This window comes from Hibiscus syriacus, unplaced genomic scaffold (assembly GCF_006381635.1).
Source record: "Hibiscus syriacus cultivar Baekdansim isolate YM2019G1 unplaced genomic scaffold, ASM638163v2 tig00005929_pilon, whole genome shotgun sequence".
NCBI lineage: Eukaryota > Viridiplantae > Streptophyta > Magnoliopsida > Malvales > Malvaceae > Hibiscus > Hibiscus syriacus.
The window spans coordinates 922,125-980,870 of NW_024062071.1; the positions used below are offsets into that span (position 1 = coordinate 922,125).

The 58,746-nt window shown below is 33.0% G+C and overlaps 8 protein-coding genes and 1 pseudogene across 11 annotated transcripts; 5 read left to right on the forward strand and 4 right to left on the reverse strand.

Annotated features, from left to right (window-relative positions):
• The first annotated feature begins 209 nt into the window (after positions 1-209).
• LOC120200218 lies at positions 210-2,696 on the forward strand (annotated as a pseudogene).
• A 4,136-nt stretch (positions 2,697-6,832) lies between these two features.
• Positions 6,833-9,036, forward strand: LOC120200216. Its single transcript, XM_039201115.1, has 3 exons — positions 6,833-7,174; positions 7,453-7,535; positions 8,730-9,036. Exons 1-3 carry the CDS (start codon positions 6,877-6,879, stop codon positions 9,024-9,026), a joined length of 678 nt encoding a protein of 225 aa, XP_039057046.1. The 5' UTR covers positions 6,833-6,876; the 3' UTR covers positions 9,027-9,036.
• A 1,398-nt stretch (positions 9,037-10,434) lies between these two features.
• On the forward strand, positions 10,435-13,868 carry LOC120200214 (hexosyltransferase GAUT11-like). Its single transcript, XM_039201113.1, has 2 exons — positions 10,435-10,934; positions 12,371-13,868. The coding sequence occupies exons 1-2, from the start codon at positions 10,782-10,784 to the stop codon at positions 13,814-13,816; spliced, it is 1,599 nt and encodes a 532-aa protein (XP_039057044.1). The 5' UTR covers positions 10,435-10,781; the 3' UTR covers positions 13,817-13,868.
• Positions 13,869-15,020: 1,152 nt separating this feature from the next.
• LOC120200079 (isoaspartyl peptidase/L-asparaginase-like) lies at positions 15,021-15,753 on the reverse strand. Its single transcript, XM_039201004.1, has 2 exons — positions 15,727-15,753; positions 15,021-15,512 (listed from the first exon to the last, which is right to left on the reverse strand). Exons 1-2 carry the CDS (start codon positions 15,751-15,753, stop codon positions 15,021-15,023), a joined length of 519 nt encoding a protein of 172 aa, XP_039056935.1.
• LOC120200213 (uncharacterized ATP-dependent helicase YprA) lies at positions 15,426-26,723 on the reverse strand. Of its 2 annotated transcripts, XM_039201111.1 has the most exons (28): positions 26,549-26,723; positions 25,776-26,465; positions 25,038-25,149; positions 24,834-24,931; positions 24,243-24,401; positions 23,773-23,841; positions 23,420-23,542; positions 23,193-23,342; positions 22,978-23,109; positions 22,784-22,863; positions 22,522-22,616; positions 22,377-22,444; positions 21,880-21,981; positions 21,726-21,784; positions 21,513-21,620; positions 21,333-21,408; positions 20,757-20,893; positions 20,512-20,671; positions 20,236-20,415; positions 20,035-20,151; positions 19,270-19,425; positions 18,735-18,902; positions 18,412-18,521; positions 18,085-18,208; positions 17,513-17,608; positions 17,140-17,202; positions 16,979-17,060; positions 15,426-15,512 (listed from the first exon to the last, which is right to left on the reverse strand). In XM_039201111.1, the coding sequence occupies exons 1-27, from the start codon at positions 26,699-26,701 to the stop codon at positions 16,998-17,000; spliced, it is 3,648 nt and encodes a 1,215-aa protein (XP_039057042.1). In that variant the 5' UTR covers positions 26,702-26,723; the 3' UTR covers positions 15,426-15,512; positions 16,979-16,997. The 2 variants fall into 2 exon arrangements, with proteins under 2 accessions (XP_039057042.1, XP_039057043.1); XM_039201112.1 differs by lacking the exons at positions 15,426-15,512; positions 16,979-17,060; positions 17,140-17,202; positions 17,513-17,608 and adding an exon at positions 17,792-17,907.
• Positions 26,724-29,892: 3,169 nt separating this feature from the next.
• LOC120200080 (D-aminoacyl-tRNA deacylase-like) lies at positions 29,893-30,454 on the forward strand. Its single transcript, XM_039201005.1, has 2 exons — positions 29,893-30,113; positions 30,295-30,454. The coding sequence occupies exons 1-2, from the start codon at positions 29,950-29,952 to the stop codon at positions 30,452-30,454; spliced, it is 324 nt and encodes a 107-aa protein (XP_039056936.1). The 5' UTR covers positions 29,893-29,949.
• A 5,553-nt stretch (positions 30,455-36,007) lies between these two features.
• Positions 36,008-37,177, reverse strand: LOC120200215 (dof zinc finger protein DOF5.4-like). Its single transcript, XM_039201114.1, has one exon. It carries the CDS (start codon positions 36,984-36,986, stop codon positions 36,021-36,023), a length of 966 nt encoding a protein of 321 aa, XP_039057045.1. The 5' UTR covers positions 36,987-37,177; the 3' UTR covers positions 36,008-36,020.
• Positions 37,178-48,211: 11,034 nt separating this feature from the next.
• On the forward strand, positions 48,212-51,635 carry LOC120200219 (rhamnogalacturonan I rhamnosyltransferase 1-like). 2 transcript variants are annotated; one of them, XM_039201117.1, is made up of 9 exons: positions 48,212-48,244; positions 48,400-48,866; positions 49,385-49,452; positions 49,602-49,690; positions 49,812-49,977; positions 50,137-50,426; positions 50,517-50,721; positions 50,803-50,960; positions 51,362-51,635. In XM_039201117.1, the coding sequence occupies exons 2-9, from the start codon at positions 48,581-48,583 to the stop codon at positions 51,606-51,608; spliced, it is 1,509 nt and encodes a 502-aa protein (XP_039057048.1). In that variant the 5' UTR covers positions 48,212-48,244; positions 48,400-48,580; the 3' UTR covers positions 51,609-51,635. The 2 variants fall into 2 exon arrangements, with proteins under 2 accessions (XP_039057048.1, XP_039057047.1); XM_039201116.1 differs by lacking the exon at positions 48,212-48,244 and having other exon boundaries at positions 48,257-48,866.
• Positions 51,636-53,575: 1,940 nt separating this feature from the next.
• LOC120200220 (transcription factor BIM1-like) lies at positions 53,576-58,432 on the reverse strand. Of its 2 annotated transcripts, XM_039201120.1 has the most exons (12): positions 58,026-58,431; positions 57,782-57,859; positions 56,428-56,787; positions 55,926-56,031; positions 55,700-55,836; positions 55,289-55,400; positions 55,129-55,198; positions 54,943-55,038; positions 54,697-54,751; positions 54,279-54,612; positions 53,868-53,997; positions 53,576-53,732 (listed from the first exon to the last, which is right to left on the reverse strand). In XM_039201120.1, exons 1-12 carry the CDS (start codon positions 58,060-58,062, stop codon positions 53,634-53,636), a joined length of 1,614 nt encoding a protein of 537 aa, XP_039057051.1. In that variant the 5' UTR covers positions 58,063-58,431; the 3' UTR covers positions 53,576-53,633. The 2 variants fall into 2 exon arrangements, with proteins under 2 accessions (XP_039057051.1, XP_039057049.1); XM_039201118.1 differs by having other exon boundaries at positions 54,279-54,751; positions 58,026-58,432.
• Positions 58,433-58,746: the final 314 nt, after the last annotated feature.

Here is a 58,746-nt window from a genome sequence, read left to right on the forward strand (position 1 = left end):
ACAATAATCATAGTTTGAGGATGTAGGGTGCAATTAACGCAAATAATTAATATATATTTCTTTTTCTTTTTTGAAAAATTTCGAATAAGTATTGTTTTCGAGATTTCTGGCTAGGTTGACAGTTGGTCCAAAGACATGCCTACCATGAATAATACTACTACTACTAATAAATTAACAAAAGCAATAATAAAAAATAAAAGAATCCAAAATGGAAATTGGACCCGCCTATAGCTTAAAGCTTGAAGTCCTTCTTTCTCTCTCTTTTCCAGATCTGATCCGAAGAAGAGCGCCGGACAAGGTGAGAAAGCTCACTCAATTAAATAAATCGCTTTTCATTTATTTTCTGTTTGTTAACTGAGAAAATCTTTTTCCCCTCCTTATCATGCTGTTTTTCCCGTTTCAGCTCTAACGTTGAGTAAAAATTTTAAGTTCGTTCGAAATTCTGTTTACTTTTTCTGCGTATAAATGCTCTGCATGTGAAGTTTCTTTCCGTGTTTTTGAGTTTCACTGATCTATTTTCAGCTTTGTTGCTTAGATCCTTTCTGTTCATGATTTGCCTGTTACCATCAAATTGAGCACTGCGTGAGAGAATATTACGCATCTCGCTCTTAGGATTTGCTTGATTGTTTGAAGAAAAATGTGATCGTTATTAACTTGTATTTCCCCCCTTTTTCAGGTTTCATAGCTTGAAACAGTGAAATTTTAGTGCATTGCTGAACATCAAATGTAAAATCTATCCATAATAGTAGAAAATGTATAATTTAACTATAAGATCACTGGTAATTCAACATATAATAAAATGTTAGTGTTTTGTGGAAGTTATAATAAAAGTCTAAAACTAAAATTTCATGTAAACAATGCACAAAATCATTATTCATATGATAAAATAAAAATTTCATGGAATAAAATTTAAATTCAACTTAAATGTAAATAAAATCCATGCTGGTTTTTTTCAATTTTTGGTGTCAATTTCTGAGAATTTTGCTTCAATTGTGTTGGTGGATATATGCTACTCCAATTTTTCATTTTTCTCAAAGTATTTGTCTGATGTATGTATTTAGTACATAGCAATGATCATGCCAGAACATACCTTTGAGTGATTCTTCTAAATTCGAGTAATATAGACTTATGATAACTTTAGGAGTTATATCTATAGCACTCTCACTGTTTACTGAACATGTGATTTCCTTCATTAGCTACTTGTGTAGAAGTTGAAGCTAGAGACCATGGGTCGTGGAGTTAGCAGTGGTGGTGGACAGAGCTCTTTAGGCTACCTGTTCGGGAGTGGAGAAGCTCCGAAACGGACTGCAATCACAAATGGCACTAGGCCTGCCGCCGGCAGTGAAGTTCCAAGGACGCAGAATGAGGTTGCTAAGGAAACCCACAAAAGTCCACCACTACTCCACCTTCACCACCTCCTGGTGTTGCTAAGGAGATCCCTGCCGGCATTCCAGGGAACACTACAATTACAAACAACTATTTCCGTGCTGATGGCCAGAATTGTGGCAACTTCCTAACGGTAAGACCCTAGCAACAATTTTCTTTGAATGCTACCATTTGCTCAAATGTATGCTATTGATCTTGCATAATACTCTTGTAATAGTATTCCGTGTTTTCATATGTAATGGGTGTTCTATTCAATAAACTATGAGGTACTCTTTTCTTCCTTCCAATGTTCGTTAACATACTTCTTAGTATGTGGACGAATACGAAGGGAGTTTTTAATGAGACCTCCAACTTTTATCAAAAAAGCTGTCTGATGATCTAGTGAAACCTTTGCATGTCATATTACTTGGATTCTTCATTTTAAATATCTGAATATTCATGCCTAACATAACATTTGGCTCCTTCTAAAATTTTGGGCCTGAATTACATACATATTAGGTCATTGTTACTTTTGAAATTATACAAATTAAACTTCGACCCTAAATATTTTTGGGGTTCAGATACTTCTTTGGTCCTTATTAGTTCTGAAACTGGGTAGATTAAGCCTTGACCTCATTTTTCGGTTTAAAAACATTTTAATTCCCTGTTGAGTTTAAAAATTGGCGAAATAATCTTTGCCCTCATTTTTTTTTAGTTTAAATACTTCTAAGGTCTTTGCAAATTTCAAAATTAGACTCTGAAGTTTAAATTTTAAATTGATGTCATAATAATTAAAACTTGACACCACATTTTGTTTCTCTTTATATTCGGGACCCCTAAAATTTCATCCTGGTTCTGTCCCAACTCGAGTCTAAGTAACATAATTCCTTTATGGACCCCGATTGAATCTTTTGTGACCTCCATTATTTTGTTCAAAGGGCTGTCCTAAGTTCTCTTATTGAACAGATGTTTTTGCCAATTCATGCACTTCATAAATCCTTAATGTTGACTTGTTTGAATGCTTCTTGCTTTTTTCGTTTGATAAATTTCTGCGAACAGGATCGGCCTACGACGAAGGTTCATGCTGCTCCAGGCGGCGGATCCTCCCTGGATTACCTGTTCGGTGGTAATGGTAAGTGAGGCTTCGGATCCTTTAAACGTTTGAACCACTGCTTAATTGCTGTCTTAAAAGCCCTCAGAAACTTGAGGGAAACAATTGTACTATGAATCTGTGTTATATTTGAAAATATTTTCAGTTGTGGTATTGTACAACGTAATACTGCTGGGCGGGTTTATTCGTGTTTAGTAGACTTGACCATATTAGATATGATTGTACGAAACATCAGATGAAACATTAGATGAAAAATAAAGGGTAAAACAGTGCATAAACTATTAGTTTTGGCCCGTTTTAGTATTTAAACTTTTAATTTTTTTTAAAACCATACCTAAAATTTAGTTTTTGTTTTATTTTAGTACCTCGCCGTTAAAAACTTTGATTTTTATTTCATTTTAGTACCTGTTCAAAGTTTACGTTAAGTTTTGAAAAAAATGAAAGTTTAGGTATTAAAACGAATCAAAACTAATAGTTTAGGTACTAAAATGAATCAAAATTGATAGTTTAGGTATTAAACACGTTAATTTTTTTAACAATTGATACTAAAATGAAATGAAAATTACACGTTAGGTATCGTTTTTAAAAAATTGAATGTTTAAGTATTAAAACTGAACAAAACTTATTGTTTAGGTACTAAGTGTGTAGTTTACCTAAAATTAAAACGCGATACAAGTTTATCGGAATATAAACACGACTACATGAATATGTTAGAACTTGTGATACAAATCTAAAATCCATTCGAACCATAATGTTTTTGTTTGATTTTCTAAAATGTGATGCAAATGTAGTATAATAGTTAAATGTCAATAATCACTAGTAAAAATTTTGAGAAAATCTTAAAATCCATTTGAATCGTAATATTTTTGTTCGGTTTATTAAATTTTGATTTAGATAATATATTTTTTAATAATCTTTTGTAATATATATTCATAATTTTCTTAATATATTATAAACACAATTACTCGATTCTAATTCTTCTTTAATTCTTCAGAGGAGAATAACATTTTATTTTACTACTAACAACTTTAAATAAATAAAAAATTATTATTTTTAAGTTAAGGTGATTACAAAAAAGTATATGTTCTAAATACTTTCAATCATTTGAAAATAAACGTTCAATGACGCGACACTAACACTGTTGCGTATTATCTGAATGCGACAATGACATTGTTGTGCATTATCTAAAAGCGACACTGACACTGTTATGTATTATCTAAATGCAACACTGACATTGATATGCATTATTTGAATGTAACACTACTAATATTTGGCCTCACATAGCCATCATATACTAGTTAACTGAGGGAATCTAGTAATCCCATATCATCGATAAAATTTCCACTAAGCTATTGAATGATCTTATGGTCTTACATAGCAATCAGGTAGATCATTAAGGGGGAAACTGGTGTCACATACCATCAGTACAGTTCCAGCTTAACTGAAGCATTGGTTCAGTCTCACACAATCGTCAAACCAAGCTTTAAGGATATTTCTTGTAATGGATTGATGCAACTACACATGCATATCTGAGGGTCCAAAAGTCACACAACAATGACAATGTTGCTCTAGGGCAACTAAGGTAGTCTAACTACACACTAGTGTCGCTCGACACACTAAGGTGAGGTCATCCTCTCACTAATTGCTATCTCGCTTGTTCTTTTATCTAGAATGTTATGCAAAGTTTTATTTGTTGCCATTGTTGTTAGTTTTTAAGCTTCTCTATTCTAGTCATTCATTACTTACGGGAGTTTTAGTCTCTTTTATCTCTAAAGAGGTCTCTATGCGTTTAATGATTTTACGACGATTATTGTGTTTGTTGTTCACTGCATGTAATATTAACTATTCTGATTGGGTTCATTTCTGGGTAGAGACACTCTAGTCGCTCTTATCGTACTTCTCTTCCATACCATTTGAATTGGATGGACAACTTATATGTTTTCGGTTCACTAACGTTATCGGAATATAGGATTTCGCTATTAAGTAATCTAACTTACTTATCGTACCACTTGTCGGTACATACTCTGCGATGCTCCTCGTTCTTAATTATTCAATATGTGCCAGACTGAAGACACTTAGACGTATTATGCTTAGTATGGTTATTTTGGTTGTAAACCACTTGTGTGAGTGTTTTTAGGCCCTTGATCTTTTATGTTCCTCACGAACTAAGTTTCACAATTACAGATCATCCTTAACTCTTACGGCCTTAATGAGGTTAAATCTAACCATCCAAAGTGGATAGTATAAATACTCTATTGCAGTATCGATACCTTAGGGTCAAGTAGCGATATCCCCATGAGTATCGGTATTAAAAATGGTTTATGTTTGCTAAAAAATTGGTTCAGTATCAATACCAGGTATTCCTAGTATCGATACTATAGGGGCAGTATCGATACTCTCCCCCTCAGTATAAATACTCCCTACTAGAATTGTCCAGATTTCATCAAAGTTCATCTAGTATCGATACTCGAATCTAGAAATCCTTTTTTAAGCTTGGGAAACACCCAAAAATCATCTCGAAGGTATTAGTTTGGTTCCTAATCATGTGCTAAAATTTTAGAAAGTTATTTAAGATCATAAAGTGTCATAAAAACACATGCTTTACACTAAAAACATCATCTAATCATGAAATTAAGCATAAACCCTAAAATACTCAAATACTCAAATCCTCAAATCTTTACAAATCATCATGTTTATAAAAGTCTTAACATCACAAAGGATTATAAAATACATTACTTTGAAGCTAGAAACCTGAAATAAACTCCTTTAGCAAACCAACACTCTTCTTTAGGACTTGGATGATAAAACTCTCACTTTCTCTCGTAAAATAAGAAACTCAAAGCTTGAATCTTAAAAGCAATGTTTTTGGAGGAATTAAGAACAAGATTAAAGTTTAAAAGAAGTAAGAAATGGCTCAAAAGACTCACCTTTAGCTATGGTACTTGGAGAAGAAATGGGATAAAGAAATGAAGAGAAGAAGGAGATGAAAGAGATAAAAGCTCTCATCTTTTAAAAATAGTATAATCGCACTATTGGTACCTCCTCATCTATTTGCTATCATCTTTTAAAAATAGGATAATCGCACTATCAATCCCTCCTCATCTATCTACTATGCAAAAATCCCTCTTTTTAAGATCTTTTGGACTCAATCCAACTGAATTAAGCCCAACTAGGTCCAACGACTTTAATTACGAATTCTATGAGTCCACATACCTCTCGGGTAAACCCGAAACTACTAACCCACAATTTGGGGTGTTACAGATAGACGAGGGAAAAGTTGTGGTGATCGTTTTCTTGAAAATTTCAAATTTTGGTATATCTTAGATATTTTATTTATATTTTTTATTGATAATTTATTTTCGTTCTTACTTATATATTCAAATATTTTTTATAACTATTTACTCAAAAAAATTAACCAATTGAGATCATACAATGATCATATAAGAAAGTTGTTAAAAATTTAACCAAAAGATTTGAATAAAATATAGATACAAATAGATCTGACTATATCGAAAAACAAATCACAAAAGAGGATCAAACTACAAAGGAGACCATCAATAACTATAAACCAAAATCGAATGTCGTGAAACAACTATCCTCAAATACAAATTGCGTATTCAAATCTAAATTGATAGTTCAAAGCAGAGAAGACTAGAAGAACAACAAATAGGTGTCATCTTAATCAATTAAGCCGACGTCAAATTCAACCTTAAGAGAAAAATAAGTAAAAAAATGATCAAGCGGCTAATAAAAAAGACCGAAAACATATTATAATGCAAAAATGTGTTATAAAAACAAAGTTGTAAAAAATAAAAAATAAAGATGTGATATAAAAAGGGAAGAAGAAATACATCAATTAGAAAAATGAAAAGATAATAAAAAGTTAACCCTAATCATGAGAGATTTAAATGTATTTAAATTTAAATCATATAATTATTTTAAACAAATTTAAATTTTATGATTAAAAAAATGAGAGAATACATATAAATAATTTGATCAAACAACCAAATTTATTTACTCTTAAATTATATAAATTGAAAACAATACTAATACTTTCTATTAAAAAGAAAGAATGAAAACAATAGTAATAATTTCTATTAAAAAGAAAGAATGAAAACAATAGTAATACTAATTAAATCAATACAAATGATGGTGATTATAATGCGTGGTGTGCATGGCTGGCACGTCGGTCTGGAGAAATGCCCCACCGCGAGGAAAAACGAAAGAAACAAACAAGAAAACGAGTAGTGCAGATTTGGTTGCAAAGTCAACATTGATGCGGAGGACTAATGCCTTTATTACCATCTTCCATACTTGTCGGCTGCCATTCCTTATTCTCCTCACTAATCCTACTTACATATCAACTTTTCCCACCTAAATTTCAACTCAGAAGGGGTACCATGGCCCCGTCACATTATGGGTCACCAAAACTGAGCCTTAGCCGAGTTCGTGTCCGCTCACCGTCTCTCCGGCGGAAATCAGCCACGAATTGCTTCGAAAACGACCAGCAAACGGTGGAGTTCTTAGGCGGCGGGGAGACGGATAAGATCGTAAACAACGAAGGTGGCAATAAGGTAATGGTGGTGGTTGGTTCGAGTCTGAAAGCTAGAGGAGCGCTTGACTGGGCATTGTCTTACGCCATTCGAGATGATCGAGATTCCATTCTTCTTCTTCATGTAGCCGACCCCAGAAAAACAGGTTAGCCTAATATATATTGAAAAATAATAATTTTAACCTTTGATTTTCCCTTATTTAACTATCTTAAAAAAATATAAAATTAAAAGTTTTACATTAATTATAAATAAGTCCTAACCTCTCTCTCTCTATATTATCGTAATTGTTTGAATAAATTATTTTTTATTTACTTTTGAGTATATTATGTTTAATGATTATGAAAAGTAAACTGAGTTTAAATATTAATGATATTATTAAATTATTTGTTTTTAAGTTTATTCATGTTTATTGATATTATGCAGAGTCGTCTAACAGGAAGCGTAATGCAAGGATATATGAATTGCTTCACGCCATGAAAAATATTTGTCAAACGAAGAAGCCAGGGGTACGTACTTCGGTTTCACTTCTATTGTAAAAGACACAACCATACATAAATCGTTAGAAAGTTTTGTTGATCAACTCGACTCGTTACTCGTTGAACTTGTTAAAATTTTGTTTGACTCGTGCTCGTTAAAAAAACTATTGCTCGTTTCTCGTTAAGTTCATTGCTCGTCAAGCTTGTTCTTCGTTTTTAGTCTCGTTGCTCATTAAGTTTATTGAAATTTTTACTTTATTTTATAATTATAGGTAAAATCTACTAATACTACATAGAACTTACTATAAACATAAATTAATAAATTTAATGAAAAATTTATTGAAATAGGTTATCAATCAATTTTAAAGTCTAAACTCTAAAAGAACAATTCAAATATACATTAAAATAATAATTAGGATTTAATTTTTGGGTATAGTAAAATAATAATTAATAATTAATATTTTAATATTTTTTGTTATTTACTAAAAAATAATAAAATAGTAATTTCTCATCTTCTTTATTATCCATAAGTAAATTAGTTTTTTTTAATGAAATGTTTTTAAGATAAATACTAAAAGTTATATATAAAAAAATAATGAGTTGCTCACGAACTTATCGAGTCGAGTTGGACTTTGTTAGACTCAACTCGTTAAAGTCTCTAGTCGAGTTTGAATTTGAGTCGAGTCAACCCGAATCGAGCTTTAATTGAATTTTAATCGAGTCACATTTGAGTTACTCACGATTTGCTTCTCATTAAGCACCCATCCTTTTGATGGATTTATCCTTAATTATCAAACGTATGAGTCGATAAATATAATCTTTGAATAAACGTAACATATTAAAAGCATTCAAAACTATATATAACAAACTGGGTAAATTATACGTTTATAGCTAAACTATTAATTTTAATCCGTTTTTCTAAACTTTCAATTTCTTCAAAATCATACTTAAACTTTAGTTTTTATTTTATTTTAGTACTCGTATTCAAATTTAACATTAATTTTTTTATTTTTTAAAAGTTTAGGTACTAAAATGGATCAAAACTGATAGTTCAGGTACTAACCACGTTCAATTTTTAACATATAGGTACTAAAATGGAACAAAAACTAAATATTATGTATGATTTTTGTAAAAACTGAAAGTTTAGGTAGTAAAATAAACCAAAACTGATAGTTTAGGTACTAAATTCGTAGGTTGCTCTGATAAAATCGTGTCTGTGTATAGGTTAAAGTTGAGGTAGCTAAAGTGGAGGGAAAGGAGAAGGGTCCGGCAATTGTGGAGGCAGCAAAGCAACGGAAAGTATCAGTTTTGGTGTTAGGGCAAAGGAAGAGATCGGTGATATGGAGTTTAATAAGGAGGAGATGGGGAGCAAAGAGGGGCAGCAGCGGCGGAGTTATGGATTATTGCATCGAAAACGCTTCTTCGTGGTGCATGACGGTGGCCGTGAGGAAGAAGAGCGACCAACTTGGTGGCTACTTGATCACCACGAAACTTCACAAGAACTTCTGGCTTTTGGCTTGAATTAAATCAGAAGTTAAAATAGGCCGCAAGGCATTTGATTTTGAGAATTTATATACTTCAAAGGTTAACGATCAAGTATTTTACATTTTTTATTTATAAATCACATTGAGAATTTTTAATTTAATATATTTATTTTTCGTCAATTATGTGTCGTATAATATAAAGATTATGAGTTGATTTAAGAACATCGTGTTTTATTCTTTAAACCATGTTAGGAGTAGAGATGAATATTAATTAGGTTAGCTTTTTAATTGATTTAAACTCGATTCAAGTATTATACTCCTCCATCTGTTGTTTAACCTGACTTGTATTTAGGGAGACTCCAAACGACCCAAAAACTCGACCTGATTCTTAAGATAATTTTTTTTATACAATAAAGATATATTATTATAATTATTTTTAGATATATAATAGATAATTATACTATGATTTTGCACCTGAAACTCGACACAGACTCAATCTTTTTCATCCATAAAAAATGATTTGACGGCTCAAACTCATTTTTTTTTATAAAAAACCTAACCCTATATGATCAAGTTGATTAGAACCCAACGAACTCGAGTCTCGTATTCAATCTTAATTAGAAGCTTGATTCTTGACTTGTGAATAAAGTAAAATGATTAAAACAATCACATATAATGAATCTTAACGATATTCTATATATATTAATCAATAAATAAATTAAATTATAAAAAAAATACGAGGATAGCCTAATAAAACTGTCAAGTTAGAAAATTTGGACAGAAAATACTAACGACACCAATAATTGGATTAAAATTCTAAAATTGAAAAGCAGGAGGATATTTTTAAAATTTTAGTGTAAATATATACTGATAGTATAATTTAACCAAATTCGAAACGTCTCATTTATCTTCGAACAATAAAAGCGTGATAATTGTTACGTATTTGTGTTCTCCAAAGAAAGCAAATGATAATTAATTATATTGAATTCAAAAATTAATTACAACAAAACTCAGGAGAATGTAAAGTAAATTGAAAAGAATAAAGAGAAATTAAGCCATCTACCATTTATTTAATTAATTTTTAAATTGATATGATTTATATAAAAGTATAAATATTATTTAAATATTATTTTTTTTAATTTACAACATAACGTATATAATAAATATTTTATAATTTTAAATTTATTTTTTAACAGTAATTCTAAACAATTAAATTTTAAAATTATTTTTACAGTAATTTTAAAAATCACTTTTGTAAAATTATACCAAACTAACTCTTAATTTCATAGCTAAAATTTTGATTAAACCTATTATATAAATAAATGAGATAAAAATGAAAATAAAACATAAGAGTATCACATGGTCTCACGTGCTGGTCCCCTCTCTCTTCTCCTTCCCTTGTCGTTTCCCTCTCTTTATATATCTATAAACCAAAATATTAAATCAATAAAAACCCGAAAAATAATAATTAAAAAAACACTTCCTCTCTGGTTAAAGTCTTCACCTTTAACTGTTCATGCAAACACAGAGAAAGCCCAGATCCCATTACCGTCATTTGTTATTCATACAGGCCTTTGATTCGCATCTAAAAGCAATCCCAACAGTTATTTTGTTGTCTTTTATTGCTTGTTTTGAGCTTTCGTTGACTGTAAAAAAAAAGAGAATAGTGTTGGAGTGATTGTATTTTAAAAAAAAGTCTTTGAAATTCTCGTTTATGATCGAATCTGAAGAAAAGGGTATTCGAGAAATCTCGATTTGGTAGTCGAATTGTGGAGGGTATTTGGTTTGTAAGATGCGGCGGCGGGCCAACGATTACCGGCGCCCGGCTCGACGGAGGTTTTCGCATTGGATCTATGCGTCGCTTGGGCTGTTCGTTGTCGCTGTTTTGTTTTTATTTGTAGTTCATCACAATCATAATGAAGATCGGGTCGAGCATCCTGTTCATGTAAGAACATAAACAACCCATTTCTCTATTTTTGATCCCTTTTTTTTTAAATCTTTGTTTTGGATTTTTAATTATCTGTTTTTATGTATGTGGGTTTAGATTCTTATTGTATAATTCAATACTTGTTCATAGGATTTAAAAGCTTGAGGGTGAAATTGAATATAAAGTTCTTCATTTTAGTATTCTTTTTTGCTGTAATCTCAGTGTTATGTGCTTATAAGAATGAAATGATCCCAATTACCATTGATAGAAAAATCCAAGCTATCTGTTAAAACCCAGAAATCAATTCACATCTCGGGACGAAGCTATGACCGAATCCCCGAGTGTCACTAAGAAACCAGCCTTCAACCCTGCAGCATTGCTTGTAGTAACCATGGCAGGTCGATCGACCTCCTATGGAAAAGGCCCTCGGTATGGAACCATATTTAATTTAGGCAGGGGTTGTCTACTTAGAATGAACAATCACTTGGTTTAGGTTGAGATTATGAATGCTGCTTAACTAACCTTGTTTAGGTTGAGGTTTAGGACCGGATTTAACAAGAGTTGACGGTAGTTGCGTTGAATACTTCCAATGTTGAATAAATTATAAATTTGATGTTCTTAAGAACTTATTATGGAGGTGAATATACAATAAATGCTTAAACTGTTTAAAAAGTAATCATCTTATAATGATAAGTCATTTTCATTGAATCTAGTATTGTTATAAGATTTATAGATGATATAGACACATTGATTTCGCAATCTCGGTATATGGAAGTCTTATGATAACTCAAAATAGGATTCTAACTTTTGCAATTCGAGGGTGCAAGTGCAAGGTGTTAACTTGGATGGGGAAACATCTTTTTAGATTTCATAACCGTATAGACATGCAGCTACTAATTCGCTACATATGGAAACCATTATCAAGCGTTACACTATGACTTCTGTTACCATGCTGGCAATAAGATAGCGACTGTTTATTACTTCAAATTTTCGTGTTTTCCACCATCTTTAATAATCTGTCATTACTTTGATGTCATGACTACAGCGATTCTCCAACCCAAAATGACAACTTAGGTTTCTTTTTCACTTCTAGTTTCCTGATGAAGAACACCATGGTAGTATGTTCTTTTGATTGATCTACGGGAATGCTATTTGAGGAGCACGGCTGAAAGTGAAAACCAATAAGTACTAGGTATAATGCTGAATAAATTTCTGCCTGAAATTGCCTTGATCACTCTTTAAGATAGAAGAAAGAGATGGAATATCTGTGTCTTCTATGCAACTTTGTGCTATATGCTTTTATGTAGTTTTCCGTTCATCTTATTTTATCTTCCATCTACTGCCCTTCAGTATTTTAAGTATTTGAAGGTTAACTAAATCAGTGTACTTCAGATCCATTTTCTTTTAATATTGTTATTGCATGACTTATTTATCAATGACATTCGCCTTGGCAGGAGGAAGATTCAAGAATGGAGCGGGATGTTCATGAGAAGTTAAACTTTACCGAAGAAATATTGAGTGCTACGTCATTGTCTCGGCAGTTGGCAGAACAAATGACACTTGCCAAAGCTTATGTCATAATTGCCAAAGAACACAATAACTTCTACCTTGCCTGGGAGCTAACCTCGATGATTCGGAGTTGCCAGCTTTTGCTTTCTAAAGCTGCAATGAGAGGGAGGCCCATTACACTGGAGGAAGCTGAGCCGATAATTACCCGTCTATCATCTCTAATATATAAGGCTCAAGATGCTCATTATGACATTGCAACTATGATAGTGACAATGAAATCTCATATTCAAGCCCTTGAAGAACGAGCCAATTCCGCGACTGCTCAGAGTACGGTTTTTGGACAATTGGTTGCTGAGGCATTTCCTAAGAGTCTTCACTGCCTAATTCTCAAGCTTTCCGCTGATTGGTTTAAAAGGCTGACCCTTCAAGACCTCGCAAATGAGCGAAGAAACTCTCCTCGACTCGTGGACAACAATCTCTATCATTTCTGTGTATTTTCGGACAATGTCCTTGCTACCTCTGTTGTCGTCAATTCTACGATTTCCAATGCCGATCATTCTAAACAGATGGTTTTCCACATTGTCACTAATGGGGTTGCCTATGGAGCTATGCAAGCTTGGTTCCTCAGTAATGACTTCAAGGGGGCCATGATAGAGGTGCAGAACATCGAGGAGTTTTCTTGGTTGAATGTTTCTTATGCTCCCATCGTGAAGAAGCTACTCGATGTTGATTCACGGACCTATTATTTTGGGGAAAATCCAGATGTTGAGCCGAGATTGCGGAACCCTAATTATATTGCCTTGTTGAATCACCTTCGGTTTTACATACCAGAGATCTATCCACAACTTGAGAAGATAGTATTCCTTGATGATGATGTTGTGCAGAAGGATCTAACACCACTTTTCTCGCTGGATTTGCACGGGAATGTAAACGGGGCTGTGGAGACTTGTCTCGAAGCCTATCATCGTTATTACAGGTATCTGAATTTCTCGAATCCGATCATCAGCTCGAAATTTGATCCGCAAGCATGTGGATGGGCATTTGGCATGAATGTTTTTGATCTAGTTGCCTGGAGGAAAGCGAATGTCACTGCAAGATACCATTACTGGCAGGAGCAAAACGCCAATAAGACACTCTGGAAACTCGGAACACTTCCGGTCGGTCTTTTAGCTTTTTATGGCCTGACAGAACCACTTGATCGGAGATGGCATGTGTTAGGATTAGGTTACGATCTTAACATCGACAGCCGCCTGATCGAGAGCGCAGCAGTCATTCACTTCAACGGGAACATGAAGCCATGGCTAAAACTGGCCATCGGAAGGTATAAGCCTCTATGGGAAAGCTACATAAATCTTAGCCACCCATATATCCAAGGTTGTGCCACAAGTTAGAAAAAAACCGTGCTCGTTTTGGTTCCGACCGCTTGTAGTTTATGTGACCTCTGACGATATGAACCCATTGAAAGGCCAGTCGCGGGAGTTTTTTGACATTGTTAGGAGATTTGACATATCCATTTTGTTGTTCATCATAGTATGCTGAGCGGATAAAAGGAAAGGTTTTCTTATGCATCGGAAAGAAGTCTGAAAGGTGAAAGATTTGTGGGAACATTCATTTTTGGTTGATGGGGTTTTGTTAATCCCCTCAAGCAAGAAAAAATTCAGGATTTTATAAAAAAAAAATTTACAAATTATTGTAATAATCTATTTGTTCTTCTTTGGACATCATCTATATATTTATTGTAAGCTGAATCTCCCTGTAAACATGAAGAAGTTTTATATTCTTTTATATTGCTGAAGTTTAGAAGTTAAATTACAGCACTCGGTTTTATTCTGTGAATATTTTTAGATTTTTTATGTTTAATTTCAATTATCTATTTTCATTCATCCGAACTTAGTCCGAGCATTACATCTTTTCATCGACATCTCATTTGATACGAGTTTAGGGATGTTTCAATTGATTCAAAATCTGATTTGATTTTGACACTAAAAATGTATATTTGATCTGACTCGATATATATATAATTTTTATTTTTATTAGGTAAATAGAGATCTAATTAAAAAATACAGAGAAATGAGTATTATTATTATTATTATTATTTTCTTTAAATATATAAGAGATAATTACATTGTTTTGTCAAAAAAAATTACCCTAAATTTGAATCAAATCTGACCCAAATATATATATATATATATATTTAAAAACCGATCCTATAAAATTAAGTCACGTCAAAATCCATGAGTCTGAACTAAATGTCCATTTTATATACACAGAAGAGATTTATTTATATACACAAATGAGTTTTATATATTTTATAAATTAATATATGATTAATATTTTACTGATTCACATTTTAATAACTCAATCATTAAATTTTAATATACACTTATAAAATTACATAATTGTAACAAATTAAATATATAAATAAAAAATTCAAGGAAAAAAACAAATTTAAGTTTTAATGAAACAATACGATTAAATAAATTATTCGAACAAAATATTAAGAAACTCAAATTAAACTTAAAAAACTGAACAAAACTACCTGAACTAATGGGAGAATCCCATATGGCAATAAACCCAAACAGCTAAAAAGGCATATTAATTGCTTACTTTAATGGGAGAATCCCATGTGGCAGTCTCTAATTCTCCATCTTCACTGGCTAAAGCACGAAACATTCCGGCAGTATTGTACACCGCCGCGATTTCCCCGGTTGACGATACCGAAACCAAACCGGCCATGCTCGGCGGAACTTGCTCTATAACATAAGCCGCTGCTTCTTTGAGCGGAAGACCTTTGAACTCCATCACGGCGGCTGCATCCCTCGCGACAGTGCCACGGATCATGTCATTGCCTTTGCCGGTGGCGGAAACCGCGCAGATATGGTTGGCGTAAGTCCCTGTTCCGATTATCGGGGAGTCGCCGATCCGACCCTCCATTTTGTTCACTAGTCCACCCGTGGATGTTGCGGAAGCCAGGTTTCCTTCACTGTCGACTGCCACACATCCAACCGTGCCAATTTGGCTATCACCATTAGGAATTCTAGCAGAAGCATCGTTCGACTCTTTTTGAATTGGCTGAGTGTAATCAATCTGCGGATTTCAACAAAGATCTTCATACTCCTATCCAAATATATAGCGAATAACAAAATTCTACTCTACTTCAAAATCCGACTCTACTCAATTAAGAAAGGGTAAATTATATGTTTAGTAACTAAATTATCAGTTTTGATTTTTTAGTATCTAAACTTTTAATTTTTTTCAAAATCATACCTAAAATTTAGTTTTGTTTCATTTTAATACCCACCTTCAAAAACTTTACTTTTTGTTTCATTTTAGTATTCCGTTCTAAATTTAAAAAACCTGAAAGTTTAGATACTAAAACGGACCAAAATAGTTTATGCATTAAACGCATTAAGCTTTTAAAGACGGGCTATTAAAATGAAATGAAAAACTAAACTTTAGGCATTATTTTAAAAAAAATAAAAGTTTAGGTACTAAAATGGCTAGAATTGATAGTTTATATGCTGAATATGTAGTTTATCCTAAAAAAATTAACTTTAAATGTATTTTATCAAATTTAAATAGTATGGTCTTCGAACATTATAGAATATTTACAAAAAGGATAAATTACAAATTTGATAACTAAACTTTCATAAGATTTCTATTCTACTCGTCGTACTTTCAAATTTTTCAATTTGCTCATCAACTTTTAAATTGCTCTTATTTTGGTCACTCAATCATTAAATAGCTAATAGTGTTATGACATGACAATCTCTAAAAAAAAACGTCATTTTATATCCTACAAAAAAATAAGAATAAATTATAAGTTTGATAATTGAACTCTCATATAATTCCTATTTTACTTACAATACTTTCAAAATTTTCAATTTATTCACTCAACTTTATAGATTAAGTTTTTTTGTCACTATGTCGAGGTTAGACGAACGTATGGTGTAATAATATCAATATTAATAACAAATCATGTTAAGATAATATTAGCAACAAACCACGCTTACTACCTACCCAATTCTGCAGAAATTTTCGGCATTAAGATAATAATTTGACATTTTTAAACAAATTATTATATATTATATAAAACATCGCTACACTCCAACAACATTAATTTCCCATCTTTAATCTAAGAGCTCAAATTCCAACGTACTTGGGTCTTTTAAACTGTATTTAGACATACTAAAGTATTTGGGTAAAAATTATAAACATATTAATATTTACAAAAAAGAAATTCCCAAACACATTTGATTGACCGAGTCTATATCATGTTTTATTGTCTAAAAGTTATATTGATTTTTATTAGAATTTAATTACTTCAGAAAATTAAACTTAATCTATGTTTTAAGCAATAACAAACTATTTCCACATTCTTTTTATAACTTTAATTCGTCAATTTTGAAATTAAGAGACATACACGTTGATAAATTTATGTGTATAATATTTATAATAATTACTTTGTGAGATGATAATAACATTAGTTGCTAGTCATTAATTGAAAGAAAATATCATATAAAAAAGTTTATCAACTTGTCAATGATGCTTACATCGATTTTTTTCCTGTTCTCAGCAACTGGGTGTCAGTTCCGGTTGTCCTTCAAAATATGATTTCTCCGCATCCAAAACACCCTGAACGAACAAGAATTTTGTTTTCAATCTATATAAAAGTAGTTAATTAAATTAAATCCACTGGTTTTGAGAGTAGAACCTGTATAATTATGATGGCTGCATCCTTGTTTATGAGCTCATTATACTCGTGGCAAGCCAGATTCTGATATAGATAAATACCAATAAATATTATAGCATCCTCGTAAGTTTTTTTCATATGTTTGAAAGATCATGCCGAGGGGAAAGCCGATACTTGACTCGAATAGCTCGTGAGCATGATCAAGCTTAAACTCAATCGAGCTTAATCGGTAAACAAGTTCGAACAACTCGATTTTTATCTAAAATCAAGATTGAACTTTGAAAGTGAAACTCAATCAAACTTGAACCGAACTTCAAACCTCATATTTCAAGTGGAGCAAATAAAAGTGGTTAGACCAAAAACGGGGGGGCAACTACCGAGGATTAAGCCAAACCTGTACACAATTTGGGCAACCAGTTTCGGAGGAACAGTGGCAGCATGTGAGAAGTTCCAAAGCGGAATGCAAAAGCTCTGTGAAATATGGTTGGATCTGTTGCATATTCGAATGTTTACACGTTACAAATACTCAAAACTCGAATTTTGCTCGAAAATAATTGAACTAATCAAGCAGGCATAAACTTCCATAAAACTTGCAATTCCATCAAAATCATACAATTTGCTTTATCCCAATCATTTGCAGGTCTATGATGATGAAGTTTGAAATTGCATCAAATAGAAAGGAGCGTATGCCTTAACGTGATATTTTATAATGGCTGGCCGATACAAAATCTATTAGCAAAAGCTGAAGAGGCCCTTGCTTAAATGAGCAATAACATGGTTATAGAATTTCTAGGACCAAATACCAATTCTAATTATTCAACTCTTTTAATATATTTTTGAAAATAAAATTATTTCGAATTCCAATTCCAGGTAACACTCATTCACAAGCTTCAAAGTCTTCAAGCAAAAATTTAGATCCAAAGCTTTTAGGTAGGACTGTCAAGTAAGACTTAAGCATTTGATTACCTGTTTCGAGACACCAGTACCTCCAGGATGCTGATCATACAATAGAATTCTCTCGGGAAAGAAGCGATTATCGTAAGGATTAGGACATTCTGGAGCCAAGTCAGATAAATTGCATCTCATATATCTAGACGTCAGGAAATTATTAAAAAAAAAAAAGTCAGGCACGGTACCACCCATTACCATGAGATAAAAGATAAAAAAAAAACACCAATATATATTGTCTGTTTGTAGAAAAGTCCCAAAAAGTTGAAATGGAACTTTCCAGAGCCCAACATTTTTTACATGAAGACTTTGATATTGAAAATATCTTACATGTAAAGTACTTACAATGGCACAACATGTAAAACAGCGTGACAAGCAGCATGCAGACCTGCACGAAATGAGTACTTCTTCTCGACTACTACTTTTAAGGAATGTGGAACACTAATCCAAACGGCCTGCAGAACGTGAATTGAGATAGATCAGGCACACTAGTTATCCTTTTTTTTTTGATAAGAATTGCAGGCCTCATTAAAAAACCCCTTCTTGATTAATGGAGCTCATAGGAAGGCACACTAGTTATCACACACAGTCCAACATATATAAACCTAGAAAAGATTGTCAAAGAACAAACTGAAATAAAAAATTGTTAATACTGATCCGAACAGCACCTGTGATTCATATGAATATTTAGGCAGAGAAAGATCAACAGTGTCTAACACTTGGTTGCTCCCTCTACGTATTCGGCGGAAGCCAAACCATGTAGTTGTCACACTGCAAGGATTTGCTTGAGCTGTTGTTCTTGGGAGCTGATCCTTTGGGACCTGGGCTGGATAGGCCTAAGCAAAACAAGGATAAAAAGCAGGTGAACCTTTTGCATATCAAGTTCCAGAAAGTAAAAAAGAGGGCATATGATAGCAAAATGTATAGTTCCAATTCATTTGAATTATATATCAGACATGAAAAGTATCTTCAATTATTAAAGATTGTTTTTCATTGCAATTTAGTTTCTAATCTATTTATAACTAATCTATAGACATTTTCTAAATTTATGAAACCAAGAGGCTAAGAAAAGAGGAGACAAAACCATCTTCGAACATCTTACTGGAAACACAAAGTTCAACAGTGAGCACCTTAATAATTTGATAGAAAAATACGACATCTCTAGGTCAGCTAATTTTCAACATATTTAGTAGTCTAACTTACAATTTTACCACCAACAATATGTATGTCTGTATAATCCCGAGTCTTTGTGTAATAGTCCACAACAGCTTTTTCGCAATAAGCAATTTTTTTTGATAAATCCAAATCCTTTACCAGATAGGTTCTCCCTTGGTGCATGTAAATAGCACCATCGTATACCTGTATCATATAGTAACAATTATAAAAGAAACCCAAAAAGGTAGAGAATAACAAATTCACGCTATATACATGTAGAAGGAATTAGGAAAAGCAATGACTTCTGGCAAAAGAGAACCACACAAGACACTAATGAATAGGCTTTTTTTAATAAATAGAGTACGTAATAAATACAAGATTCAAGGTACACCAGAATTGACATATAAAAGGGGAGAAAATAGACAGAAAAACAGAAAAAGAAGTGTGGACAGGCAAATGAAAGGACTACGCAAAAAATAGAGGAATCTCGGGATAAGAAAGAAATGAGAAATAAGAGAGGCCAATTTCTTTAACAACAATTCTCAATAGCTGAACTCATCATCAATATAAATTAGTGAAGACTCAAAATATTGAAAGCATACATAAGCTACTTCCTTACCAAGTACAGGGTAAATAAATAAAGCCCAACTGGTTGGAATAACTTAAAATATGTAAATTATAACTGATACTTAAATATATAATTAATAAAATAAAAATCTCCAAATATTTTCTTTCATGAAGTTTTAGAGAAAATTTCTCAAATATTTTAATCCTTAAATAAGTTTGATCTTGTCATGCATCAAGAAGTTACACCTGAAAGAAAGCTCTGCTTTCCTCAATCTCTTCAAGGGTTTCATTTGATTGTGTTTCTATTACCACATATCTTTCTGCCTCTATTGCTCGTATACTGATTGAACGTGAAGGCCTTTTCTGAAAGGAAAGGGTGTAAGAAAATATTTAGTCATCAGAAGTAAGAAGTAAACAAGCTATCAAACCTGAACATAAATATGTTACCTCGTGCCCAATGTAACTCCATACTTTAGCCAAAGAGTCATTTGAATGACTAGAAATCAAGTATCCTCTACATTTAAGAGCCGTTATAGCACTGCTCAGACCAGGCCCGAAATATTTTTCATCATAAAGCAAACTCAATGGGTGTTCAAGAGCTGCACAAACTAGATGCTGTTCAAGCACCTGAATGAATAGAGCATCTTAGCATTGATTTAAATATTTGCAGAAAACTCACATAAATTGATCTAGAGGATATGTCAATAATTGAAAATATAATACCTGCTGGTTTTGAGCATCAATATGACAACACTCAACCGGACTACGGAATAGTTTCTGAGGGAATTTCATAAAGTATTGATCGAGAGGCCCTTCAAATGCAACATACACGGCAAGAGATGGCCTTTCTCTTCTGCCAGATCTACCAGCCTGTTGCCATAGGCTAAATTCAGAAAAGAAAACACCCCAATTATGAATTGTGAAAATAATACTTGTACAAAACGAATGATGATGAATTAGCATCATACCTTGCAATACTACCAGGGAAGCCTAAATGCAGAGTCACATCAATATGTCCAATATCAATTCCTAATTCAAGTGCATTTGTTGCAGCAATACCACAAAGCTTTCCACTAAAAAAATCGCTCTCTATTCTCCTCCTATCCTGTTCTACAGTCGACAGATATTAAAATAAAGAGATTGATAGGCTGGAGATACGTTTTGCACATTTTTTTAACTCATGTTTTCAAGCAAAACCCAAAATGAAACCATTTTCTAATTTGGTTATTAACAAACTAGCGAAATAAAACACATTTGATAAGAAGAATTAACAACGGGGTGTGCATTAAACAACATAATTATGAAAACTAGAAAACTATTCCATCATAAACTTATAGCTCTCACCAATATTTAATGAATCAACAAGTCAGACCTAAGACGGCGAACAATGTTAGGCCAAAGACATATGAATTTATGATGTAAAAGGAAAGAAAATGTAGCAAACATAAAACCGAATTCACATAAGAAATGATTGTAAAACAGGCATACCACCAACATCATTGTCAAATTTTGTTGATAAAAATTAGCATAAAAATAAAACTGACCTCGGCAACATATCCAGCACGGTAGGCACATATGGAATTGACAAGGTGGGGAGCCACCTCTTCAAGAATTTCACGCCTGATACAGTAATTGATATGAATAAAGTTATACACCATTTTCTTGCATAGTATAAATGCTTGAAGAAGAACTAGTATATGATTGAATCATGATGTGATACATACGTATAACACAAAACTAGCTCACAAAGTTTACGCGATTTACAGAAAGCAATACATCGATGTCCATGCTGAACCATTTCCGCAAAAAGGTGTGAAACTTCTGATATAGGGCTGAGAAGCAAGAAAGTGAAACACCATTATAATATGCCTAATGAATAACAACTTATGACCCCTAAACTTCTTTTCAAGGAAGGGAGAAGATTATTATCATCATACCTCAAACTCTTATCAGTAGCTTTTCTTCCATCTATGCCATACTCACTTTTATCTAGCTCCTGTAATTGAACGGTGTCAGTTGGTGTATATTATAACCTACTCAAGCAAAGCAATGGATAAGTAGAAAAGAAAATGATATTAGCAAAAGACTCACGGTTCTCAGAGGTAAAGCAGGATTCCAGAGAACAAAAAGTTTCTCTGACGAAGGACTCCCATCATTTTCAATCAGCTCCAATGTTGACAGATTCGCAAGTTCCTGAAGCAACACAAAAATTATTCCAATTCAGTAAACAAATATAAAAGTTACATATTATGCTGATCCAATTTAGTAACTGAAACCTAAAGATAGATAATGTAAAATGCAAATCAAAGTGCTAGAAAGTGAAAATAGAAAATATTTTCAGAATCCAAAAACTCAGGCCAGATTATCGGGCAAGCTACAGACAAAAAACTCTTGCAAAGTAATTCAACCAGAAAATAGTCACCCTTCAATTGTATGGTGGTTCTTTTCCTGAAAGAAGCAGAAAATAGATATCTCGGAAAGAAATGGATGTGGTATGTTGGTCTTAAGCACCAACACACCATCATAACAGAATACATGCAGTGATTGAAATAAAAGCAAACAAAGAGACTACACTTTAAGAATCTTACCATACAGTGCTCACAAGGATTTGCAGAAGTTGCCGTACAGAAAACAAAAGAAGGATCACTTCCGTACACTACACAATCCATTTCATCAAGTCAGGGAGGAAGGATATATATGACAATAGGAATTCCTAAATTTCCTTTTTATTACCATGAGAGCAAAGCCTTCGGAGTCTTCTTAGTATAAGGGCAGTATGGCATCCAAATGCTCCCTTATAAGCATGAGCTTCATCAATCACTACAAAACTTCTCGACAAGAAGATAGGTAGAATTTGGTTATGAAAAAGAAATAATTATGAATATCACATCTAAAATGGAAACGATTTGAATCAAGATACTGAGTTAACAGAAATAACTACACTCAACCAGTCCATAACTAGTGAGAGTAAAGAATTTTTTTTAATGAATCTCACCTAAGATTTGATAATATTCGACTAAATTGTCTATGCAATGGCAGGATTGCCATGTGTAACATATCGGGATTTGTGATCAACTGCATGCAAAATGGCAAGGACTTCAGATAAAGGATAGCCAAATGACAACCGGGTGGAAGGGATAGGAAAATCTAACTCTACATTTGAGACATCCGACACTTTAGCTAATATACCAATCGAGCATTTTCACGAAGCCATGTCCTTTCTTTCTGAGAAGTGTCGCCATCATATACCCCAATATTAATGCTACAATCAAATCCACATGTTATAGTTAACAAAGCTCTTAGTTGATCTTGAGCTAAAGCCTGCATCAGAGAAAAAAAATGTCTGACAGAGATAATGCCCAAGAGCCTTACTCATAAAATTGAAAAGCCTAACAACAACAAACCTTTGTGGGAAACAAGTAAAGTGCACATGATGACAAATTATGAGACAATGCCTCCAAAACTGGCAGATTATAACAAACAGATTTCCCACTAGACGTCATTGTTGCTACAACAACATTCTTCCCTGAAAGAGATGCCAATATTGACTCTGCCTGTAAAGACAGTAAGGGCTCAGACAAATACACAATCTTGCCTTTAAAAGGAGGGCAGTATCGGAAATAAGCCATACCTGGTGGCTGTACAATTTATTGATTCCTATTTTTTTAAGGGCGGTTGTTGAGTTGTCTGAAAGTTCAATAGGTATTTCCACATAGGAAGCTTTTCTAGCACCTATTTTCTCGACATGCACCATCTGCATCAGTCATGCATCAAGAGTCAATCAGGAGAATTCTTACAAGTAAGACATGATAAAATGCTAGCATATTAGGTCAATTAGACAGTGAGGCCTAAGAAATGTGCATAATCCCAATGGAGTTTTTGAGAAAATAATTCCAGTATATTTGCACAGCAGCCTTCCTACAAGCTTCTATGAAATTCAATGGGATAAATATTTCTTTCGAGAACACAAAATTCAGAGAAAACCTGTCCATATGATCCAATGCCCATTCTAAGGTGCTCAACCATTTCTGATGGTAGTAATTGACTTGTGTCCTGCTAAGTCAAGAAGGTATTATGATGACGTATGTCCCATTAACTTCAGAAGCTATTTTAGAATATTAATAACATAAAGGTCAAAGACAGCCCAAAAGCAAACAAATGTTGTTCTATTCACAGCATAAAGAATTCGCCAACCCTAACTAATAATAACATATAATGCTTAAGAAACATATGGGCTAAATAAACTATAAAGTCAAACAGCATAAATAAAGGTTATCAATATGTAAATTAAATATTCTATGCACAGTTTAAACCCTGATATGGCATTAAAATATTATTTCACTAGGCTCAAATGTTAATTTTTTTTCTTTTTTACATATATGTTGTTATGCAAAGATAATATATGGATCTTGAAAGGGGGCACAACCATGTATCAAGTGTAAATTGGCACATACATGACATCGTCTTTTGACTGATTGAGAATTTGAATCAGAGGACCTGCTTCTCTTTGCCCGTTTTGCATCATCTCTTTCCAAAAGATAACCACCTTCCTTTACAAATAAGAGCAAATCCCCTAAGGAAAATGATAGTAGATTCTCGTCATTCTGTTTAGACTGCATGAACCAAAGATTTCAGCAATTAATAATAATAATAATAATAATTTTTAAAAAGTAGTATTAAATGCCTACAGCTGGCAGTATGCTTTACAAAAGAATAAAATAATGCAGGGCAGCCAAGAAACAGGAAGGAGCTAACCAATAATCAAAAAGTACTACAATACTATCCAGAGCCAAAAAACGATATTTTCCCCAATGGTTGTAAAAAAAAACACGAGCAGATAAATATGGAAAGGCTTGTGCACTTATGGAAACAATAACACTTTTCACACAGAAAAGTAAGGAGAGGGAAAAAATACTCATCAAAACAATTCAATAAACATGTCCTTGTAGATTCCAAACTTACTAAGAACCACTAGAATCTTGATGTAGGAATATGCTTTCTGAAAACAGATAAGCAAAATCAGAATTGGAAGCAGTTAATAGTACCATTAACAATTTGATAGTCTCCCACAAGCTAGTTTTGAATGATCTTTCCCATTTCTTCATTAAGCTAAAAATCTTTGAAAGGGATGTACATGTTTTACCTGTAAACAAAGAAGGTAGAAAAGTCCAAGAAGTTTTACTGGCATGGAAGCTTATCTAAAATTAACTAAATGAAATGGAAGCAAATGTATTTATCTTCAATAATACCAGCTCCAAGCTTGCTCTCAAAATTTTCTCCCTCCTTTGTTGAAGAATGGGTGATAACCAGAGCATGACCAAAATTTTTAGGCTCCTTATCATTTTTTACAAAACACACCACCTGAAATAGGCACAATCAAATACTTCATTCTGCATATGAAATATAAAATAGAGGCCCTAAACGAGCACTAATTGACAGGTGAAAACCAAAAGAGCTTCAAGAACATCGTCACAGCAGGTTAAGGGACAAAATTGAATTAAATAAGTTAAATATTATGAAATAACGCTACAACTTTGAAAACAACAAAAACAACCAGAGAAAGCTAGGTTGAAAAGGATTTGTGATGTAAAGCACACAAGAAGAATTTTGCAGTAAAGCATTTTATGGAATAAGATCTGGCAAAATTGTGGAGAGATCACAGATAAAACTCAAGACTTGACATTAGATTTCATGACTACTTGCCCCAGTTGTTGGTTTACAGTTAAAAAAGAACAAGGAAGCCAAACATAGAGTTAAAATGCACTAACTGCTTAAGGAAGCATCATAGAAAGAACACTGCATGACACAAAAGTGGGATCCATATACAAAGACCCCTCAAAGATAATGTGCATGAAACTAAAAGCATATTTCTAAAGTTGTCACGAAGCAAAACTTAAGTCACTAACATAGAACGCTAATATACTGACTTTATATCGGCGAGAAACTTAACCAACAGGAGGCTTATATAATCTTAGAGAGAAACAAACCTTGGGACAAATATCAGAAAGATGCTCTATGTCCTCCATACAAATCAAAACTCCAAATTTCTCTAATCGCTCCAGAACTTGCTTCAAACAACTTGTAGTCATCCTCTCTGTTTGCAACTGAAAAAATGCCGACAAAATGCTTAAAAAAGCAAATGCCTCCATGATTCTCTTCAACCAGTCAGGACACAAACACGAACCATGATCATCAATGATCCGGAGTTTGGCCTCACTTAACAACATACATTTCCCTGAATACGGACTGGACAAACAATTCATGGAATGTAAAACCTCAACAAACTTCTCACAATTCTTCTCCTCAAACAAATCCCTATCCAAAGACCGCAATACATTCCACAAAAATTCATAAGGATGACCCTCTTTACTCTGAACCTTATCAACATTCTCTCCTTGTTTTCTTCCACTTTTGGAACAATCATCATTACGGTGACCATTAGGACTACAATTATCACCTTCACTAAAATTCCCTGTATAATCGCGTAAAGATGAGAATTCTTGCATCATATCAGAATAAGTGGAGTCCGCAAAGCTCGTGGCAGTGCTTGCATCGTTGGAAAAACTAGGGTTTTCAAGTCGAGGCTTGTTTTTCTTAGCAAATGGAATCAAAACAAAGAATTCACCAGGCAGAGAGGCGAGGCTACTCACTTTGCATTGCAAGTTCAATTTAGTACCCTGAAAACCCAAAAAGTACAGAAATAATTGAAATTAAATGTATAGCGAGAATAGGAAAATGCTGATTCGTTCATTCTTCGTACCTTGAAAAATAGGTGGAAATTGGGAGATAAAGTGGCGGGAGGGAAAGATAGTTTCAAGAGAAGCTTTAGATCGTTAATTGTTGTTTCTGGAGACACGGTAACGGCGGTGGATTGACCGGTCAGTGTACGGACTTCTATTTGCTTCTCCGCCATGAAAAATTTTGAATTAATTTTTTCATTCTTTCACTCGCGAACAGATAGGGAGTTGCGGCATTATATAGCGCGGAAGATAGGGCAGCCTAAGCGATTTGGCGGGGAGTTTAGTTTTGGCATAAATATACGTTTGCCCCTGAATTTCTATTTTTTTATATTAGTTCCTAAATTGTTATCTCATATCGACCCCTGAACTTGTAATCCATTTGATTAATTAGCCCTTTTCTTATAAGGCCGTTTGTTTTAATGTCGTGACATACTTAACTAATTGGGAAATGTCACTGAACTTTTAAATTGTTTGCACTTTAGTCTCTAAAATTGAAAAGATTTAATCATTGTCATTGAGGAATATTTTCATTTTGACCACTTCATCGTTATATAATTAACATTAATTGAATCAACATACTTATATATTCAATCATTTTTCTTCATAAGAACAACATAATTTCTATTATTTGTAAGTTGATTTGACTATGTTTAATATTCATTTGAGATCAAGCAAATAATTATTTGATCCAAGGAGTATGTAGTTAAGATTGTGGTTGAACTTAATGGTACGATGGAGCTAGTAATATGAAGGGTGAACTTAATGGTCTCAAAACTCTAATCATGAGAGAAACACAATATGCAGACTACATGCATTGTTTTGCTCACCAACTTCAATTAACTCTTGTTGTCGTTTCTAAGAAAAATAAAGATTGTGGTTGGCTTTTTGATACACTTGGAGATTTGTTGAATGTTATTGGATCATCATGTAGGCGAAAAGATTTGCTTAAAGGAAAACAAGCTGAAAAAATTTCAAAAGCCTTTGAAAATGGTGAGATTGTGATTGGAAAATGTTTAAACCAAGAGCTTGGTTTAGGTAGGACGGGTGATACATGTTGGGGTCTCATTATAAGTTGATTTTGAATGTGATTGATTTGTATTCTACAATATGTGAGGTGCTTGATTTGATTGGTAACGATGCTTGAAATGGTGATGATGCTCGAACAACCGATAATGTGAGTTTTGCAATAGAGTCATTTGATTTCATTTTCATGATTCACTTGATGAAGAGAATTTTGGGATTATGAATGAATTAAACAAAGCTTTACAGAGAAAAGATCAAGATATTGTCAATGCCATGTCACTTGTTACTTTAACAAAAGAAAGATTGCAAAATATGAGGGAAAACGAGTAGAAGTCATTTTTTGCTACAATCACTTCATTTTGTAACAAGAATGACATTGGTATTCTTAATATGGATGTTGTGTATACTCCTCCAGGGAAAAAGAAACGTTGTCATTTGGATACTACTAATATTCATCATTTTCGATTGAAGTGTTCTTGAGAGTTATTGATCTTCAGCTTCAAGAGTTAAACAACCGATTTGATGAGGTTAGTATATAGTTATTGACGTGTGTGTCTTCTGAGTCCACTTGATAATTTTTTTTCTTTTGACAAACAAAAGATACTTAGACTTGATGAATTATATCCCGATGAATTTACAAGTGTTGATTGACTAGCCCTTGATGATCAACTTGATAATTATATTGTTGATATGCGGAGGGATGATAGATTTTGGGTATTGAAAGATATGGGTGAACTTTCCATGAAGTTTGTCGAGACAAAGAAGCATCAAGTGTACCAACAAGTCTATTTGCTCAAAAAGTTGGTATTGATTCTCCCCGTAGCAATTGTAAGTGTGGAAAGAACATTTTTTTTAAATGAACATCGTGAAGAATAAGTTGCGAAATAGCATATGTGATCAATTTCTAAATGATTGTTTGGTGGGTATCTATTTATGAATATAGTTTAATTCTTTCATATTAATTTCATATTAATTTGTGCCATTTTAAATGAAGAAATTCTAATTTGATCGAGATTTCACAGATACAACCTGATTAAGACATAATTGTTTCAAATCCGAATGGTTCTGTCAATTAAATCAAACTGACTGCAATCAAGCATTAGCAAATCTAATGCAACTAACTTTATAGAAGCAAAATACTTAACCTATGGTAATTAGCTTTGGGTGTCGCTGTCTAATGCATGCATTTGTCCGGGACAGTTATTTTCAGTTTCTCAGAACTTTTCATTTATGTAAAGGATCATGTCTATATCCTTGTCTGAATATGCATCATATGTGGTTAATGAAGAATCAGGGCTGCATATCTGAGAACTGAATGCTGCTTTTTCTCATTAGTTGTAAGTAAGCACAAGCTATGTTATTCTGACTCTTTATTTTCTTGAAGTACTCGTGTCTTACCCATGTCCGACGTTATTCAAACATGGGTTCCCAGAAGAAATTTCATTTGTCCTTTATTTTCTGCTCGTCACAGTCACTTCACAAGGTACTGCTATTATACCCTTGTTTCTCTGCTGAATTCACTTCATTAATTTAACTTTGAGAACTACTTTCTTCTTTTTCCTATAGGCTATAGCATGCACGTCTCAGGCCACCATTCTTAGTATTTCATTTAAACTTGTGTTGTTCCAATTTTTCATTTTTGTTTAAGTACCCGTGCCCTACGCATACATGAACATAGGTATATGGATAAGGATTGGCCTTTACATGGAAAAAAAAATAAAATTGAACATGCCCATATCTTACACTCACATCCAAATTCAAGTAACATAGATTTGAAGTAGTATTCAGTTTGCTTGATCCATGAGTATGGGGTGGTAACATCAGGCAATGAAAAATGTTTAATGTGGTATTTGAAGCTAGTTTGGGAAGGACTGAGTCTTGGAGAAAGAATTGCAGTTGGAGACTGGTGCAGGTATGTTTCTGCTGTTCAGTAAAGAGTATTATAATGCAGGGGCAATGGTAGAGACATCCATATGTACGAGAATATGACCTCCAAGCATAGTACAAATATTTGAAATAAAAAAATTGAAACTATCCATATTTTACTCTCACCAGTCCAGGTACCATAGATATAATAAGAAATCCATATTTTACTCTCACCAGTCCAGGTACCATAGATATAATAAGAAATCATATCCTTATTTAACATTCCCTATGTTGGCAACCTATGTTACTTGGACCAGAGGGTGAGTGTCGGATACGGGCAAACTAGATTCTTCCCAAGTTTCTTTTATATATATTTAGAGAATCTTTTCTCCATACCCATGTTATACTGTGTTGGATAGAGAAACTGATTTGTTTTTTTTTCTCAACAAGATACCTAAATACAAAACTACGCATTGTTGATTATTTTGGGTACCAAAAAAAATTCAGGAACGATGGCGTTTGGGTAGGCCACATGCTGTCCGGGTATTCTCTGATGATGGAAGACCCTGGAGAATCAAAAGCACCAACGAATTCAGTGATAGTCGGTGGAACTTGGAGAGAAACAATCAGAGTTGCATATGAGACCACCAAATTGGCTTTCCCTGGAGCAGAAGTTCTGGCACATCTTGATCACAAGTTAGTTAACGTCCAAATTCTTTTTTAGCTTGAACTCTCTGTGCTGAAATCCTTATGCGACATGCATTCGGATATACATATGAGAATATGACCCTCTAAAAGTAAAAACCCTCCAAATACGTAAAAAACTTCAAAAATATATATTAATATACTAAATACTGTTACTTTTTTGCGGATTCAGGAGTTTCAAGAGCTGGCAAGGAAGTGCCATTACAGGGTTCTTAGCAGAACAGAACATAAAGATCGGCAAACCGAGGATTCAGGAGTTTCAAGAGCTGGCAAGGAAGTGCCATTACAGGGTTCTTAGCAGAACAGAACATAAAGATCGGCAAACCGAGTGACTTCTGTCATTGTTAAATGCTGTCTATTGCTTATTCTTGTAACTAAACATTACTTGAAGTGTGGCGATACCCTCCTATGTATGTTTTAACTAATTTCAGGTGACCTGGTTGAGCTCATAATTGTTGAGCTCCTGACTGCACAAAAGCTCTGGTGAAAGCCCAAGAAGGTTGGCCCCAATTTGGCAAACCAAAATTGACTCAACGATTGCATACATCAAAGTCAATGACGCAAATCTAACGAGACCACAAAGCAAGGAGCCAGTCAAAGGACCCCATCACCTGTGCCAACCTTGGAGGTGTTAATTTTCAATCGCTAATCATGTCAAGGTAATTTTCTTGGGTCCATTTGTCAATGAATCTTTTGATTTGCTGGTGTCGGGGAGATATTTGAGCAATGAATTATATAATATTTTACTCATGGAGGTTGATATGGTAATTAAATGCCACCTATGTTCAACAATTAAATGGAGTTTGAGGGTTTAATTGCATGTAAAAGAATTAAGACTAACTGGTTTTTTAAAATCTGAGGGCTTTATACATGTCTTTCAATCTAATAAAAATTACACAAATACGATTTAATAGATGAATATTTCAAATTCTATTTAATGTGAATTAATGATACATCAATGTTACATAAATATAAAAATATAAATCCTTGGTTAGTCTTTCCTTTCGGTTATGAAACCATATAGCTAAAAAGAAAATTATTTATGAAATGACCATTCAGCTCAGTTGGTATCGTGGGATCGAGTCCCACGGAGGGTATTTTATAATTCGGATGTCTCCTACGGAAGTTGCTCTCAACCTGGTGTTGGGGGCAGCCTACTATCCTACCTCCCCTTACCCCATTATCTATGGGAATAAGAGTCAACTAATTTTTTATTGTTATATATCAAAGGATCATTAATGCAAATTAGAGTGCAATTAATTGAAACTCTAGAAAGAAAGAAAGAAAAAAACCTTAGTATGTATGGGTTAAGCATACGTAGTTGTCAGCCGGAAAACTTTGACTTGGCACCGGCCCCCCTATGCCTCTGTCAACGGCGGCATTTGGTGGTCCAGTAGTGGTCCAGCCTTATCCCTTGAGAGTTGAGTCACTTACTAATAGGCCAAGCACCCCCCCCCCCTTTTATATTTAGATTTTGTAGCCAAGGCAATCCCCTTCAAGGTTGTACCCTAAATCTATGTTCCTCGGGTTATAGTATGTGTGTTGAAGTGTTTATGACGAGTCTTGAAGATAAATAAATTTTAAAATTGAATCAAATCATAAATTTATGGTGTTGGTTTTCAAATCTCTAGATGAGGGGGACGCCTCTAAAGCTCAAACCTCTTGACCAAATGCCAATATGACCAAATGGACCATGTCAAAACTCACCTGATTTAACCCCCCTCCCCCTAAAAATTTAAGGCTTCAAAATGTGTCAAGTGCAATAATAAAATATATTTGAGAATCATAATTTAACTCATAAGTTTTCGGGTAAAGTACACAACTGGTCCACCGATAATAGAATATTGTTTTATTAAGTCCTTTGATTATTAAAAATTATAAAATTATCCTTCGACTCAGGTCCGGTCCTGACATTTTAAGGGCCCTAAGCCAGAAGATGATGACAATAATACAAGTGAGAGCTCATACCTAGATTTCTCCATCATTAAAATGGGGCTCCACTAAATTACTATATTTTCGAGTTTTTTAAATAAAAAATAATATTTAAAAATATTTTTTAATTATTGGGACCCACTAAATTACCATATTTTCAAGTATTTAAAATAAAAAAATATGTTTAAAATATTTTTTAATTATTAAACTTAAAAATAATTTTAAAAATGGCCTCCTCCAAGCTTGGGGCCCTAGGCGGTCACCCCCTGGCCTATGCCCAGGGTCGGCCATGCTTCGACTATGGAGTGTTTCTTTGTTGAGTCCCTTAACTATTGAAAGTTACAAAATGGTTACCCGACTATTCATTATGTATCAAACTCGTCATTCTTCGTTAAAAATGGATGGTATTCTGAGCTGAACGTTAACTTGTTGATTGCGATATGATAAAATATGATCTCATAATCTCAAACAACTATTATATCATGTTAACGTCTAGCTTAAACAACCGCCAATTTTAATGGAAAACGACAAGTTTGTAACATAATGATGAGTGATCATTTTGAAACCTTTAATAGTCGAGGGACTTAACAAAATAACAATCTATAGTCGGAGGATTATTTTATAAGCTTTAATAGTTAAAAGACTTAATAAAGTATGACTCTATAGTCGGGAGAACCTTTTGTGTATTTTACCTTAAGTTTTTATTGATAATGGGTTTTATTTAGTTCTGTCGAGGTCGAGTTTTGTCAATGATGAGGTTGAGTTTGGTCAAATTTGAGTTTAAAATGAAAATATTTGATCCGACTCGACAAAATAATATAATAGATTTAGAGATAATTATTAAGATATCCCTCTCTTTATCTTTTTTTCCAATTAGATCCTTATTTTATTAAATAAAAAAGAATATATATATATATATATATATATATTATATATATATAACATTCATTTTTATTCTAGATTTAGGGTTGATGAAATTTTTCTAAATTTAAATTATTTCGAACGTCGAGTGAAGGATATAATATTCAAATCAAATTTGGATCGATCAAAAAGTTTACCTGACTGTATTCATGGTCATCCTATGTATATTATATTTTTAAGGAAAAAAATTAAATTCAAATTTTAGAGATAATATTATTAAGGAATATAATTACTCTAAAATTGATCATAAACTAAATATGAAATACAAAACTGATATTCTGTCATATCGTTTTAATTTCATTCATTTACTATTTTTAATTTATATATATTATTTCTTATCCTGAGATATTGAACATATGAACTACTAATCAAAGAAATAATAACATTTCAAGGGTAGACAATTCAGTATGGCAAACTCGACTCGTAATTTATTATTTTTTATCTAGTTAAAATTAATTATAAAATAATATTTATTTTTTATATTATTAATTATTTAATAATAAATGTTTAATCACTTTTAATTATTGGTACTCGAATCCCTAAATATAATAATCATCTTTTTAACTCGGGTAATTTTGTTTGTGCAAAACTTAAAAATTAAAAAAAAAATAGGTGCTTAAAATATCAGAGGAGAATGGTGGGGAATACTCGTCACCATCACAATTCAAAATCAGAAATGACTCACATGGGGCGGTGAGACTTGACCCCATAGACCACATGCCTCTTGGACCCACCCCATCACCACCCTACTTGTAACCACCAGCACCACCCACCTATATTGGACCCCAAATTGCCACATCATCGTCATTATTGAAATTAAATATGACAATTTACATTTTATTTTTACAGTTTATTTTACGTTATAATATTATTTAAATAACTTATATGTATACTTGTAATAAATTAATAATTTGGATCATTAACTTCGACTCATGCATTCAAAATATTATTTAACAGTTTATTTTATTCTCGTTTTAGGTTGTCTATTTAAAAAAAAATAGCAAAAAGGAAAGTGTTTTGAACTGATTTGTTGGAAGTTGAAGTTTCATTTTTAATAGATGAATTTTCGTGATTAAAATGTTATAAACCATAATGTAATTGATTAAAATGTTAGTATTTTTCTGAAATTTAATGACCAGAAGTGAACACCTATCAAACAAAATGGAGCATTTAGATAATTTGCCCTTAGTAGTATTAAACGCCTCAACTATTAAAACAAACAGTTCAACTAACCGACTCTTGTCTCCCTCGGCGGCCGGGTACGGGAGAGTGTGTGAACCGACCTACCAGGTTAATCCACGTGGCCCAGTGCATTAATGGTATCCCACGTGTATTCCAGTTGCCACGTGGAATCACATTAACATTTTTTTAAGACATAAATGGCAATAGTCTATTATTGGGATAGTAGTGGGATTTTTTAGGAAGGGATGGAGTAGTGGTTATGCAGTACACTCGATTCTACATCGTCACCGTCCGTACATGTCCGTGAAGAAACTCTTGAATAAATCATTATTTTTTTAATAAATCATTATTTTTTTAATAAATCATTATATTTATGGTTAAGAAATCACTAAATTTTATGCGATAATATAACTAATTTTTTAATTATAATATTAAATTTTAGTTTTAATTTCAATTATATCATTAGACTATTAAAATTTAATAACACAATAACATTGACAGGTCTTTTTTCACTGTAATAATATGACCAAAAGAATATTATTTTGGTAACAATTAAATGTCTAAAATGATATCATTTTAAACACTACATTTTAGGATGTATCAATTCTGTAACTTAATTCTTAAATATTTTATTTTTTATCATTGTAGTTTTTAGTTATTGATTTCAGTCAATTACGATTCGTCATCCGTCATTTTTAGTAGTTGGATTGGCATTAAAATATTCACATTTTACTTTTGTTTTTTTCTCTAGGGATTGATTTTTTCATTTAATTTACTCAAAAATGATTAAAAATATTTTAAAAATTAATGTGCTAATATTATAGTCTCTTTCAATTATCACCCGACGATAATAATTTTGAGGCATGAACATTATAAAAATAACACATCTCACCGCTTGATTATACAAATAATTATCTCAAATCTTTTAAATCTAAGAAAATTCATCAACTATTAAAATAATAGATTTTTTATTTTGTTTTTATCGATTTTGGGCTTTTTTGTAAAAAAAAAAAATCAACCGCATAAACAAAAAGGTAGTAAAATATAAGTATATGACGGTGATTTGATTGCCTATGCGAATCACAAAAAATCACAATAACAAAGAGTGAATTATTTAAAATTTTAACGATAAAATTGATACACCTTGAAAATTTATTGTCTAAAACGTCAACAATTTATCCTGCCATTTAAATTTTAATGACCTAATTATATAATTAAAATTAAAGTTCATTCATAATTAAAAAAAATTAAAAGTTTAGTATAAATGATATACTATTTAAGATTTAATAATATTTAATGTAATTTATTTTAATAAATTTTAGAACATGTTAAATATATTTATAATTTAGTGCTGTAATGATAATTTAATAAAACTTAAACACAAAAACAATTTTATAATTCTAAAATCATAAAATTAATGTAACATTTATAATAACATATTAATTAATACTATATTTAAAAATAACTTTATATTTTATACATTAAATATAAATTAAAATCTAGAGTTCCTAAATATTACAATAACAATTAAACGAAATAATTTTGATTTGCTTGATTCAAGATACATCATACACGAAACCATTACCAAAAATAAATATGTAATAAAACTTCAGAAAATAGCATAAAAAATAAAAAGACTAACATGAAAGTTGTTTGTACATGAACTTCCGGAAGATCAAACAAACACCTTTCGAAATCATCAAAAATAAAAACAGAAAATATTTAAAGAGAGAGAATATCAAGAAAAAATATTACACAAAAAAAAGTCGTCAAATTGATATTATCTTAAAAACGCTTTGAAATTTTCTTTATTTTTTTAAGTTGATAAATTATATTTTAAGGGGGAAAAGAGTGAGTGATTATTTACGGTGGATAAAGAGTTGGATGATCTTGATGGGTCCACTGATTTTGGCTCCAATATGTTTGATCAACGGCGTTCGAATGATCAAACAGTCCCTGATCTCCAGTCCCTTCCCAATCTAACGGTTTAAATGCATTCTCCAATCTTCTATCCAAATGTGATTGCTCAACCTGCGCCGTCTGATCAAGCCATCCGCCGGTGATTTCCTCCCCTTCCATGTTCATCTTCTTTTCATGCTGCTGCCACAGCCCTGACCTATTTAATACAGTGCCGAAATCAAACGACAGCGTTTCATTGTTTGATGGAGTAATGAAGCTGGTTAAACTACCAATCTCCGAGAAAATCCCGCCGTCCGATCCTTGTTCCAGCAATCCTGGCTCGAATTCTAAATTATTAGGGTTTCCATAAAACGTGGAATGAGAAGTAATCGCCGACGCCGCCTCCGCTGTCCCGCCGAAAGAACTGTTATTGTTTCTGTTTATGTTATCACCGGTCGTCACTGCAACGTTACAATTTGCTGCATTAAGACTCGAACTCTCGCTGCTAGAGTGAGAGTTCACTTTACGTTGATCACGGATTTGGTTTTGCAGCTGCTGTCGTTTTGGATGTGGCGGTGAAGATACGGCGGCGGCGGAGGCTGCGGATAAGGATGTTTCGGACAAAACTTTTGCTTTACTTTTCGAGCGTTTGGCTTTGCGGCAGCCACCGCCGACGGGTACGTTACGAAGGACGCCTCCTTTTGTCCAGTAACGACGGCAGCCCTTGCAGAAATGACGCGGCTGAGAAAGGTTGTAATTGTTGTAGTAGCAGAACTTCGTGTTGAGAGAATCGCAGCGAGGACACTTAAGTGCTTGCTGGTTATGGTGGTGGTGCTGTTGTCGTAATCTTCCGTCTCCACCTTCTCCCGCTCCTCCTCCTCTGCCGCCGCTAAATTTACGGCCACCGTCGATCAAGTGGATTTCTTGCATTTACCAAAATTTTCGCTCAAAAAATATATTAAGAAAAGAAGAGGGAATTCGTTAGAAAATCGGTAAAGCGAAATAGAAAGGCAGAGCAGAAAATTTTGAAGTCAGAAATATCCATTTTCATATCTTCTAGTAGATCAAATTAACTCGCAATGACCAAGCTAGCCCTATTGAATAATGAAATTACGCAAATAGTGGTATAGAATAGGAAAGTACGGAATTATCCTTGAAAAAACAAGGTAGGTACATAGGTTTGTAGGGAGGGATCTGGAAATTGAATGAATGTACGGCTACATAGATAAAGGGATACGTGGAGGGCATTGATGCCTTCACAATCAGGTTGTCGTTATCGAGTTGTCTGCCACCCCCGGATTATTTTCTGCAGGAGTACCTTAGTGTTGATGATACTATTAGTGAATATTTTATAATATTATTTTAACAATAATGATTAAATATTTGTTAGAAAATTAATTTAAATTATGATTATAGTGTATATATATTAAGTTAGAGTGATTACAAAATATTGTATGTTCTAAATATTTTTAATTATTTAATAATGAACGTTCAATTATTTTTTAAGTCATTAGTGCTCGAACACATTACCTCTATAAATAATGTTTCTTTTAATTATTAAGGTAATTTAATTCGTGCATAATATATATATATTTTCTATTTTAGTAACTAAAAACTTTTAGTTCTGAGACAAACTATTTTACCGAACTACAGACAAAGTGTTACTCATCCGGTCTCATAATTTATGTCTTATATTGATTATTTATATAGTTTTAAGAGATATATTTGATGAATATAAATGACAAAATTATCTCTCAAAGGATGATTTATTGATTTGACATATTTGATTTAATAGGTATAAAAGAGTTTGATATATAAGGTTAAAAAAATATAATTGTTATTGTTTATTGATTTTTTTAATATAACATTTTAAATAAGATAATTTTAAAAATTAAAAGAGACGCAACAGAAAGAGTATTAATTAAAAAATTTATAATATTATAAATTAAAGTAATAATTTTATCAAATTAAGGGGTAAAGCATTGCCAATCACTTGGTGTCGTCTCAAACATGTAATAATCTCTAATTTAAGAGTGATTATTATTGATTATTTAGACATTATATTAAAAAAATAAAACTAATATTTATTTTTATAGATGAGATTTTTCATTTATGTAAATTCATTACAGGAAAAGTGAATTAAAAACATATTAATCATAAGATAATAACATTATAAAAAGTAGTATATATTATCAAAATCAAAATTTAAACTTGATTAAAAATAATTATATTAATAATGGGATTTGGGTGAAATGATAATGGGTTTCTTTTATCTTAATTAACTATCTGAGGTTTGATCTTTATTCTGCATATGAAAATAACATTAAAAGTTATGATAAATATTTAATTCTATCTGAATCTACATAATTAAAGGATTAATTGCTGAATTGATTATTGTAGATATTTTGTAAAATGAAAAAAAATAAAATAAATTATATAAAAAAATATAAATCTAAAGAAACGATAAACAACTTAAAGATAACGTATTTAAACCTTAAATACATGCATATCAGGTATTGGAAATATAATTTCGAGGTGTTGAAAACCTAAATATCATAAGACAACAACATATATGCAGGATGGATTGAAGGGATGGGTGAACATTCGTCCTCCTGAAAATTTAAAATTATTATATATTTTAGATTATTTTAATATATTTTTATTGAAAATTTATTTTCGTCCCCTATAATTTTATAATTTCAATTCCGTTACTTAAATTGAAATTCGTCTTCTAATATAAAATTTTGAGTTTGTGCATACATATATGAGTTATGCATTGAATGAATTAACGGAAAATTTTCATGTAGCAATATCAGTGGCAAAACACAGATGAAACCAAATCGAATAAAATCAAATTCGACCAATTTAATTGGTTTTCCCGATTAATGCTTAATCGTGTCGGGCCGAACCAGGATGATGGGATGGACGAACGTTTGGCAAACCCTAAATAGTTGAAGAAAGGGTACCGATGAAAGTGGGTCGATCGTCAACCCAAAATGCATGTGGATGCCATTAGTGCCTTTTGATTTTCCCAAGTTTATACTCAAACTAGGATACTACTTTACATGGTGATTATAAAATAGGGTAAAGTACACAAATGATCTCTCAGCTGCAGAATATTATTTTATTAAGTTTTTCGTCTGTTAAAAGTTATAAAATAGCCCTTCGACTATATAGTGTTATTTCGTTGAGTCTTTTGACTATTAAAAGTTTCAAAATGGTCATCGGACTATTCATTATGTTCCACACTTGTCTTTTTCCGTCAAAAAATTGACGGTATTTTGAGTCGAACATTAACATGTTGACTTTGATATGATAAAATATGATCCTAAAATCTCAAACGATTATCGTGTCTCAACCATCATGTTAACATCCAACATAGAGAACCACTAATTTTTTAACGAAAAATTATAAGTTTGGAACATAATAAATAGTCAGGTGACCATTTTGTAACTTTTAATAGTTGGGAGGCTTAACAAAGTAACATTCTATAGTTGAATGACCATTTTATAATTTTTAATAGTCGAGAGACTTATAAAATATTATTCAATAGTCAGGGGACCATTTATGTACTTTACCCTAGAAAATAATATACGTTTAACAAGAATTTAGTACACACTGACAAATACAATTATTTAAACCCAAACTCTCTAAAAAAAATAATACTATCTTCAATCAGTGAAATCAATCGATGGGTTCCATCACATGTTGACCTAAACATGCACTTTTTTACTTTTTATAACAATTAGTAATGTCTTCTCAAAGTTTTACTTATGATAATATAATTAGGGGCAAGTATAGGATTTTATTTAATAAATAAACTTTTTATAAATTTATTTAAAAAAATCTATAAAATAAAAATTATCGTTAAATAAATTATTGAATTCATGTTTGTTCATTTTTTATATTTTCAAAATTATGATTATATAGGTCATGACTATTGTCTTAGGGTACATAAAATTATATATTATATAGTGTATCGTATATACATTTATATGACAAACTAAATGCGGTAGAACGATGCTAATACTTATTAATAGCAATAGCACACGATTCAACATGGGATTCTCAATTATATATGTAACATCCTGGATCCTAATTAGAAGTTTTAGGCTAACCCGAGATAGGTCTTGATTAAATCTCTAGCTTGTAGTAAGCCTTGACCCAAGAATAAGTAGAATTGGGCTTGGATCCCAATTATGGATAAAAAGAGGTATTTTTAACTTACAACTAAAATCAGAAGGACCAAGGAAGCAAATATACCATTATTCAAAGTAAAGGTTAAAACTCAACTAAGATTGGTGATCTCGCGTCTGATTTTCGGATTCTCTTTTTTTCACTTCCCATGTCTCTTCTCACAAGTTATATATCTCTTCTTCATCATTCTCTTAATCAAAGGTGGAAGCTTTAGTTTAGTTTCAGTTTATTTCTTCAAAACAAGGTAAGGAGTGAACTCAACATCTTTAAAGCTTTATGTTGAATCCTCAACTTCACCATTTCACCATGAGAGCCAAGAAAGGGTTTTGTGGGGTTTAAGAGTTTTGAAGATTTTAGCTGTCTGATTTTCGGATTCTATTTTTTTCACTTCCCATGTCTTATTCTCACAAGTTATATATCTCTTCTTCATCATTCTCTTAATCAAAGGTGGAAGATTTAGTTTAGTTTCAGTTTATTTCTTCAAAACAAGGTAAGGAGTGAACTCAACATCTTTAAAGCTTTATGTTGAATCCTCAACTTCACCATTTCACCATGAGAGCCAAGAAAGGGTTTTGTGGGGTTTAAGAGTTTTGAAGATTTTAGCTCGTTTTAAATAATCCATAGGCTTAGGAAGTATTCTTATTACCTTCTTAACCATTTCTTTCAACTAGTAATCTATCCCTTGATGTTTGTCTAATGAGAGAGATTAGATAAAGCTCCAAAGCTAAAGGGAAGGAGAAACTCACCCTTGATTGAGCATTGGGTATTTTCAACAGTTTAACATCAAAGGTAACTCACACTTTACTCAACTATATCATATGTAAGTCATTTAGATGAAATGTACTAGGTTGCATAAGTTTGAAGCATTCCCATGGTAGATTTCATGTTTTAGAGTTATAGACATGTCAAGGCTGTATTTATGCTCCTTTGTATCTTCATAAAACATTAATAATGTCAGGGAACCTCACTAAGGTCTTTTAGATAGTAGAATAGGAGTTTGCACCTATTTTATGCTCTCTATAGGTTGAATTTTGATACTAGAGGGATAGTATCGAAACTTGTTCTTCTTTTCGGGCAAACTTGCGAGTTTCCCGGCAAGAGTATCGATACTTTGAGTCATAGTTTCGAAACTCCCAGAAAGTTTCGAAACTAGACAAAACATAATGTTTAAAAGTATCGGTACTTATATGAAGTATCGAAACTTTTGCAGGAGTATCGATACTCTTGGGATAGTATCGATACTTTTGCAGGAGTATCGATACTTTTAATCTATTTTGGACAAAAAGACTAGTTTTAAAGGGAATTTGACTTGAGGTACATAAACACTTCAATATATCATCAAATAAGATTTCAAGCGAGAACAATAATTAATATCAGAACAAAAGAAACAAAAATTACTAGATTTACATAAAACTAGCCTTATTTGACGCTCAAAAAATGATTTGGACACCCGAGTTCCTTTTAGCATAAATACGACAGTTAGGGGATCCAAGTAAGTGTTATAGCACTACAGTAGTCGACTGGGCGCATATGCCCCAAGACTCGATGGAGTAAGTCGGTGATTGTACATTCCGATGCAGAATTCTGGATCTCACCAATGAGTACCCGATAGTGCTTCGGTAACGCTAGAGGGGTGCGTAAGCTCCGAAATGCATAATCCCTCAACCGCACCATCATGTCATCCACGATTAGCAGTCCATTAGTTGTTTACTCAAACATGTGCCACTTGTCACTTCATCTAGTGAATGCATATAATATAATATAATATAATATAATATAATATAATATAATATAATATAATATAATTTTCAGCGAGGTACTGAGCTCGTATGCTCAACGTTCGGAATGTGTTTTCGTATGTAAGTTCTTAGGGTACAGGACGTGGGGAGCTATCGTCATCATATATATATATTCTAGTGCAGTAGATTCAGATTTCTAGAGACCTTTCAGAGTACGTCTTGAGTCATCTTTAGGGCATGTATTGTTATGGACCTTGTTATGTATTCAGTCATAACTCTTTTGAAACTCCCTATTTTGTATTATTTAGCGGATGTATTTTGGGAGCTCTCCATTATTTGTAAATCCATATTATTATTATTATGTTTTTATATTACTTTATAGATTTATAGATTTCAGAGATTTACAAGCAGTTTTAAAAGAAAAATTTTGGTCACTATTTCGATAGTCCCGTGTGATATTGTAATGAATAGATTTTCGGGTCTAATTGGACTAAGGTGTTACAATATACGTTGTGTGTCTTTGAAAATATTGTTTGAGATCCAAAGATGTTTTATGATATGAACCTCATCTATTGTAATACAAATTTTGCATGTTCTGTCATGCAGTTGAACAATTAAACTATTATTTGAATTTACACGTGAATTTCAATACTTCGCATGTAAAAAGGAAAATTTGTTCATTTGAGAATAGGAATAGAAGATCGGTAAGATTTCGTGGATTGCACACCGTACCGGTATCAATTATGACGGGGATGAATATTAGATTAGTGGATAATAGATGGGTGTGGATATAAAAAAGTCACATCCGTCGTGAGTAGTGGGTAGGTGGTGAGTTTGAGACTTTACCTGCCCTGCATCCGTCCGTCCACTAACTACCCACTATATAAATTTTGGACTATTATGAATTTATGTATAATTTCATAGATTATTGTATAAATATTAAGATTTTATAGGACGCGACTTATAATTTAACCAAGTTTTAGTGTATTAATATTTTTAGAATTGAAGAATGTGGTTTCTTCTATCTCGAATTTTTAATCTTTAGAATCAGTATTTTAAACTCTCAAATTTTAATTTGTGAGGTTGTTTTCAGGCGAGTATGAATGGGTACATATGGGTACGGGATGGTAATGGATATCTAATTGGGTTGTGGGTGTGGGGATGTATTTGAAAATACACCCACATAAATAGGTGTGAGTTTAAAAATCTTATTCGTCGTGGATGATGGGTAAGTGATGAATACGAAAATATTATGTAAATATAGGAACAGGAGAAGAGTTATCCTCACTCATCCTCTCCACTTAGTAGAGTTGGGTATACGGGCTACCCGCCCGTTTAGTCCGCGGGTTTTGACGGTGCGAGCTTAAACGGAGCGATTTAAAAAGCCAAAAATCATAAACGGTTTTGAATTTTAAGGCCCGCGACTCGTCCATTTAATCCGCGACCCGTTAAAATAGATAAATTTTTAAAATTGTATCGATCCCAAAAACATCAAAACCGATAATTATAATGTAATTGGTAAATTTATAATGTAACCGGTAGAAATATGTTGGTTAATTAGAAAATAGATCAACATAATGTATCAATACATTTTTAAGTTGTATCGATACTTTTTGTCCAAAATGAATGTCAAACGAGATGCACGTATAAAGTGTCGATACATTTATTAAAAGTATCGACCCAAAAACATCGAAACCGATAATTATAATGTAATAGGTAAATTTACAATGTAACCAGTAGAAATATATCGATTAATTAAAAAATATATTAACATAATGTATTGACACTTTTTAAATTATGTCGATATTTTTTTTTCCATAATAAATGCTAAACGAGGTACATGGTCTTTTCACCATGGATTCGCTTTAGTTACTGATCTATACCCTCAACCCTTTTACAACTGTAATTTATATTTTTACAAACAGAAAACAGTTTTAACCAAATTTCAAATAGTTGTATTGTGCGTAGATTACTGGGAGCAAAAGAATAATTGGGGATTAATTCACACACACATTCAGAATTTTCTCTCCACTTTTATTTAGAATTACACGGTTTGATGCTATTGGTTTCTTTAAAGAACCAAATCGTATCTGAATTTTAAAGATTTGGATAAATATCTCCACTATTTTGATCTATTAACAACCAATAATTAAACTTAATCATGCACAACATGAATAAAAAATGTGAATTGTAAAACATAAAATAAATTAAAAAATAATAATTAAATTAAGCTAACTACCCACGGGTATACGCATTAAACCCGTGGGTTTAACGGTCTGGACTATAAAATCCGCAATTTAAACGAATTTTAATTTTTTAGGCCCGAAACCCGCATGAGCCGCGGGTTAAACGGGTAACCCGCGGGACTTAACCTATATACCCAGCTCTACCACTTAGTATCCCTATTTGAAAAATAAACTATTATCTCATATTTAGTATTAATAACTTGTAACGTGTTACGGTGTTAGTGATATTAAATTGTCAAGGAATTACTATTTCACTTAACAATTTGTGTGACTTTTGACTATGAAACTTAGGTCGATCGTCCAAATCAACTTGAAATGCAAACGAAAATGAAAATTTTCTAGGACACTACAAGCTTAGAAAAGAAGAAACAAATTTAAAGAGGAATATGACTAAGGAAGAACAAAAGTTTAGTTCAGACCTAAGCATTAATCAAGAAGCGATGGGGACGACGGAATCCATGAATGCATAGGATTCTATTAAAAACGAATTATAATAATTTATCGGGTAGGATGACGGAACAAACTAGAGACCACTTCATTTCTTTTTATTCTGATTCGAACAAGTCATTAGTTAACCCGACAACTGAATGTAATTAATATAATTTTTGTAACGGTCAATTGAGTGGTTAAGATTTGTTAATTTGTTAATAGTAATAAAGAGAATAGAGAATAGAATGTAATGACTTAGCTTGTGGATAAACGACCAATCCCCGGTAGAATAGAAACGACAAGAAGATATCCAGACATATATTTGGAAGCGAAACGGCGCCGTATATCTCTGCAAAACATAAGGGTATTTATATTACAAATCTAACTAAAACTGCTCAGAAGTTTGTGATTTACTTTTTGATGCAGCAAGAGAAAACATTTCTTAATTGTTGGTGCCAAAAATAAAACAGCTTATTAAATATTATTTTCATTGAATTCTCAAAAGAAAGATGGCGTAAATGAAGTGTAAAGTATATTTATTTTATCAAATTTTTAGAGTATAAATTCACCTTACCTAATATAAATTAAGAACTTAATTAAAATAAAAATAATTTTTAAAAAGGAAATTACATTATTTTCTCGGACTGTTTTTGATCAAAAAATTTTCACCATCCAACTAAACTCGATCCAATGCCAAATTTTTTATAAAAAAAATCCACCCTATCAGATGTGAAATCTTAAAATATTATACTAACAATAATATTAATCATGTTAATTCTCAATCAATATCCATTTAACATATTTAATTTTAAATTTTAAACAATTAAAATAAAAGGGTCCACTCTAATCAAGCATGATCCCACTTGAGATCCATCAAGTAGGATGTGAAATCTTTCAAAGAAAAGGATGATGGTGATCCTTACCATAAGTGTCGCAGAGGATCCTGGCCCTATCTTTAGCATAGCTAGATCAATCGGGATCACTTTCAGGATCTCGCCACGTATACAACCGCCAACAACTGCAAGAATAGTATTAAACCATTGCCATCCATCCGCGTGGATTCCACGGTCCTCTTTCCTTCTCTCCCGAGCAGGAGCAGCCAAACCAAACCACCAACACCGCTCAGCTGCCTCCAGCGCGTCATGAAAGACATATTTCTTCTCTGTGGGCACGACCGTAGTAAATCACCCTGTCGATGGACCCCACGGACCTGATTTAAAGCAATCTGATGGAAGTCGAATACTGTTGTGATATTGACACTTGGCATTTCGATTTAGTGAACCGTTCTCACGCAGAACGCCGTCTTAACGGCGGAACCGACAGTAGGACGGAAAGAGAACGGAAAATCGCACATGAAGATATTAGGCATGACATGATTTTGTGGGGTTAAGTGCTATATCACATATAAATGACATTCAAATGGCTAAAATATCATCGAATTGCATTTGAAAGTCGTACAAAAACCACCCCTCTTTAGTAGTTATTATAAAATAGGTTTAAATATAAAAAAGACGCTCAAACAAGAGAGGGAAGAAGATGAATATATCAGGTAATATTTAATGGTAACATTCCGTCACGGTTTGATATAAATTAAATTACGAAATGAAATGTTAGGCATTAAACTGGAACGAAAAAAATGTTATGCACTAAACTAAAACAAAAGACATACATTGATAACTTTTTTATATTTAAGCCTATAAAATATAATTAAAATATTCATAGTTAATAATTTATTTATTTTAATTGAGATAAAAGATTTGGTTGATGTTGAAATGACTGTTGATCGATATTTTTATATTTTAAATAGGTTGTCAATTTTTTTTAAATTTCCACGATCTCCTTAAAAAACTCTTCTAAGTTTTAACAAATGGAAAGAAGTACCCAAATTAAATTAAATATAATAGGAGTTTACATTATGAGAGACAACCATAATAATAATATCAGGACAAACAGACTCAAAGACAATAGCATCACGAATTCTAAGAGCCCAACTGGCAAGAGTATGGGCATCAGTATTACATTCTCAGCTAACATAAAATATATGGGAACCATGGTGATCTTAGAAGAGATATCGTGCTTCCTGAATATGAAGTGCATGGTGATCTTAGAAGAGTATGGGCATGAGTATTACATACTCCCAACCATGATCAATAGTAAAACAAATGGCAGCCGACAAAGCATGAATCTCAGTCGAATAACTTGTCATTAGGAGAAAAAAGGAGGAGATTTAACAGGGTCGACCAATTACATACGATTCATTCTTTTTTCCATTTAAATTAAAATATTTATAATAGTTTCTGATGTGTGTTAACAATTAGATTATCACGATTGACAAATTAAATATATCTAATAATTAAATTTTAAATTTTATTTATTACATGAGTTTGTTGAAAATTTATTTCTATACATCATGACCGGTAAAAATCTAAATTAAAAAATTACGTCTAAATGTATGAATTCTAAAGATACTCGAGCTAAGTATACCATAGTAAGGGTCATGCCTTCAATTTTTTTAGTTTAATTTAAGTTAATAAATAGTTTCAAAATAATAAATAAAACGGTCCGTGCCTATTTTTTTTAAAAAAATGACCGAAATGAAATTCTCACGATAAATTGTCGGCGCATCAAACAACGCCTAAATCTAACGGCGATTGGTGAACCTCCACTTTGCCGAGACGGCATCGCGTGCGCTTTCGCCACCGGAAAATAATCGCCGTAGCGGGAGGTGGGCCCCGCTTGGACACCAAACAACCTGGCATGCAATTGGTCAGATGTTTTGTAATCCCATAGGAATGCACTCAACACCAAACCCTAGTCGACAAATATTCATAAAAAAGATAATAATACAAGGTAGACCCTTCAAATTTGGTTCTTCATTTAAAAAGATCCGGATAAGTCCTTAATTTTCGATTCGCAGCCAACGAATTATATTTTTATTTGAAATAAAAGTTAAATTAAATAGAATAAAAAACCAGAAAAATATTGTTTGACTACAATTCACCTTTTTTTTTTGTCAAAAATAAACGTGAAGACATCAATCGATAGCGATTTGCTTTTTATGGTTTAGATAAAAAATTGATAAATAAGATATTTGAGTTCGATTCTTTATCCAAATTAAAAAAAAAAAATCGGCATAGATCCATCTACATTATAATGTTAATGTATACTTAGATAATATTTTAAATAAATAAACAATTAAGTTATGTAATGATAAATTGAAATTGTTTTTTAAAAAAGAATTTATTTTATTAATCTATTGTGATTACAGAGGGTAGTACTTGTTCTAAAAACTTTCAGTCATTTGATAATGAATACTAAAATATACTGTAATCACTAGTATTTGAATCCGAGACATCTACGAACTTCAAATATCCCTTTTAACCAATAGAGTCACTCAGTTCGTGCTAAAAAAAATTATGATAACGGATCACATAAGTATATGATAATTTATTAACCTGATACTCTTTAATGAAAAAAAGCAAGTTGAGGGATCTTTTAGTAGTTTAACCATTTCAAAAATCTTCATTCATCTCGTCGGGGAATTGGAATTTAATTTATTTTGTTGATTTGTGTGTGTGTTTTTCTTTTTTATATTTAGTTCATCTGTGGGACTGGATTAGTTGAGTTACTGAGTTTGATTTTAGAATTTGAGGCGAAAAGGAAAATAGATTGGATCTCGTTGATTGTGAATATATATTTGTTTGTCTGTTTTTCCAGATTCTGTTAGGTTAGTTTGTTTTTGCCTGAAATAAAAAGGAAATAAGGGAAGTTAGTGCTGAAAATCAACCTGCATTGATGAAATTTGGAGGGAGCAAAGCGGATTCGTATTAGGGGAGGTATATTAGGAGGACAGTGGAGATTGAGGTTGTTGCTGGAAACGTGCAGTGCTGACGGGATTGGGAAAAACGGAGGGATGAGAATTGGAGTAATGAGAGGCGGCGGAGGAGGAGGAGGAGGAGCAAGCGGAGGGGAGAGAACAGATAAGCTGATAAAAGGTTCGAGAATGAAGCTGTGGATCATACGCGCCGCTATATCGGTGTTGCTTTGGACTTGCATCGTACAGTTAACGACCTTGGGAGAGACATGGGGACCTAGCGTCCTTAAGGGTTGCCCTTCCTGTTTCTCTCGCCAGGATTCTTCCGTTTCCGCCATTGAAGACAAAGTTCCTTCCGTTCCCGCCCGTGTTATTCCTCCCAAAAGTAATTTCCCCTCTTCTTCTTTTTAATAAACAATTTATCTCTGTTAATTTCGAACGTTGTTTTTGTTATTATACAATTTTGTTTGGTTAGATTAGAGAATAAATTGAGCTAATTCTCTTCTGGAAATATGGAAAACCTTTGTACGCAATGGAATTGACAGATTTTCATCTCTTTGCTCGACAAATTTGCGAGCTCCAGAAGTGCATTTCCTTTGATATAATGATGCGGTTTGAATTCATATCAAATTTGATGTTTACCTAATGTTTAGATCAAGTGTCTCAGCTTTCTCGAATTATATGGTTTTCTTACTTGTTTTGGACAAGTTTGCTTGAAATTCGATATCTTCTTTCAGTTGCTTTTTACTTATGGGATTCACTTTTATGCAGATAAATTGTTGTCTTTACATGCATTCTTATTTGTCATTCAAGTTTTAGGGATCATTGGTATGTGCTTTAAAATTTGCTGGTTTTGGAATTTAGATCCTAAAATGATATAACACTTGTATTTCTCGACTATAGGGGTTTATAAGAACAATGGATACTTGATGGTTTCATGTAATGGAGGTCTCAATCAAATGCGAGCAGCAGTGAGTACTCTAACAACTTACACTAAACATGGTTTTTTCCCCTTTTAATTTCTTTCTAGATTGTCTAAGTTCATCAGTTGTTTTTGGGGTGTAATCTATGTGGAAATTGATGTCTTGGTCTTTTGTGTTTTTTGGGATTTGCTTGACAGATTTGTGACATGGTTACCATTGCAAGATATTTGAATGTCACGCTTATAGTCCCGGAGCTGGATAAAACATCCTTCTGGGCTGATCCCAGGTGTGTTAACTAAGATTTGTTCATATCATTGAAGATGTTGGATTTATAGATTTGAACTCGGGACTTTTTTGAACTCGTGTCATAGCTCTTACTTCTAAATGTTCTTTACTTGGCATGCCAGTGAATTTCAAGATATATTTGATGTGAATCATTTCATTACATCACTGAGAGATGAGGTTCGGATATTGAAGGAGTTGCCTCCTAGGCTTAAGAGGAGAGTGGAAATGGGGATTGTGTATTCGATGCCGCCAATTAGCTGGTCGGATATGTCCTACTATCATAACCAGGTTAATTCTTAGTCATTTTCGGGTCGTTTATTCAACTTTAACTTGTACAGACACTATAACATAGCTTGATTCTTTCTTCCCTTCTGTAAACGTTCTTATATTTTCCCAGTCTTTTACTTCCTAACACATTTCTAAATTCATATGCATCTATTCGTGCAGATTCTTCCTCTGATACGGAAGTATAAAGTTGTACATTTGAATAGAACTGATGCTCGACTTGCCAACAATGGACAGAGTTTAGATGTTCAGAAGCTGCGATGCCGTGTAAATTTTAATGCTTTAAGATTCACTCCTCAGATTGAGGAGTTAGGTAAACGAGTTGTTAAGCTTCTGAGGCAAAATGGACCTTTCATAGTACTTCACCTTCGATATGAAATGGATATGTTAGCTTTTTCTGGCTGTACCCAAGGTTGCAATGATGAAGAGGTGGACGAGTTGACAAGAATGAGGTGAGCTGCTCATGCATCTTTGGCAATTTACTGACCCAGAGGCCTAAATTTAAACTTTAATCTCACTCATCACACCATCATTTTTGACAGATATGCTTATCCCTGGTGGAAAGAAAAAATAATAAATTCGGAGTTGAAAAGGAAAGATGGTTTGTGCCCCTTGACGCCCGAGGAAACCACCCTTATTTTGACGGCGCTGGACATTGACAACAGTTACCAAATCTATATTGCAGCTGGTGAAATATACTGTGGAAAGAGGAGATTGGCAGACCTTGCTGCTGCTTATCCAAAATTGGTATGTAACTAAAATTTCAACAAACTTGGTTGCTTTTTCCTGGTCACGTTTTAATAATTGGCCTTTCGTTTGTTAAAACAGGTTAGAAAGGAGACTCTGTTGGAGCCGTCGGACCTCGGTTTTTTTCAAAATCATTCTTCCCAGATGGCTGCATTAGACTATCTTGTTTCATTGGAGAGTGATATTTTTATTCCTACGTATGATGGAAACATGGCTAAAGTTGTTCAAGGCCATCGCAGGTATTGCTTTGCTCTTAATATGTTCAGAAAGGTTTTCTTGCAATTATTTAATGATTCGATGCTCGTTTGTTTGTCAAAGGAGACGAGTAATTTTGAAAATTCAACTTCAACTTCGTTCGAATATATCAAATTTTATCTCTAGCATTAGAAAGGGATAATAGTTTGTTTCTAGCTCGAAATCATTGCCAAACTTTTTCGTTCTTCTTTTTCCGCCTATTTTGTTCTTAGATTTATGAATATGATATTTTTTGAAGTATGAACGACGACTAACAATTTTGAAGAATGCTTTTTCTACGGTTTTCTCCACTCGAATGATTATAGTTCTAGAGTATGTTCTTATTGTTCATAGTTGAAGCTATATTCGGTAAATGGCAACAATTTAGTGGTGAATGCTCCTACAGGTATCTGGGGTTCAAGCAGACAATTTTGTTGGACAGAAGGATTTTGGTAGATTTGATAGACCAGTACAATAACGGATCTCTAAGTTGGGACGAGTTCTCGGACGCCGTGAAGAAATCTCATGAAAATCGCAAGGGGCAACCGACGAAAAGGTCGGTGTTCCCGGACAGGCCTAAAGAAGAGGATTACTTCTATGCCAATCCAGAGGAATGCCTGCAACAACAATATGGTCAACTAAGTAGCTCGTGATATCTCTCTCGTGGGATTTGTAATACAGAAGGAGGGTTACTTGTATGCGAATCCAGAAGAATGCTCGTGATCTCTCTCCCCGGGGATATGTTACATTTACGGGTGTTTTCTCTTTCTAGAGTGTGCATCATACCTGAAACTTAAAGGTAGTTTCTCTCCACAAAAGCGACATTAATGAAGGTTTTCCTTCAAAGGAGGCAGTTGTGGTGAAGATCGGGGACGGAATAGCTCGAAGAAACCCCAAGAGGGCTTCGCGAAGCCGATGGAGGACACAGATTTTAAGTATATGAAATAATGCTGAGCGTGTATAGAAGAGCTGCAGTGCCATTATAGGGCAATATCAGTACAGATCAAAAGGTATTTCTACACGAGAATGCAAGTTTATATTTGGATTATGGGGACTCCGGATTCATGGAAGGTTAGTCCCTTACAGTTATACTTCATCTTGCATTACCAAGGCTTTTTAAACGTTCTACCATATGTATGTACACGTGTCTATATATATATATATGGGATAAAATCTATTTACAATGTAAAATCATTAATTTTACAGAAAATTATAATTATTGAATGAATTTGTTTTGTCCTAACCCTATACCTTTCCATGGCCACCCGGACTGGATATGGCTGGCTGAGAATATTTTTGCTTGCAGACATAGTTTAAATTTATTTTTTTAAAATTTTATTATAAAATATATAAATATTTTAAAATGTCTCATTATTTACCGATTGAATTTAAATTTTTTAAACTGCACTAGTATCACTTCACTCGATCCATGTAATTAATCTACATTATATTAAAGTAATTTTTAATTTTTAATTTTTTACATTTTTTAAATTTCAAATTTTATTTTTTATATAATGTTTAGATTATCTAACTTTTTGAATTAAAATTTAATTTATATTTAATCATAAATTTATATTATCTTAAATATTATAAATAATAACAAATTAAAGAGAACTATATATTTTATTACGAAAGGACGGGTTGGCCTAACAATGATGTTGATTTTTCCAATATTATTTTGCTTTCTCACTTAACATCCCAATCTAAAATTACAGCGTTTAATTTGCTTAGTCTAAATTATTTTTTATTATAATCAATCTTAGATTTTTAGAAGAAAAGTGCCAAAGGATAATAATTAATAAATCTGAATTAAGAACTTATTAAATGGTTTAATGATAAAAGAGAAGATTACTCTCTCTATACGTCTTGAGTTTGAACAGTCACATCTACAAAGTGCTTGTATGCATTGTCAATATATTAAGAAAGTTATAAATTAATATTATCTTGCAACCACTCCAAACTATTAAAAAAATAATAATTAGTCAAGCTAATATTGTAAATGAAACAAATTAGATTAGGAATGTTGCTAATTATAATAAATCCCTCTATATTTAGTTTAAATTAATTTAAATTAATCGATCTATAAATTAAATAAACGAATAAAAAACATTAAAACTCCATGTATACAGGTACTGAATTTTTTGCAGTCGAGACATTTTGAGGCATATGGTTTCCAATAAGAGAGCTGAATCTCACTAAAATATCATATGTTCGACAAATAATAGTAAGAACATGGAGCTTCAGATGATGGAAGCCTTCAATGAAAAGCAGCAGCTTCTCAACATCCATACGACAAATCACACACACACACACACATATATATATATAACGTCAATATTCGTATACGACTCGTATTCAAATATTTCTTCAAATCATAAAAAAGAAAAAAAGAAATTTGAATACCCTTATTTATACATATTAGTATTCGACACTTATCATCTGAATCAAGATATCATGTACACTACGGATCTTTTATCTTGGCGACTGACTGATTAGGCGACTGCACAATCCTTGAACTAGGGCACAGTACCCCCGCCAAAGAATAATTAATCTATATTTTAATATAATCATCGATACCCGATTTAGTGATCGACGAATTCAACCGGATATTACGAAGGTACATTAATAATAGTAATAGAATTTATAATAATATTGTAAAATTGTCAAGCTAGAAATTTTCATATTTTAAGCTTCTTCTTTAAAGGTTGTTCAGAATCCTCACAGTATCCAACTCTAGGGCGTGTCTTCCCTGGATTTACGGAGGGAGCCGCCGTGTCCTAAGAGCAAAAATAGGAAAACAGTGGAAGTTTAGGCCGGATTTAGTGGTGTTTTCCGATATGATATCAAACTAATTATGCTAAAAGTTTGTTAAAAAATGGAAAATTTGAAGGGTAGTAGAAATGGCCAACAACCTTATGAGTCGACGTAGGAGCCGTCAGTTGACTGTTCGATCGCTTCCCGAGCTCGATTTGCACCGAGATGCTGGCACGAGACAAATCTAATCCAGAAGTTTGTAGAGCTTGTGTTAGCGTATTCAACAACCTGTACAAACAGAGGCAAATAACATATCCGAATGTGTCAAAAAGAAGTACGCCGAGAAGATTCGGAGCAGATATAGAGGCCAATATGCTGAGAGCATAGTGGTGCATTAAAAAATGGGGAGGGGAAGCTTGATCTAAATACGTTCTGAATGTATTTTTCAGTTGAGGATCTCCATTCTGTATGCATTGGCACTCATTCGACAAGACATGTCCATGATACTTTCCAAATCATCTAACAGCAGAAATGCATAAAAAAATTAAAAAGAAGGAAAAAAAACTCACCGGTGCGAATACACGCTTGAGATGCTAATCATTCCGCCTTCGATTGTCGGCTCTTGTTCTTTTGGCTTCTCGTTAGGAAGAGAACCATCGGTAGTACATGATCCATTATGACACAGAATAGTTTGAGGCTGAAATGCACTGTTTTCTGCATAAGATGGCAACCTAGGCGCAATTTGAGTTGCTGGAACGGTGTTGTGAGCAGAGTTGAAGAAGTTTGGCTGTAGTGACACGGGAAAGGGAATTGTTTTATTCATCATTCCCGGGCTAAGATCCATTGCTCTGAAGGTAGTAGTTGTAGTAGCTCTGCTTGTATTAGGAGGTTTGATCGGGTTCTCTGCACTTTCAAGCATGGTCAGGGTGACAGTGTTGTTTCCTTCATCCAACTTTGCGGGAAACACTAAGGAAGGAGCGGGCATACCGTTTATGGCTCGAGACTGATCAGCGTAATTTTCTGTAGGCCTCTTGTTACTTCTCTGTTCCAGTTGAGGTGTATGATCAGTCGGTCATTGAACAAATACCAATACTCGAAAACTATTACAACAAAACAAAATCATCTGCTATGTTGCTCCAACGTCGATATATTTTCAGATGGTCAGACACGTACTCATATTCGATACTCACTCAAACCTAAGTAACATAAAGTGGATGTGCAATTCATAGTTACCCATGGTATCGAGTTTGATGGTGCACTGCTCCATCCTTGATATGATCCATCGTACTTGTTTACTTTTTCTTGTAAAAACTGAATGTACTTGATAACCTATGGAAAGATCGAATCGAACAAACATGGTTTTAAAACTTCGAAATCGAAGATCGAGAAAACAACAACTATTACAAGGGATCTATGTACCTCTAATAAGAATGAGGCTTTGTCTCTCTTTTGATCACTATTTGGAATGACATTTCTCAACATCTGAAATCTGCAGAAGAGTAGCTAGATTTTAGTATGTAATGGTGAAATTTGTAATCTCAAAATCCACAAATGTGAAGCCGGTTAGTGTTATGCTTGCCTATTGTTAATTTTACTCCTCCTCCGTTGCTCGGTAGCAGAATGTTTCGACCTTGGCGTATTGGCCTTCTGATCAGGTGCACTCTTTCCGTCCACTTTCACTCTCAGTTCTCCTGTGAAAATAAATAAAATTATTAGATCTAAATACCGTCAGAAGAAAGCACATTGCATTTTTATCCAAGTTCACTATGATTAACATATTGGCAAACATATAAGCAAACCTGTTCGTGAACGTTAAACGAACATTTCACGAACGTTAAACGAACCAAACACATTCGAAAATAAACAAACGGACGCGAACACAATCTCGTTTATTCAAGCTTGGTACACCCCTAATTACTTAGATCTAAAAGTAAGTGATGAATACATGAATGTTTTAGATATGGATATAAAGGAGAGGTGGTCGGATTACCTATATTATGGGTGGAGGTAGAATTATCTTTCTTGAGAACAAAATCTTCATCTTCTTCAAAATCATCATCAAGCGAGTTATCCTTTGCTGATTTTAACATTTCCATGAAGCTTTGCCTTTTCTGATTCGATGATTGCCTGATAATAAGATCCCAAATTCAGCCTTTTGGTTAACTTATAACCCAGAAATAAGATAAATAAATAAACGCGAGCAAATAATGACTAACTGAGAGGAAGAGAGACAGCTGAAACTCTTGGGATGGTTGTTGGTAGACGACTGTGACCCTTTTTCCAACGACGTCGTGTCCCACTGCCCCACCCTCCCCGCCGCTTCTGTCGGAAGTAGCCGCCAAAGTTTATATAAAGTAAACGAGCATAACAGCATTTTATGACGAATATGAAATGCTAATTCTGATTTGGCACACGCAAGGAACAAAATGACTAGAACACAAAATTCATCAACAATTGGAAACATATGTAACTACCAGTGCATGCATGTGCATGCAAATACAAGGGACACATATTTAACATTAGCGCAGATATATATATGTGCATGCATGCAAATACGACGGGATATAAATTTAATATAATCGTATCAAACATATAATTTTATATGACACTCGCTCTAAAACCGAAGAAGCACTAATACAAGTAGTGACTAGATCCTAATTCATGCATCGCTATGTACTAGAAAAATGATACATATATATGAAGTGAGAAAATTTTTACCTCTTATAAAAGATGTTTCTTCGGCATTCTCCTTCCTTGTCTTTCCCCTTTTTCCTGCAGATTCTTCCCACAAAGTGAAACCACTTCCAGTGTAAGAACTGCAGTTCGAGTTTTCGTCGTTTCTCTCCTTACTACTTCCTTCAGCAACAGTGAATACGGTTCCCTCTGCTTTTGGGACCCGAGGATTAAAACAGGAAATGTGGCTTATACTGTAAGTTCCAATCCCTCCGGGAAGAATACGTTCCACCGGCGGCGGTGGTGGCTTTTCATCACCCGCTACCTCGACCGTTGTTCCCTTCCTGGCACTTTGATTCCCTTGTTGTTCCAGTTGTAAGAAATCACGAGTCTTGAGGTATGCGCCTGCACATTTAGACACAAATATAGACCTTATTCTATAATTCATATATATTAAGATCCAAACATGATACCTTTAGTGATTGGGATTTAATTTCATGGATTACTTTATCTTCTAGAAGAAATGTGCTACAAATAATATTAAGCACTTAAGATATAATAACTGAGAAAAGAGGGGTTCAAATTACAGCTAAAAAATGGATTAGTTTAGAATTGTTGACCTACTCCATCCGCATCAGCTTCACGAGGAAGTCATTTTCATGAAGCTATTTGGGTTGGTGTTGAATAATTATTCAAGACCTCAATTAATAGATATTTATATGTATTAAATTTGATAATTACATTTCAATTAACAAAATACAATCTAAAGTACTTCTACTTAAACTTTTTTTTATCGAAATTTCAATATTCATTTTATAGTAATATTAATTTATACAAAAAATGTTTTTTCCGTAGCGCGCGTGCAATGTATACAGGGACAAGTTGGTGGCGATATGAATCACCTGACTTGTCAAATCACCTACAGTACGAATTTTGTATTTTGATATAAAATTATCATGTTTAATATATTAATAATTTGCATGATAAAAATATATTTTATTCATTTTTATATTTTTTACTAAAATTTAATTTCATATATGGACCCAACAAAAAGTTTTAAGTGGCCCATGCTTTTCATTCGTGAAGAGAAAAAAATTAGTCACGTGCACAACTCTGAATCATGGTCCCTAATACAACTCTAAAGATGGCCACAAACAAGCTTTAAAACATAACTGAAAAGATATTCTATTCTATTCTATTTTTTTCTTTTTCTTTTTTTTTTTTAATTATTTCTCCCCTTTCAAATTTATGTAATACAATACTTTTTTTTAGTATTAGGAATCAAATTATATTAACTCAATTGAAAAGAAATTTAAAAAAATAAAACAAACAGTAGTAGAAAATCGATTTGTTTGTTTCTTTTTCTTTTTCGGGATCTTAAATTTTAAAAAAAAATTACCTTGAGAAGGTGGCCTTGGATCTTGTTGGATACTTGAATGACTGTACAGTGACAGAAAGTCATGCGCTGGTTTTCTTCCTGTTTATCAGAAGAAAATTTGTTTAAAAAAGCCTTCTAATTCATAATTTCTTCAAGATTCAACACAAATCGATAAAGCAAAAATCTCTACACTATTCTTTTTCGAATTTGCACTCTTAAAATAATAATAATAGTAACGAAAACGACGTAGTAATATATATGTTACCTTCAGCTCCGAAAGGCCGGGATTGAGGGAGCTCCATCGACGATGGCAAATCGGCAGCGGATTTTTTTTTGGATCAGAAACTACAATTACAATCTATGAAACCTACAGGAAGCGAAAAATCAAAACTCTACGGCGATTTCAATGAATTGAATTCCGACGAGCTTGAAGCCAGAATTTCAAATTCTACCGATAGGTTCGGGAAAAAAATCTCCTCCTCAACAAAGTAAACATGGCGAGAGTATGAGACCAGACGATATTAACAAGCAGTCGGATCGTAAACAGAAACTAAATCTAGCGGAGTGATGAGATGCAGAGAGCAGATAACATAAACCGAGCTATCCATAACTCAAAAAATCTCATAACTCGAGCAGAAAAGTTCAAGTTTTAGTGTTTACCGTACTTAATTTCCAGTTCCCTGGAACTTGAAATCAAGAGAGGAAGAGGAAGAGGAACTGGAGGAGGACGAGGAAGAGGGAATACAAACGGGATTTGCTTGGGGGAGAAGGATTTGTATGTAATTTTCAAAAACACATTTCTTTTCAATATATATAAATTTTATTTGGATAAAATAGTAAGAAATCTAGATTTATTTATTATCTAACTAATTATTATATATTAATTTTGTTTATGCGTAATTGATGAGCAATACCTTATATTTTAATATGATTGTAGTTTATACTTGTTATTATTTATTATATAATATGTAATTAAATAATATGTA

Excerpts from the sequence above, each read along its gene's own strand:
- LOC120200216 (XM_039201115.1), top strand. The coding sequence starts at position 6,877 with ATGGCCCCGTCACATTATGGGTCACCAAAACTGAGCCTTAGCCGAGTT. Across the intron at positions 7,175-7,452 it reads AGCCGACCCCAGAAAAACAG|AGTCGTCTAACAGGAAGCGT; the intron begins GTTAGCCTAATA and ends GATATTATGCAG. Across the intron at positions 7,536-8,729 it reads GTCAAACGAAGAAGCCAGGG|GTTAAAGTTGAGGTAGCTAA; the intron begins GTACGTACTTCG and ends GTCTGTGTATAG.
- LOC120200214 (XM_039201113.1), top strand. The coding sequence starts at position 10,782 with ATGCGGCGGCGGGCCAACGATTACCGGCGCCCGGCTCGACGGAGGTTT. Across the intron at positions 10,935-12,370 it reads GGGTCGAGCATCCTGTTCAT|GAGGAAGATTCAAGAATGGA; the intron begins GTAAGAACATAA and ends TCGCCTTGGCAG.
- LOC120200079 (XM_039201004.1), bottom strand. The coding sequence starts at position 15,753 with ATGAAACAAAAAGTAAAGTTTTTGAAG. Across the intron at positions 15,513-15,726 it reads AAAAAGTAAAGTTTTTGAAG|ATTGATTACACTCAGCCAAT; the intron begins GTGGGTATTAAA and ends TGAAATCCGCAG.
- LOC120200213 (XM_039201111.1), bottom strand. The coding sequence starts at position 26,701 with ATGGCGGAGAAGCAAATAGAAGTCCGTACACTGACCGGTCAATCCACC. Across the intron at positions 24,402-24,833 it reads AGACTATCAAATTGTTAATG|TCTAAACAGAATGACGAGAA; the intron begins GTACTATTAACT and ends TGGTTCATGCAG. Across the intron at positions 20,894-21,332 it reads GTGCTGGATATGTTGCCGAG|GATAGGAGGAGAATAGAGAG; the intron begins GTCAGTTTTATT and ends ACTGTAGAACAG.
- LOC120200080 (XM_039201005.1), top strand. The coding sequence starts at position 29,950 with ATGCTGTCCGGGTATTCTCTGATGATGGAAGACCCTGGAGAATCAAAA. Across the intron at positions 30,114-30,294 it reads CTGGCACATCTTGATCACAA|GAGTTTCAAGAGCTGGCAAG; the intron begins GTTAGTTAACGT and ends TTGCGGATTCAG.
- LOC120200215 (XM_039201114.1), bottom strand. The coding sequence starts at position 36,986 with ATGCAAGAAATCCACTTGATCGACGGTGGCCGTAAATTTAGCGGCGGC.
- LOC120200219 (XM_039201117.1), top strand. The coding sequence starts at position 48,581 with ATGAGAATTGGAGTAATGAGAGGCGGCGGAGGAGGAGGAGGAGGAGCA. Across the intron at positions 49,691-49,811 it reads TCCTTCTGGGCTGATCCCAG|TGAATTTCAAGATATATTTG; the intron begins GTGTGTTAACTA and ends TTGGCATGCCAG. Across the intron at positions 50,722-50,802 it reads CTGCTGCTTATCCAAAATTG|GTTAGAAAGGAGACTCTGTT; the intron begins GTATGTAACTAA and ends TTGTTAAAACAG.
- LOC120200220 (XM_039201118.1), bottom strand. The coding sequence starts at position 58,062 with ATGGAGCTCCCTCAATCCCGGCCTTTCGGAGCTGAAG. Across the intron at positions 56,788-57,781 it reads TCCAAGGCCACCTTCTCAAG|GCGCATACCTCAAGACTCGT; the intron begins GTAATTTTTTTT and ends CTAAATGTGCAG. Across the intron at positions 53,733-53,867 it reads CTCCTACGTCGACTCATAAG|GACACGGCGGCTCCCTCCGT; the intron begins GTTGTTGGCCAT and ends TTTTGCTCTTAG.